This window comes from Pimephales promelas, chromosome 5 (genome assembly GCF_988280905.1).
Source record: "Pimephales promelas chromosome 5, fPimPro1.hap1.1, whole genome shotgun sequence".
Lineage (NCBI taxonomy): Eukaryota > Metazoa > Chordata > Actinopteri > Cypriniformes > Leuciscidae > Pimephales > Pimephales promelas.
This window is the reverse complement of record NC_142773.1, coordinates 13922149-13994237: the sequence shown is the minus strand read 5'-3', so window position 1 is coordinate 13994237 and position 72089 is coordinate 13922149. Positions and strand designations below refer to the sequence as shown.

Genomic DNA, 72089 nt, shown 5'->3' with positions numbered 1-72089 from the left:
GGGGATACTTCGCTTGAGGAGAGTGACAGAGAGAGGGAGAGGGGGGACAGAATGGGAAAAACCAAGGATCTAGACCCTGCCAAGTCGCTGAGCTACATGGAAAACACGAGCTGCCTCCAGGGTAACAGGCCCACTTCTGAATTTCGACAAACAAAAATAACTCTGGCGACTGGATACGGCCATTCCTCAAGCGAAGTGCACTTTTTTTCTCGATCTGTCAGCCAGAATTCCCATATGTTGAGCAAACTCATTCTGGAACCTGGACTGTCTTTGAGGACTGCTAATTTGCTCTACTGTTACAAGCGAGGAAGAAACTTAATAATACTGTTTTGCCCCAGTTATTTATCATTCCTCTCTCCACAGATGGACATGACCTTTGAGTGACCAATGGTGAAGCTCAACCCTGGCCCTTTCGGTGACTTATTTCATCATTTGAGCGGCGTATGATTCAATTCTCATGACCTAATGCATTGTAGAATGCCTTGGAACTGAAGTTAATGTTTTCGTCTTTCTCTTTCTTTCTTTTTTTTTAATCAACTCCCACCCTTTCCTCAGCAGAGCAAGGGAACGCTGGCTGCGTCTGCCTAGGAGAAAATGACAACTTCATTAGAAGGGCTTGGATTGAGCGGAGAGTGAGAAAACAAATGATTGTAAGCGTTGTTGATGGAGTGCAGTGAGTTCTAACTGCCAAAACCTTGTCTGCCTAACCTGAACCCAGACAAGAGAATTAGGAGATGATGTATGGCCAAGAGCGCGCTATCTGATGGGAGGAGCTCTGTGAAAGGCGTGATTTGGGTCTCTTGTTTTTTAGGAAGCGGTTTTGCTTCAAACAAGTATTTAACACATACAGTGTGAGATGCATAAGCTAGTGATAGATGCAAAAGTACATCTATACATATTTTTCATTAACTTTCACTGCATATCAAAACCCAGCTTATGACATAACAATATATATATATATATATATATATATATATATCACATGGCAGTTGCTTCAATGCATTTAGGGGTGTGGTCCTGGTCAAGACAATCTCCTGAACTCCAAACTGAATGTCAGAATGGGAAAGAAAGGTGATTAAAGCAATTTTGAGCGTGGCATAGTTGTTGGTGCCAGACGGGCTGGTCTAATTTCTGTATTTCACAATCTGCAACTTTGAAGAGCAACTTTGACTGAAATAACCACTTGTTACAACCGAGGTATGCAGCAAAGCATTTGTGAAGCCACAACATGCACAACCTTGAAGCGAATGGGCTACAACAGCAGAAGACCCCACCGGGTACCACTCATCTCAACTACAAATAGGAAAAAGAGGCTACAATTTGCAAGAGCTCACCAAAATTGGACAGTTGAAGACTGGAAAAATGTTGCCTGGTCTGATGAGTCTCGATTTCTGTTGAGAAATTCAGATGGTAGAGTCAGAATTTGGTGTAAACAGAATGAGAACATGGATCCATCATGCCTTGTTACCACTGTGCAGGCTGGTGGTGGTGGTGTAATGGTGTGGGGGATGTTTTCTTGGCACACTTTAGGCCCCTTAGTACCAATTAATTTTTGGCACAAATTTGTTTCTTGAAAATGACAATGAGTTCACTGTACTAAAATGGCCAGATCACCAGATCTCAACCCAATAGAGCATCTTTGGGATGTGGTGGAACAGGAGCTTTGTGCCCTGGATGTGCAATGGTTTAAAATCATAATAAAATACAAAGCAATCAATAAGAGGAACCGAAATTTTAATTTATTAATAAGTATCTGATTCCTGACCTTAAGTATTCGACTTAAGAATTGGAAGAAATTTTCGATTCCTACCCGTAGTGTTTCTCAAACCCTTCAGTCTCAGTATTTAATGTGTTGTGACTGAATGAGGGAAATTCCTGTGCATGTCAACTGTAGGTAATGATTTGTTTTATAAGAATTAAGAAATAATTACGCTGGTACAACCAGGAAACACTGCAATTCAATTTTAAGAGGGAAACCTGTCATTAAAATGTAAACCAATTCTTTGTAAACCGACATTTGTTTTGAGGCATAGATCTTCACAGTATCGCCAAATGCTACTTTTACTTATTTATAGTTTAATAGAATTGAGTAATGTCTCAACTGGACCATTGAAATAAAAATGTAACCAAGTATTTAACCATTTTCAGCATCACATGCAGTGCACTGTGCTTATCACCTGATGCCTGATCATATGGTGCATCATAAAGATTTTTAGCTGTCTAAACTAGAGTGTACAGACTAACTGGTTAAAGTTTATGAGACCCATTGAAGTAAAAAAACAAAGCAGAGCAGATGGGGTTTTTTTGTGGTGTTCGGTCATAAGAAGGATTGATAGTGTACAGTGGATGAGCAGTGAGTGATGTGCTACAGGTTTTACAGTGTCTTGTCTGAGGGGCTTTAGGAAATGTGGGGCAATCTGTGGTTAGTGGTCTTTTTTGAAACAGGTTGATCCTCTGCCATATCCAACTTGTATTTCACATCGTGAAACATGAAACAAATGACCTTTTCTACCCTGTTTGTGTCATTCCTGAGCCCCACAGACTCAAATCCAGGTTAATCACCCTCCAAATGTTTAATCAGTGTCATATATCATCAGGAGAGATATTATTAAATGTGTAGTTTTGTAAAATTAGACAATCATGTTCAAATGTTACCAGTGGACTTCAAGGATAGAAAGTTAAATCTACACTGTGTAACTCTTTTAGTTTATTCTTAACTAAAAACACTTAGTTCTTTCAAAAATATATGTGCTCATGAATGTATATTTACTTCGTTCAAGTAATAAAGTATTCTCGTGAGTGTTTATAATATGCCATTGGAAATACATACGGGTAAGGGGTTCTAATGTCGGTCGCCATGTTGCCCCTCCATCTTGAAAGTATATTAGCCAAAGAGGGACATACCCGTGAAGCTTCGCTTTTCGCGTTTACGTTTGAGTTAACACTCATGGACGAGGTCGAACCAAAAGCCATGTTAAAGTTGGACTACATTGGCCACCGTAGGAGTTAAAATGAAATCGAAATTGAGAGGAACAGAAACTAATATTCACTGGATGGTCATATACCTTTTCACCGCTAGATGGGGGTAAAAATCACACAGTTTAGCTTTAAAATGGAATATATATAAAACTGAAAACACAGCAAAAATGGACAGAAATGCATTTTCAACCATAGAAATGACTAGAGATGATGTTAGGTAACCTTCAGATGTATATAATGTGGTAATATCTAAGTTAAATGATTTAAATCAATCCAATAATATGATTTAATATCACTGTTTATGTTCAATTCTGACATTTTTTAGTGTATTTGCCCATTCAAGTGCAAAACATATCTTATTACGCCAATGAAAGTATTTTTTAAGTGTTAGATCAGGTATAAATAACTTCTTAAGGTCACAACTCCCTTTTAATACTTTTAATATAAAAGGTGATATAAAAGTTGAAATAACCCCTGCTATAAAAGGTGATAACAAGCAATTTACAAATACATGTCAGTTAACTCTCATTAGAGCTAGTAGGTTGTGGCAGACTGATAGGGTTCGAGGTAGTAGAAATAAGTTGGCATGTAGTTGCAAAGTTACTAATAGACTGTAGAACTGTTGAGGAGCATCAAAATAAAGTGTTAGCAGATATTACGCAGACAGTCTACTAAGACTCTAATGAGAGTTAGTTGACATGTTGGAAGTCACTTTTAGTTAGAAGAATGTCTAAAGTGCACTACTGATTTAGAATACTTGTCCTGCATGTACTGTACCTGATGGTTCAATGGAAACAAAGCCTTAATAAAAAAGTATTTTCACAGTAACATCAACAAAAATTCAGTTTAGCAGATCTCACATTGTTCACTCACCGCATCAGTGTGTTTCATGAATTATTGTGGCCGTTAAACATGGCTTGATCTAATATGGGGAAGCTTTAATAAAAACGTCAAACCACTTCACGATTTATGAGTCATTGTGATGATCTATAACTCCACTCACACCTTGAACTTGTAAACTTGCTAACATTTCAAAAATATCTCAAAAACAAAGCACACTTTATTTCGATAGTCCACTTTAGACATTCTACTAACTTTGCAACTACATGTCAACTAACTCTCATTAGAGTATTAGTAGACTATCTGCTTAATATCTGCTATCTCTTTATTGTGATGCTCCCCCAACAGACCATGTAGTCTCAAAGTTACTTATAGTCAGTGGAATATCTAAAGTGGACTATTAAACTAAAGTGTTTCCAGAATGCATTCCCTAAACGCTGCTTCTAAGCATCGTGATCTGGGGGAGAGGCTCAGATGAAATAGGGGGGTGCTCGAGCTCAGCGTACATTCTGTCCTGGCTGCCTCTCTCAAGGCTAGTTGGGGCGTGTGCTGCGCGGTTTCCACCCCTGTCCGTTCAAGCAGGTGCCAGGCACGGTGAGAGGCTTCAGTCCTGCAGCACTGACCCAGGACGCCCTCAGCCAGCCCGTGATGGATTCTCTCCTCCTCCAGATACCTCCTCCTGAGCTGTAATGGGCTGGAGCCTCACATTCCTGTTTATCAGGGTTTGCGGTCAACGCATATGTGCACAAACACAGCGAGAATAACACGGTGAGCTGATGGAAATGTATCCGCTAAACCGCAGAGGCTCTCTGTAGAAAAAGGGTTGGGGCATTTAATTAGCAGCCCCCAATTATTAATTTATTTAGGCCTACCTAGACTTGACATCAGATAATACTCTGCTTTAAAGTACTGTAAAGGGACCAACGCATTCTCATCCATTAGCGTCATATAGAACGCTATATGACAAAACGGCGCTATACTACGCACATGGCACCCATTATCTTTAATATAACACGCGCTGTGATGGTTAGGTTAGGTGTGGGGTAGGGTAGTCCCATATAACGCTAAAGGATTTATGACGCCTTGGGTTCGCGTGAATATTAACGATAAAGGCTGCCATGTAGTATAGCGCCGTTTTGTCATATAGCGTTCTATGTGACGCTAAAGGATGAGAACGGGCTGGAAGGGACGTTTCACAATGCAGAGCCAGGGGCGACGCAAGTGTTTTTGGCTAGTTTCAGCCCAACGCAGTTATGATTTTCACGTCATGTGCCACATTGTTTAAATAGCAAATGCATTTGAGCCCATTTGTGTGCCCATGGGTCCGCTGGTCTGAAAACGTGGTGTGTTCAGGCGTGTTGCTACTTTGAGGCAATTGAAATAGACGGCGCCGTTGACCAACTGTAACCTGGTCTAAAGTCAATGGCGCAATATTTTTTATTTTTATTTAAAGGGTGCATTAGTAATGTGCGGCTGTAGGCGGGTCCACAACGCGCGTACAATTTGTCCCATATGTGGTCTGCTCTTTAACATCACGCACGAGCAGATCCGTTTTCTCTCTGGAGAAGCGTTCGTTTTTTTTTCAAATACAAAATCCTGCCAATCCACCATGGCGCGAGCGCAAGTGGCTTTTAACGGCAATGGGAGATGAAACTCTGCTTGGTTTATTGCACGTTATGCCCAAAACACAATAGAAAATAACCCTTTTAGACCATGTGCCGTGTCATTAAATTAACAAAAGTGGATTCGGACACAACCTAAGTGAGTTTGCGCCGTGCGCTTTTGACCATGCGCTTAAATCGTTAAAATGGGGCCCAATGTGTTTTTTAGGACATTGCCAGGGACTTACTTCTGAGTTGTTTTTAGCATGTTAGCTATAAAGCTGGTAGACGTTAAAGGGTTTGTTCACCCAAAAATGTAAATTATGTCATTAATGACTAACCCTCATGTCGTTCCAAGCTCGTTCATCTTCAGAACACAGTTTAAGATATTTTAAATTTAGTCCATGAGTTTTCTGTCCCTCCATGTATACACGGTACACTGTCCTTGTCCAGAAAGGAAATAAGGCTGCTGACGTATGTAACCAGAGAACACGCAGTAACGTCTTATGTCACCAGCGGCACTGCAGACAGAACCAGAATAAAGTAATAGTTTTTGTTATTTTTGGACCAAAATGTATTTTCGATGCTTCAAAACATTCTAACCCACTGATGTCACATGGATTAACGTTACTTTAATGATGTCCTTTCTGGACAAGGACAGTATATCGTACATTCTTTTTTAATGGAGGGACAGAAAACTCTCGGACTAAGTCTAAAATATCTTAAACTGTGTTCCGAAGATGAACAGAGGTCTTACGGGCTTGGAAGGACATGAGGGTGAGTCATTATGAAATAATTTTCTTTTTTGGGTGAACTAACTCTTTAAAAGGCAGTGAATAATGCATTCTACGTATAACTGAAAAGCTTATAACTGAAATAAAATAGTGCTAAGTGCAATTAAAAATGCTGTATTTTGCCTAATGTGTTTGCAATAATCTAATAAGCATGAACATTTAGCACATTGTTAGCTTAGCATCATGCTAAGGCCAAGCTTTATTGAACTCATTTGTAATGCCCTTTAGGCTACATCTACATTAATCCGGATACATTTGAACACTGCGTTTTCTTTTCAAAACGCTCTCTTTCCGCACTAGCATTTTCAAGCATTTTCCAAACGTTTCTCACTAGCACTGAAACGTCCAACGCGTTCTCATCCTAGGGCATCATATAGTGACACTTTTGAAATTTCGTCTAAATCCAACGTACATGGCACCCTTTAGCGTCAATATAACAATTGGTTATGGTAAGTTTAGTTCTGGGGTAGGTTTAGGGTTACACCACGAGGAAGCGCCTTTCTAAGACAAAACAGGAACAATAGCGGTCAAAACATACATATCTATTGGTTTAATAAGCGTCACATGACTAAACATGCGGCATCGTTTTCAAATACCTCAGTTTTACAGTCCACACTACCATGCGAAATCGCCATTGTCAAATTTATGCACCTAGTAAAGCGTTTTCAAAAAGCTCCGTTTTTACAGGACAATAATACATCTCAGTGTGGACGGAAGGCAAAAATGGAAAGAAAAAGAAATGTTTTCAAATGTAATGTGGACAAGGCCTTAGAGTCGCTGCTTAGAGTGTTCAGTATGGATCAGTTATGGGTCATTGACATGGTGCTCATGTTTTATCATATCTGTTAATTGATTAAAAAACATAGGCTATCATGAAAATGCATATTACCTCTTCAATAATAAGCACTGCAACATTTTTAATAAAGTGCAACACACTCTAAAAACAATTTAAACATATTATGTCAATTTTACGATTTGCCAAATCTGTATGAATTTGTACAACCTGCTAATGTTCAGTGTTGGGGAGTTTTTTTTTTTTATTAACATTGTACTTAACATGTTTATATTGTATTGCAAAACACTTGCTGCTGTTGTGGTAGGATACGGGTATAAGGTTAGGAACATGGAAATGATATTGTGATAAAAGATGTGATGAATGATTTACCCGACAAGGCAAGATTCGTTCAGGTCGTAAAATGTGGTGGTGCATTATTATGAATTAATAATAATAATAAAAAATATTACATATATTTACATTTAAGAAATAAGATTAGGATATGCACTCAGAGTGTAATAAAATATGTTTTTTACTGCACAAATAAGTGATATTAATTAAGTACATGTACTTAGTATAGGGTAAAGGTTAGAGTTTCGCATTAGTCACTTCTTATTAAGCTAATGCACTGTTATTACTACAGTTGAGCACATGTATATAAAGTGTCACTAGAAGCAGATATCAGAAATGTCCATTACATAAGCAGGACAAGTTAAAAAGTTTGAGCATTAAAAATGATGCATTAATAATGATGCTTACCTTAGAAATCTGCTCAGGTTAGTGTCAAAGGACAGGTAACAGGTAAAGGACGGGGGCGTTTAAGATTAAACAGCTTTCAACAGAGATTTGGAATGGATGAATCATTGATCATTCACAGATTGTATTTGAGGGGAAAAGGTCATCATGGCATAAAAGTCAATGGAACGTATTGCTTGGATTTCTACAGAGCACATATTTTAAGGCACTAAACCAACATGTTTGACACAGTTCCACACACACACACACACACACACACAGTACAGTCATCCCCGTGGCCGAGGAATGCACAGGTCTTCTTCCTCTCTGCTGACTCATAATAAGCTCTTTCCTCTTGTATCGAAGGACTGCTGTTCTTGCATGGGATTTTCCTCACGATTGTAGCTGCGGTTACAGTAAACTTGGAGTCGATACACTGACCTTCCCAATGAATCAGCTGCTACTGTTTTCACCTCAAACTTCCCCCATAAATCCTCCACCATGTTTCCTCTCAACCACCCAAACATGGCCCCATTCGTGGCCCTTTATTGTTTTATCCAGTCATGATTCATTTTACCTGAAATCAAAATATTCTCCAAATCGTTATTCTAGGCTGGGTTGTGATCTTTTCCTTCAGAATGGGGGTCAGTGTGAGGTGGTTTTACTCTACAAGTGTAGAAGTCTCTTGAAGGCGGACTCCAGAATGTCTCTTCTAACAGGGATGACTTGGATATACAGCCAATATGAAAACTGAGTGGAGCAAGTGATATTAATGGAGCAGGCTCGTGGAACCACACGTGTACAAAGGGGTTTTCAATATTTTAGATGCCGTGGATTCAATCACCATTTTTTTAACCAATCAAAACAACACTGTAAAAAATGATCGTGATTTTAACAGTAAAAGACCACTGTGAAAAATACGGTAAAAATGCTAGAGTGAAAAACTGTTCTTTACTATATACAGTAAATAACTGTGATTGATCTAATGGTAAATTTAATGTAATTTTACTGTAAAATACCATTAATTTACAGTTTTTAAAGTGAAAATGAACAATTTATTGTATAATTTACAATGAAAAAACAAAAAATGACATTCCCACAATTCACCGCATGACCCTTCGCATTTGATGTATTTTTGTTGAAATAACTGTTTCTTCATAGTTTGCTTAGTCTTTACATTAAGGTTTTATGTGACATTTAATGTTGTCAAATTAATGTTTATTGCCATTTTAAAATGTCATGTGTGAAACCATGATGGTGTTTAAAATTTGAGTTAATGTGAATTCACTGTGCAACTTCTGTATATGAATATTTAGCTATTTATGGAAAAGTTTCATGTGATGACATATATTAATTCTTCAATTAATTGGTAATTTAACATTATATCAGATAGTGAACTATGGTTTATTTCTGTAAATTTAAGTTAAGTCTGTAAATCTTTGCTACCGTAAAGTCTTGCTTCTATTTTTTACGGTAAATTTCTGGCAACCACAGCTCCCGGTATTTTACCGTAAATTGAACACATTTTTTTTTGCTGTGAACCTGTTCTGAAACCTCTCTAAGGGTCCGTCCACACGAAGACGCGTTCTGCTGTATACGTATACATTTTTTTATCGTATTGGCGTTTCGCCCACACGGATCCAGCGTTTTGGGAGAGTGAAACCGGTATTTTTTGAAACCGGGTCCCAAACTGGATAAATCTGAAAACAACGTGGACAGCCAATCCGTATATGTTATGAAACGATGATGTCATCACATCACGTATGTCGGCTGCGTCACACACCATCTTTGTCTTCTTCTTGGTTCGTATACAGCGCGCAAGGTTATGCGCATGATCAAAATCTTCTTCTTCGTGTATAGTGTGTCTCTGTGGTAGAATTACAGCGCCCCATACTGGTCTGGCATATATACTACACCATTTTCAGTCGGTTTTAGTGGTTTCGTTTGTACGCAGATATTTCTTGAGATGACGCTGTGTTTACGGATTATTTTTTTTAGAACGAGGAAAAAAAATCGGATAGGGAATGCACCGACTTCGTGTGGACGTGGCCTAATTGGTGAATCTCACTGGGTCGTAATACAAGTCAAGTCAAGTCACCTTCATTTATATAGCGCTTTTAACAATATAGATTGTTTCAAAGCTGCTTTACAGTGATAAAAGGAAATTACAGTAACAGGATTGTTTGGGCTTTACAGCAGCTCTAGAATAAAGTCATTGTCCAGCTAAAGTTAGTTTTGAGTGATTCCGTTGCGAAGATCATTAGTTATTAACTTCAGCCTTCTTTTGATGTAACGAGTGCATCAGGATTTATGCGAAGTGTTCCCGGTTCCGGCTGACCTAATCTGCATAATACACACAATTCTACCATTATACTTACACAACAACCTGACAGAAAAGCGTGTGCTTACTGTAATTCATTTATATCTATCTTTTATCACTTATTCATTTATTATTCGAATCTTGTTTTTCTGTAAACTTTCCACACACTCCCTTGCAGCGTCTTTTTGAGGTCGCTTGATGGTCATGATGCTGACTTGGAAGACAGTCACCTATGTAGGCAACTAGACACCTCACTAGGTTTTGGGAACAAATGCCAACTTCAGTGTCTCCCACCCAACCCCGTCCTGCTCATTCTCTTCAAATGAGTACAAATGAATGTTTTCATTTTGAGCTGAACAGTAAAGTATGTTATCACAGGCCCGCTCGCCTCCATACAAGAGAAGAGAAAGCAAATAAAGATTCAAACCGTTTTCGAAAAATGCCGTCCCATTATGACTAAATTGTTTGAATGTTCTAGTTGTGCGCAAGAGTGACGGTGTGATTAATTTGGTCAGCTCTCATCTGACATTTCAAGAGGGTCACAGCCAGATCATTAGACTAATAACTTACATCATGGGGAAATGATTGTTTCATTTATTCTGATGAATTATGTATATTTTATCTAAACTACCACTGCTAAAATATTTTTCTGTAAGTGTCTAAGTGTCTAATGAATGATCTGTAGTGCTCATATTATTGACTCGTGTGTGTGTGTGTGTGTGTGTGTGTGTGATTTGAAAGAAATGGTTTTGAAGCAATTGTTTGATGCTTTGATTGTTTGAAGCAATTTAATGTTTTGAGAAAATGGGTGAAGGTTTCAATAAAAGTGCCTTAGAAATTGTTAATAAAAATATGTCTAATATGGAATTATTAAATTCCAGAAGCTTTTGTTGCACGACCTTCTCAAGCTGTGAAGTTTTGCTTGTGGTTACACACACTCTGATGTTATTATTTTCTGTAGGTTGGCTTTATAATCAAATAAAAGTACTTCCCAAACTGAATTAATATGTTTTAAAGTAAAATATGAACCCTTTTGGAGAAACTTGTCAGTTAGATTTTTTTAAATGATCTGATAATCTAATTTCTGAGGAATTCAGACTCGTGCCAGGAACATGTCAGACTGTGTGTGTGTGTGTGTGTGTGTGTGTGTGTGTGTTTTAAAGGCGTGTGTCAAGTTCTTAGAAAAGTATTCATTATGTAGATTCATTCATTCAGTTTCAGTTTTGGGGGGGAAATTTATACCATTGTCAAAAAAAAAAAAAAAATTGACTGTCATGTGTTAGAGCCATCAAGTAAAGTTTACATTTACCAAATGGTTTACCTAATTAAGTATACACAAATTAATTATTATTTTCATAAATGTCTGTAAACATAAAGGTTTTAAGATAAAATATTCAAATCAAATTAATCCATATTTCAAGACAATTTCTAAACTCATGTGGGTCTGCGGGGGGTCCTCTCGTCATTTCCTTTTTGAGTTTTAAGAACTATATGAACTGCATTTTTGTGCCTAAACATCATTGACCCATTTATTATTTTAATTTTATCTAGAAAGAGTATTTGCGCTCTTGTTCTTCATAATATATTTTCCCAATACTTGGTATCCATCAACCCAAATTGTGTCTTCTGCTGAAGTGGGCTGATATAAATCTCTCCAGTTTGAGGGCCGGGCCTGACCCGTACGGTTGGCCCCCATGAGCCTTTGTTTGGCAGACGCCTCCGCTCCTCCTTTCATCCTCCCTTGAGATAAATCCCTGGCTGGACCTTCATACATCACAGCGGAGCTGCTGCGTTTGATGTGGGGCTGCTGTGGCCCACGGGTGGGCTGGAGATGGACTTCCTCACAGTTCTTGCTCATCAATCCTGCGGTCTGACCGCTCATCTCCACCTCTGCCCTCTTGACCACGGAGAAGCAACAACAAGAACACTCAGCGTCAGACTGCGTGACGTTAGGGCAGAAGAAGCCATCCGTCACTCCGATTTGGCTCCTGAAAGTATATAAATCTCCACCTAATTTGGTGACTTTCGCATTTCCAACAAAACTGACTGACATTATGTGGCTCCTAATTATTTTAGTCACACCCAAAAGCTAATTTTGGGAACTCTTTAGGTAACGAATCAGGTCCCATGGTAACACTTTGTTTTACAGTGTCCTTTACACATTGTACATTTAGTAATGACTGTAATTGATGCATTATTACATGCAACTAACCCTAAACCAAACCTAATTCTACCTAATTATTACTTAATTACACTGTAACGATTACATCTTAAAATAAAGTCTAACCAGTGGGTAGTTAATGCCTAACATTACCTAAAAATTAATGACAGATCTGTTACAGTATATTAATCTTTGTTAATGATATGAATTAAAATATAACTGGTGATTGTTAGTTCATATCAGCTCACGTCCATTAAACAATATGATAACACTTTTTACACTAACTCTTTATTTTAGTATCCTTACCATTACTTTACTGCAGTAACTGCAAATTATATATAATTATACAAGCAACTAAGCCTTAATCAAACCCTAATCCTAACCCTAAATACTTGTTGTTAATTATTATTAGTCAGTACTTAAATGTATAATTACGCTGTTACAATGACACCTTCATTAAGGTTACACTTTATTTTAAGGTGACTTTGTTACAATGTAATTATATATATAAGTACTGACTAAGAATAATTTACAGCATATACATTAGGATTTGGTTGAGGGTTAATTGCATGTAATCATGTATAATTTACTGTTAATACTATGGTAAGCACATGTAACATTATATGTAACAAGGATAAAATGTTAGCCAAAATAAAGTGTAACACTTAATTTCATAGTGTGCTTGTTACACGTTACATGTAGTTACTGTAAATACACATTATGCATACTTATACACGCAACAAAACCTAAACCAAACCCTAGTTATTATTACTCAGTTCTGAATTACACTGTAACACAGACACCTATAAATACAATAAGGTTCCACTTAAGATTAGTTAATCTTAGCTAATTGGAGCAATTACTAATAAATTATTAAAATCAAAAGTTCCATCTGCTAATATTATTTCATTGATCTGTGCTACAATTGGTTTATTATTGAATAAACACTGTAAGAAATGTATTGCTCATTGTTAGTTAATGCATTAATTAACGTTATGGACCTTATTGTAAAGTGTTACCAATTATATTAACAGATATGATTTTAATAATGAAATTCAACATAACCTATTATAATAAATGCATTGTAAGAATTTTTATTATTAGTTAATGTTAACTAATGTACTGGGTAGTACCTGATTATATGTAATCTGGATTACATAATCAGATTCCTAAAATTAAATACTTGTAATTAGATTAAATTACATTTTTTAAAACTCGTAATCAGACTATTTACTTTTTTTATTTATTACATGATTACTAAATATTCAAAAATTATTCATAATTCAATGATTCTCCCTAATTCTCCTTTGTCTTTTCCTAAATACTGTAGGTTCAGAAAGTCTTCCCGTTTTGCAACAGGATTGTTCTATTAAAATCAATATGATGAGTTAAAAGTAATCAAAAAGATTACATTACCTAAAATGTGTAATGTAATGGATTACATTACTAACACAACAATTTTCCTCATGTCAGATGTATTCAGTAATAGATTACAATTACTAATAATTACAAATGTTAACAAACGAAACCTTATTGTGAAAAGTTACTCACATTTCACAGTTTACGTTTGCGTTTACGTCACATTTTACTCCCTGAACCCCTCTGATAAGGCTGTGTGTCCACCAAAGCGTTTTTCCACGCGCCTGCCCAGGTAGCAAACTGACATTGAATCAACGTGGAAACATGACATTGAAACAAAGTTGATCTGACATTGTTTTGCTCATCGAATTAACGCTGAACCAACGTCAGATGCGCCATTCTTCAAAACTAACGGAAAATCAACTTGAAATCAACATCGTTTCAACATTAGGAAAGCAACTAACTGCGTCGATTTTCCGTTAGTTTTAAATAATAGCGCGTCTGACGTTGGATCAACGTTAATTCGATGAGCAAAACAATGTCAAATCAAGGTTGTTTCGATGTCATGAGAGACGTCGTTTCTACGTTGATTCAATGTCAGTTTGCTATCTGGGTGCCCAGACAGCAAACTGACATTGAATCAACGTGGAAACGACGTCTCTCATGACATCGAAACAACCTTGATTTTGCTCATCGAATTAACGTTGAACCAACGTCAGACGCGGCATTCTTCAAAGCTAAATGAAAATTGAAAATTGGTTTGCTTTCATAACGTTAAAACAACGTTGATTTCAAGTTGATTTTCCGTTAGTTTTGAAATAATGACGCGTCTGACGTTGGTTCAGCGTTAATTCGATGAGCAAAACAATGTCAGATCAACGTTGTTTCGATGTCATATTTCCACGTTGATTCAATGTCAGTTTGCTATCTGGGTGGCGTATATTTTCAATTGTTTTCAATGGGAGCGCCGCGTTTTTTAAACGCCATGAGCGTACCGAGGTGCTGAGCATTTTTTTCACGCTAAAGCGCCGAGCGCCCGGCGTTTTTACTGGACGCTGGGAGTTGAAAAATGTTCAACTTTGGATAAAACGCAGCGCTCATCACTGTCACTTTTTACCCAGCCGTCCAATCACAGTGGAGGAGGGGTGGGACTAATACCACACCGACCAACTGTCACAACATTCAAACTGCTGAGGATAATCTATATCATAGCAACGAAACGTCTCAACGGAAAAAACGCTGCGCTGCCAAAACGCTCTCAACCGCCCAAAGCACGGCGTCTTCAGCAGAGCGTCTAGCGTTTTCAGCTGGTTAAAAATGCTTTGGTGGACACACGGCCTAAGACCAGACACACTCATAGCTCTGATAAAACACTTTCACTTTCCGTTCCACTAGTTATTCCAGCTTCATATTCCAAAACTATCAACAAAACGTTAGTTCCCTTAACGTCTTTCTCATCCAATCAGCGTGAACGAAGCGGTGTCCACACCGTGTGCATCATGACTCACAATGAGGTGCCAAAATCACTCGAGGGGGAGGAAGCCCCACACAAACACAGGAAGTGCTGCATTTCACACACAGGGACAGAGAGTCTGAGGTCTGAGCTCTGCTCCACTGATTTAGAGATGAGATTAACCTGGCTGAGAGTTACTTTATTGTTGCCTGTGACAGCTGCCTCAAAACCCGCTGTGAAAAGTCCTGTTATTTTGGTGCATTATGAGACCGAGGAAGTAATAAAACAGCACAGAATGTGCAACCAATTGAGGATCTGACAAATTAAGAGTGGAAAGTGAAAGTAGCCTGGGTCTTGTTTTATTGATGTTTAAAGTTCTGTGAACACAATTAGCCTTTTCAATTTTTCTCGTCCCCTTGAAAAACCGTGGCTGATTTCGGGCCTGTAGCTTTATGTATTTCTTCTGTTTGAGTATCTGTCATTACCACAACATGGTTAACTCAGCATGTTAGAATAATGTCATTGACCTGAGTGCTTCTGACCGAGGAAGGTTATCAGCGGGGAAGAATTCTGAGCGGACGACAGAGACCACACACCGATACTGAGCACGGCTGTTATGTGGGCCGAATCCGCAACAAGCTCATTCCAATATCTCCATTGATTTGGCCAAATTAGCAGAGTGGAAAAATATAGAAACAAATTGTTTAACAATTTAAATGGCAATATGCCAATATCGTTCTTTGTTAGATGTTTTGAAAAATGTTTTCTCATTGGGCTCTCATTAATTGCCTTTTATTTATCTTGTCTGTGGTAATCTCTCTCTCTTTATATATACACATTATATACACACATAACAATATACACACGAGTAGTTGAAAAATGGCATGGACATGAACTTTTATGTTCTGACATCAAGAACTTTATGCTAGTAAGACAATCCAGACAGCAACATATTGTATAGTGTCGGCCCAGATCCGGCCCACATCTGGTGCTTGTTGAATCCACATCTCAATAAACTTTAACTGGAAAATAACTTTATTCTATAGAGCTGCCATAAAGCCAAACCAGCCTGTTACTGTAATTTCCTATTACAGTAAAGCCGCTTTGGAACAATCTACATTGTTAAAATCGCTATATAAATGACTTGATGTACCAGATATGCAGACACTATGTTGCTGTCTGGGAAATTATAAATTATACACTGTAAAAATATATCGTGATTTTAACGTTAAAAGACGGTAAAAGACAGATTTTAACGGTAAAATTGCTGCAGTGAATAACTGTTAATTGGTTGACAGAGCTTTTCCTTACTATATATGGGAAATAACTGTGATAGATCTAATGGTAAATTTCATGTAATTTTACTGTAAAATACCGTTTTAAAGTGAAAATAAACAACTCGTATAATTTACAACGAAAAATGCTTGACATTTCGCATTTGATGTATTTTTGTTGAAATAACCTTTTTTCTAATCAGTTATGTACATTAGGGTTTTATGTGACACTTATTGTTGTTAAATTAATGTTTATTGCCTTTTTAAAATTTCATTTTACCATGATGGTGTTTAATGTTTGAGTGAATGAGACTGTACAGCTTCTATTACTATCTAGTTTCTTGTGGAAGAGCTTCATGTGATGAGCTTCCATATATCATGTGACACTCATCAGAGTGATTATTGCTTGTCAATGTATTACAATGGTACAAAACATATATTAATACTTCAATTGGTCGATAATTTAACATATCAGATAATGAAAATCGGTTTATTTCTGTAAATTTCAAGTTAAGTCTGTAAAACCTTAAAGGGATAGTTCACTTTGAAATTAATTTTTTATATGTTTTAGCTTATCTCAAGGGCATCCAAGATGTAGGTGTCTTTGTTTCCACAGTATTTTCAATTTTGACATTTTTCAGTCAAACCGTTGTTGTCTATCAGTCACACACTGGAGGTTAAGGGGGTCCACCAAAGAGCATGCACAGAGAAGTCAAAATTAAACATGATTAAATGACTCATAAATGTAAGTACACATTGATGGCCTAAGACACGAAACGAGCGGTTTGTGTGAGAAAACGAACAGTATTTATATCGTTTTTACCTCATGTAATCACAGTGACGTCCAAGTGATCTGAATCAGTTGTGCAATGTCCAACTGAACCGAACTGAATCAGTTCAATGTTACGCTGGAAGTGATCGCTTGCGTGTGACGTCACTCAATATTTACACGGAGATTTTGGAAGTTTTACCTTTTACTAAACATATTTAGATATACCGAAATCGTCTTCCATTGCAGTTTCCCATATATCTAAATATGTTTAGTGAAACGAAAAACTTCCGAAATCTCTTTATAAGTGACGTAGGCGCGCAAGCAATCACTTCCGGCACATGCGCAGACCGATGCGCCCGTGTCGTCAGATCATTTGGTCATGGCTATGATTACAAGAAGTAAAAACGATATAAATACTGTTCGTTTTCTCACACAAACCGCTCGTTTCGTGTCTTAGGCCATCAATGTGTACTTACATTTATGAGTCATTAAATCATGTTTAATTTTGACTTCTCTGTGCATGCTTTTTGGTGGACCCCCTTAGGCTCCAGTGTATGACTGATAGACAACAACGGTTTGACTGAAAAATGTCAAAATTAAAAAAAAACTGTGGAAACAAAGACACCTACATCTTGTATGCCCTTGAGGTAAGATAAAACAATTTACAAATTAATTTCAAAGTGAACTATCCCTTTAAACCTATGGTAAATTTCTGGCAACAACAGCTGCCTGTATTTTAACGTAAATTGAACACATTTTTTTAACAGTGTATTCCATAGTCTCCAAATTATTATCAGCTCATAAAACTGTTTAATTAAAACAATTTTGGGTTTACACTTACACAACTAACCCTAAACCAGTTTAAACATAAAACATGCTGAATTCCCAAAAAGCACCACACTCTTTTCACCTCATTTCCTCAATAATGTCCTCCTGTGTGCTAGAGAACTGATTGAGTAAGAATTCCAAAGTATCTGTTACAAACGGCAAATGAACTTGAATTTCTAATATTTCATCACTGGTTTATATCACCTCCCTCAGTCATTTCATCACTGGAATCTGTCTCACAGCATTTCCAGGGAGAGATAGACCATTTTAAGAGCGCTTAGAAGACACTCTGGCGCCCCCCAGTGAAGACCTTGAAGAAATGATCACAACTGAACAAACAAACAAATACCTCTGCATAGGTGCAACGTAATACATTTTTTATTTATTTTGTTTGTCGTTTTTTTTTTTTTTTTCATCCACTAAATATGAATGCCATTTTATTCATGGCAACACTTCACATTCCAATTTATTAGGTAGGCCCACACTTTGCTAGTAGCCTACCGGTTGTACCCACTTTTGCATTCAGGACTGTCGTTGTGACAGTCCTGTGACAGTCAACAAGATGCTGGAAACATTCGTAAGAGATTTTGGCTCATATTGTCATGAAAGCATCACACAGTTGCTGCAGATTTATCGACTGCACATCCATAATGTGAATCTTCCGTTCCTTCACATCTCAAAGCTGCGGTATACAGTATACTGGATTGAGATCTGGTGACCATTTATGAGTTTAGTGAATGTCATCAAGAAACCAGTTTGACATGATTTGAGCTTTGCAACATGCTGTGTTTATCCTGCTGGAAGTAACCGTCAGATGATTGGAAGGAAGTTCAAGGAACACTAAGGGATGGAGATGGTCAGCAACAATACTCAGGTCGGCTGCTCATTTAAACAATGATGAATTGGTATACCAATTTAGTATATGAATATATGAATATGTATGAATATGAATATTTATGAATATATATCAATATATATTTTGCTATATGCCACGTTTAAAGTCCCTTAAATGCCCTTCTTCCCCATTCTGATGCTCGTCTTGAACTTGACCATGGCTGCAGCCGAAATCGCATACTTGGTACTTTTGAATACTTCACGACTGTTTAAAAAGTATGTTAGTAGGCTATGAATGTGTGTATTATGAATGGAACCTGTACACAATACATTCGCCATGTTGTCATTATCATGTGAACTACCAGTGTCACTTCACTGTCATTCACCTTGTGGCCTATTGGGATATTGGGATGCATCTTATTAATGCATCTATCATATGCACACTTCAGAATCTCACTGGATGAAGTAGGTCGCCTGGGTACTTTTTGCCATCTCTTTTATGAGCACTTTAAATTCAGACATACTTGTTTTGTCACATACTGTTTTTCTCCTAGTGGAATATAGGGAAGCATGTGATTTCAGGCCTATATGCACCGAGTTGCTGCCATTTGATTGGATGATGGTATGGAATTAGAATGTAAAAAAACCTAAATTATGGAAGTTAATAGGGTCCTGCAACTGTCTGGTTACCGACATTCTTCAAAATATCTTATTTTGTGTTTAGCAGAAGAAAGAAATTCATAATGAACAACTTGAGGGTCAGTAAACGATGACAGAATTTCATTTGTTGGGTGAAGTATCCCTTTAATGACCAGTTGAACAGGTGTACCTACACTCTAAAAAATGCTGGGTTGTTTTAACCCAACTTTGGGTCAAATATGGACTAACCCAGCCGTTGGGTTAAATTTTTACATTACATTTTTAACCCAACATTTCGGGTTTGTCCATATTTGACCCAAAATTGGGTTAAAACAACCCAGCATTTTTTAGAGTGTAATAAAGTGGACGGTGAGTGTATAACCAGACATTTAACTTGATCAACACTAGATGGTGCTGGGATGTTGAAAATAACTGCTTTCAGTCTTTCGGTGCAGGAGTCAGATATGACTTGATTTGATTGTGTAGAATTAACATGATCCAAGCATGTATCTAAAATAAAAGAATAATATTCAGCTAACATGACTGAATTATGTTAGGTTAACTTAAACAAAGCATGTACACATTAGTTAATTAAAATACATGTGATTAACACAAAACTATTGCACAGAAACTATGTGAATGTGTAGGATACTGTGAACCCAAACAAATTATGTGGAACCAGTGTCCATAATTCAATTGAGTAAATCCAATGAAATTTCTTTTTCAGTGGTCTTGCCTAACATAATAAAGTATGTAAGTATTTAGTTATACTTTTAACAGTAGTATGATATTTTATATTACACTTAAAGTCAATATATTTTAAATGTAGGCAACTAAATTGTAAAATCAACATCATAAATGTGTAATGACAAAGTATATTTTAGTTTACAATGAATGCTTGTCAGTAGCCTACATAGGCTTATGAATTTAAACTATAATACATTTCATTCAATAACAAGGAGCTCAATGTTCAAAACAATATCAAATTTAGTTTGCACATTCTGTTGAAGTATTTATTTATTCATTTTTTTTGCGTAATAAGTTACAAGTATGCTAAAGTGCACTTCTTTTTCCAAATAGGCAGATGAAGTGTCAAGCTAATATTCTCTATAGCTAAAACACAGGTACAAGCTTAAACTGATTTTACCAGCTGATTATAATATACAGAATTATGTCAAGAATACCCAAGTTAAAATGTAATAGCCAATATTTAGCTAAAAGTTTTAATAACGGAGCAGGTCTGTTGTGAACTAGTGCAACACATCTGAAGAGTGAATTGAAATGTTAGGCTATTTAAACCCACAATAACGACATTTAAAGAGCATCAAAGATATCGTGCTAATTCGGGGTTGTGCCTGAAATATTTACTTCAATGTCATTTTTTTATTTTTAATGTCCTGTCCAAGTAGCCCAATAGGGTGGAGCAAAAAAAAAAATGGAAGGCATGGGGGAAACCACGCAGGCTGTTTTTCAAAATGTAGCGAGCCGCCTAACTAAGCAACATTTTATTTTTATAGCATTGTGGTCGTGTTAAGAATAGGTTCGACTTTAACTACGACTGCTGTCTACAATTTTGAACTAAATTTCGATCCGAATGCGCTAAGAATGCTGTCTAGGTAGGCGACTCGTGACGTTTTGGAACACCACCCTCGTTCTAACGAATCCCTATTGGTCAGACCAAAGCTCCTGCTGCCACAATACTGCACACACGTGACCCAGCTTTTCTGTACACACACACACACACACACACACACACACACACAGTAAAACACAGCACAGCAGGCACTTAAAAGCCAACGCCATGGCGTTTTGACCACCAATTTCACCCCACATCCAAACAATCACCATGAACCCTCTCCGTTGACAAACGCGCATTATCCCATGCGTAATGGCGAGCGCGCTGCAGATGAAGCCCTCCAGTTTGGAGCACACACGGAAGCGCGCGATAGATCCACGAAGGAGACAAGCTGCACTCTCATTCCTCAGCAACATCTCTCTGGACGGACGACCAGTGCAGGATGACGGGGAGAGTCAGACCGAGGACGAGGACAGCTCGAGGACTAGACAGAGCCTGGTTTCTGCAGTGGGCCAGCAGGCATTGGCCGAGGCAGCGAACCAGGCTCTCAGCAGTGCCCGAGCTGCTGGTTTCATGGCTGGGATCCCGGCCTCTGGTGCTCCTCCTCCTCCTCCAGCGTGCGGTGCGGGTGCGGATGGGGATGTGTGCGGTGCTCAGGTGCTCCAGGCCGTGTTCAGCTCCCCTTTCTCAGCTGTCCCACCGGCTACGAGAGGGAGACTCCAGACGTACACTCAGGGAATCCTGCCCGTGTCCTACTCCAGGCAGTCAAGCCAGAACTACGGTTGTCTAGATGGAGGGCAGATTGCCAACTCTGCCCTGGAGCTGCAGAGATCCAGGTAAACTTATGCATTGAGATGCGGACACGTCATTAATTACAGCTGAATTAACATGCAAGTTGTTCATTTACAGTACAGATATAGCAACTGATTTAATTAATTTTACTGAGCTCACTTGTAGGAATGCATTGATATTGCTGTGCATAAATATTCTGTAATGAAACCAAGTTGCATTTGTGCTGACGTCACTTTTTAGTAATTTTTTAGAGATTTTTTGTTTTAACCAAATGATGTCCTCAAGTTCACACAGGTGTATTTCCTCACATAAAATAAAGTAATGTCTGTCGACTTTTTTTCATCAGTATACTGTTTTTTTTTTTTTTTTTTGGCATTGTGAAAAAGAGGAGTACCATCTTTTTAAAAAAAAAAAAAAAAATGTAATTCAGTTTCATATTTAAAGGTATATTTCTTCCAAACCTGTATGACTTTTGTTCATCTTCAGAAAAGAAATGAAAAACTTTTTGATGAAATCTGAGAGCTTTCTTTCCCTCCGGTGAGAAGCTTCAAAAAGGTGAGAAATGGTTCTTCAAAAAGTTCATAAAGAAATTGTAAACTAATCCATATAAGTTGAGTGGTTCAATCCAAATTTACTGTAGAAACTTGATTGCTGTTTATATGATGATGATGATGAACAGATTGAATTTAGACTTTTATTCACATAAAAACATTCATCAACTCACACATGATCAGTTGTGGTAAAAAGAAGCTCAATCGTGTTCATTTGACATGCGACAACAAATAACGTTCATTCTTGTGTTACGCAGCACGTTTGAGCTTCAGCAAATTCAATCTGTTTATTATATAAAGTAATCGTGTCTCTTCAGAAAATTTTATGGATTAGTTTTAACAATTCTTTATATGAACTTTGAGGCATCAAAGTGGTAGTTGCATAGCTGTTAATGGAGGGACACAGTAATCTAAATTTCATCAAAAAGATTTTCATTTGTGTTAGGAAGATGAATGAAAGTCTTACTGATTTGTAATGACATGAGTAATTCTTTAATAATGATATAAAATGGTGATAGACCTGCAAAGTTCTAACATTTGCACTTGCATTGCAACATGATAATGTAATGTAAAAAAAGAAGAAAAAAACAAAACAAAGGTTTTCAAACTTTATAAATCCAGACAATACATTAAATCAAATGTACACTTTTGTAGTTGGTCCCACTTTATATCAGGTCTCTTTAACTACTATGAACCTATGTAAAAAATAATAATTGTTTGATACAAAAGTACTGATTGTGTTGTATTGCAGAAATGTGTCACAGTGGGAGACGGGTATATTCTTAGGGGAATACACAATATAAAAGCTTTGAAGTGAGGGATTACACACTTTATTCAAATAGGAGATTAGTTGCTATTGAACTAATGGCCCCATTAGACACATTAAACACACTCTCTGAAAAAAAATCGATCAATCAATAAACTCAATCCAGACTTTACTACAGTACATTCCTACAGTAAGTGACCTTCATTCTTACAGCTGATGACACCGAGTGCATGGGTGAATTTTTCACTTCAGCTCTTTCGCAGTGTGACCAAACCATTAAAACAAGACATCTTTCAATTAAGATTCAATTAATTTTAGTTAATCAGCTGTGTTTATCAGTTTAATTTTATTTCTAATGGCCCTCTAAAAGCAGTAGTAGCAGTAATAATCCTCATATTCTGAGTCTGAACTATTAAGATGTGACGATCCATAGTGCTCTCTTCGAAATGTCCCCGTTGGAGAAAAACACACATGCAGTCAGTATCTTTAATGTCCCAGGATCATATATTTAGCATGGTCATAGTGACAAGTGAGTCTAATCGGAGATGAGCAGGTGGTTGTACCGAAGTGTCAGTAGGGCACAACACTCTTTCAGTTCCAACCAGCAAAACCACAACATTTCAATCTCAGCCCAACAGCCACGACGGCGCTACTGTCTTTAGCTCTAACTGTTGTTTCAGAGGCATGCAAAGCACAGCCAAATCTACACGTTGGCGTTACAGGATCGCTTACTTTCTCTTTCTAGCATGCATCACACACACACATCTTCTGCACCTGCTTTGTGTGCTTTAATCTGAACATATCAACATGCTGTAAGCTGAGACTCTAGAGGCCATGCTTGCAAGTTGGGCGTCCTTTGTTCAGTTGTTTTGTTATTGAGCCAGAGAGACAGCAGGGAAGGTTCTTGTGAATATAGGTAGGAGTTGTTTGTATAAGAAAGTGGACCTACGACAAATTATTAAAAATTTGATCCAATGCGCAACTATTTTCTCAGGACAGTAACTGTTTTAGAGCTTTAATGTGGCATAGGACTGACCTGAGACCTAATTCTTGCTTCATTTAATGATTATGTGTGTCCTGTTGGTTTAGTTGTGCAAGGTGGGTCAAAATGCACTTCATGACCTAACATCTACATGAACTGGTTTTACTCCAAACTGATTTAATATGTCTCTGAATAATTCTGTCTAGGGTTCATCAGTAAAATGTTTAAAGGGACACTTATGAAAGTTTTGGCGCTCGAGCAGTTAATAAACAAAACTGCCACGTGTCTTATAGAAAAACACTGTAGCCTACACTGGAGCTACTTCCCTCTGTTTATATAGTCTGAATATGCAGTCTGATCTCATGAAGTAGCGTGTGTATGACACGCCAATTCGTATTTCCATTTTTGGCGTGCTATCAAGACGCATAATCGCCTTTCAGCGTGTTTATGAACGCCGTTGACTTAACGTTATATAAATATATGACTTACCTCAACCCCATCCCTAAACCTAACCGTCACTGGGGTTAATGGCATTTATGACTGGAGATTTGACTGCGTGTTCAGACACGCGGAATGACGCGGACGTTAATGGCGTAGACATATACGCATACACGCGGATACACGCGGATAGCACAAAATGCGTGGAGATAACACGCCACCTGACTCGAAAGTGGCGTATATGTTTACGCAAAAGTCATGATGTCATGTTGGAATATGAACACTTATTATAGGCGTACCGTAGTAGTTATTCAGGATAAGACAAAAACACAGTTTGTTTCATGTACATTATATACATTTCGGGTTACTTTATTTGAAGGTTTCAGTATTACAGTGTAATTACATTTAAGTATATAGTAATATTAATGAAGGTCATGTAATTACTATAGGGTTAGGATTTGTTGAGGGTTACTTGCATGTAATTATGCATTATTTTTAGTTATTACTATAGTAAATTAGCCTAGAAATCTAGACGCACCCTAGCGGCAGCAAAAATTATTTTGCAGCAAAGTTTGGTCTAGCAACTCTCCATAGACGTTTGAGCTGGAAAACCCCAACTCTGGTAGGGCCAATCACATCGTGTATAGAGTCGGAGGGCGGGCTTAACATAATGATGACAGAGTTGCGACGGTCAGAGCAATTTTTCGGTCAGAGAAGTCGTTCATCCTCGGATGCGGCCGGCGCCGCGCGTGCTGTTACAAAAAAGCTGTGGCGAAATGATCAACTTGTCATATTTGCCGCGCTCGTGCTGTCAAGTCGAGTATAAAGGCTTTACTCTGTCTGCGCGCGCTCTGATCGGTATAGGTGCACGGACCTCTCCCGAATCATCTCCACCACCCCGAAGCACCACTACTCCGGCTCCGTTTCCTTTTAAATTAGTATTTAAACATTCTCTATGATACTATTTTTTTAATGACACACTGTCTCTTTCTCTCTCACACATATGTAGGCTAGTTACTCTTAGACTTTTAATGATTAGTGTTTTATTTTTAAAGTTTGTGGGTCGTGTAAAAAAAAAATCCCTTATTTTGGGGATGGATGCTGGGAAATCTCCCTTATTTTCAATGTTCAATGTTGACAGCTGGACTGGATATGGTAAAAGTTTATCAACTTGCTCCGCTGAGTACGTCACTGTCTTTGTTGCTCTGATTGGCTTTAGCGCTATCCAATTGCGTGCAGAGAGAATTTGAAAGACAACCGTTTATCCCGCCCCTCGGATTGAGCCCTTTCAATGAAGAGTTTCCAGACCTAACATCTTGATGTAGGTCTGGCATGCCAGGCTAATAGTAAATACATGTAATGTTTAACAAAATACTATAAAATAAAGTGTTACCAATTGTTTAAATAGTGTATCTTTAAAGCTATGGTTCACCCAAAAATTAATCATTTAAAAAAATTTTAGATCATATTTTGATGTTTTAACTGAGAACATGTGATATCTAGCAGAATTTTTTACTAGCTTTGTGGTAATTGAATTGCTGTTGTTATGATTGACAACTTTTACTTTGAAATATTACTTAAAGAAAATGGCAGCACAGCTTATATGCAACTTTTCTCATTTAGCTTCAAGATGAAGTTGCCGTATTTGTTATTGTAAGGATCGCCTGGAGGCAAGTTGGAGCGAGAGAAGAACCCAAGTGCAGTTTATTCAAAATCAAAATAACACACAACAAGATCAAAATGGCATGAAACAAAAACCGTGGGAAGTTCGTACGTACGAGGTGGGAAGTCGTGTTTACGACGTGAGGTGCGTTCAAGTCAGTTTCGTCGGAGCAAAATGGCGGTGTACCTTCTTTCAATGAATTACACGAAAATACAGCAAGGTTTGTTACCTCTGCTTATAAAAAAATTAAGAACAAAGAATGCGCATCAGGTGTGTTTTTCTTTTTATGTTTTTTACTATCATTAGGTATAATTTTATATTACAATGATATCATATTTTGTGCAGAGAGCTTGCTTTATAAATGAAAAAGCCTTACAATGTCAATGAGTAAATATTGAAATTCAATTAATTTACCGTCAACAGAGGTTGAATGAACGTTTCTCACTGACACTCCCCCAACTCGTACAGATCGGGGTTTAAAGAAAATCCCGAGCTCCCCACTGGTATTTACGACATTGTGGTGGCGTTCAAGTGCGTTCAACTCGTAATTACGATCTATACGAGATCAATCTATAACAGTGAAACACAGGAAACAATACTTGACAAAGACGCATGCCAAACATGAGGGCTTAAATACACAGACTAAGGCCGTGTATCCACCAAAGCGTTTTTCCACGCGCCTGGCGTATGTTTTCAAATGTTTTCAATGGGAGCGCCGCCTTTTTTAAACGCCATGAGCGTACCGAGGCGCTGAGTGTTTTTAACTGGTCGCTGGGAGTTGAAAAATATTCAACTTTGGATAAAACGTAGCGCTCATCACTGTCACTTTTTACCCAGCCGTCCAATCACAGTGGAGGAGGGGCGGGACTAATACCACACCGACCAACTGTCACAACATTCAAACTGCTGCGGATATTCTATAGACGAATCCGGCGAAACTACCGGAAGTAAGCGGGGCGCCATTACTGAGCTGTTGCTGGGTAGCGTTGCGCCATTGCCTCCTATTGTTTTAGTTGCAACTTGCGTCCACTGGAATAAACAGCCCGCGATTTACGACTGTCACTAACGTTACAACGTTATCCCTTGTATAATGTCGAGTGGGTAAACAGTTTCCGTTATAAATTGTTTCAATGATGGCAGTAAAATTTCAATTTTGAAGAGAAAACACTGTGAATACCCCGGGTCGACTGCCCCTGTCTGGTGCCGTACGGTTTACAGATTTCCTGGGCGAGTACAAGACGTGGACATTCGCGTATAATAACAATTATTTAATGACATAAGTAAAAAAAAATATAATAAATATGTGATATAGTGATCAGCAAAATCTCCTCTCTTGCTATTTTTTCTATTAAATTAACATGCTATGGTCATTAAATGGCTTTCCTGAGCTAAATGTAACGTTATGTGACATAATTGTTCTCCCGCTGTTATATTGACCTCTTTCCATGGTTTAAAAACACTAATTGGTCGATATTATGTATACTTTCTAGCTGTAACGTTACCTTACCCTTGCCTGTTGCAATGTGAAAATGAGATAAATAATGGACACAAATGAAAAACATGAATTTGTTTATTTGATTTCATTAATTTATTTATTTATTGTTGCCAAATGGACAGATCTTTTTATAGTTTCCTCGTTAGCAAACGTTAGCCTAGCTAGCTTGCCAAGCTATTTTCATAAATAACGTTAATCTGTAAGATCGTTTGTACCTTCATCTGTGACTGGAGGCCACTGCAGTCACAGATCAAACCAACAAGTCATTCTGCCTGGCTGTAGCTGTCATCGAGGGTGAGTTCGCGTTATCACCGAGGTTTGTTTACATACCGGTGCATATGTCTATATGCCTGTGTAACAGCTCAGTAATGGCGTCGCCACAAGATGGCAGCCTACACAGAACGCTCGTCGGATTCGTCTATATCATAGCAACGAAACGTCTCAACGGAAAAAATGCTGCGCTGCCAAAACGCTCTCAAGCGCCCAAAGCACGACGGCTTCAGCAGAGCGTCTAGCGTTTTCAGCTGACTAAAAACGCTTTGGTGGACACACGGCCAAATGATAAGTCCCTTACACCAGTGAACAATGAGCAGACGATTAACCAATGATAAGACACATGGCAGGATCACACCTGCTGATTTCGATAATTCACGCAAATGTGTGTACTTTTTCTTAAAGGTGACGTGTGTAATTTTCGAGCTACCAAAAAAAAAATTGTAAACAGATTGTTTTCAAACAGGTTTCCTGAAACAAGCCCCTCGTTTATAATTGGTTCAACTAAACTCGTTTCTTCATCTGACCATGTTTACACAGCTTTTTTTTTTTTTTGCTTTACCGTAAATTTCTCCGTTTTTTGTTTTGTTTTACTGTCATAGTCGTCTCCTCATATTAAGCTCAGATAGGAGAAAGTATTTTAACAATTACATACTTGAGCTTTAAACAGTGTGGGACTTGTTCTTAATGGGCAGCTGCTGGAAACAAACACTGGTTCCAGGCAGGATGCCCAGTCTCTGCCCTGACTCGGTTCCCCCTCTTCCTCCCTCCACTCCCTGCCTCTGACCTCCACTTCCTCTCCCAGACCCCCTCCTGCATGGGCTGCCACTTTCCACCAGGAAGAGCCAAACCTTTAGATGTGCTGCCAAGAGCAGCCTGTGAAGAGAGACTGTGCAGAGTAGTCGTGTCTCTCATGTGCTGGCACATGCCTCCGAAAAACAACATGTAGGCGCACACACCCTATCCATCCTGTTCTTCAGGGCCTTGCGTCTAAGCTACCAGACGGTCTGCTTTGATTGGGCGGCCCAGACAAAAGCATGACTGCAACCCGTTCAGGTCTCAATGTGTGAAGAGTGCGGTGTTATGTAATTCTTGCGCTCTAATGGGTAGCTATACATCTGTGTAAATGGCCTGTGTCTTTCTGGTGCCAACTAAATCTTGCCTCACGATTGCAATAGTTCTCCAAGACAACCAAGTATAGCACGCCAAAAAATTTGCAAGGGATTAGCAGTCATTTACAATACTTCTGTATTCGTAGTTTTACTGGGAAATCAATGCAGGACTAGTCTTTTTCTCTGCCTTAGCAGAACAAATCACTGAAGAAAAAACGATAATGTACAATAAGGAACATTAGTTAACTACCTTAGTTAACATAAACCATACTTCAACAACTTAGTTAATATTAATTCAACATTTACTAATACATAATTAAAATCAAAGGTTGTATTTGACATTATTTAACTAATGAACAAACAATGAGCCGATGTATTTTTATTAGCTAACATTAACAAACATTGATACATACTGTAACAAATGCATTGATTAATGTTAACTAATGAACCCTTATTGTTAGTGTTTTCGAAAAAACAAAACACAAAATAATCACAGTGCTGTGAAAATAAGTGTAAAATTGTTGTCTTTTCATTATTTAGTATAGACTTTGACTGGAAGCGTAGGCCTAATTTAACTTTGAATTATTTCTGTCCTAGATAGTGTAACAGTGTTTCAGAACAATGACATAATTTTAGATTAATATAAAATGAACATTACAAAACAAGCAACATTCTTGCGACAGCAACATAGCTGCAGAAAAAATTAAAATATGCACATTTTAAAAGTCTACTTAAACACAGGCTCCGGTGACTATTGTTACATCAGTTACGTCATTTCATACTTTTTGTTCATTATGAAGTCAGTTTTTGTTTTACAGTAAAAGTGTTACAGTACAGAAACTAATATTGTGGAATATACTGTGAATTTATTTTAGAGCACATGAATGTGTCCCACAGAGGGGACACACTTTGTCCTAAAGATCTTTGGTTTTTCTTTTTCCACATATTGTGAAATCCTTTAAAGGGTCACTCCACCTCTGAAAAGATGAATGTGTATTTAAAATGGTTAATTTATGTAGAAGAAATGTGAAATTATTTTTGAATTTGGAGCTTTCTAGACTGAGAAAAGCCAGAAAATGCATTTCTGGCTTATGTGGATGAACTCCCCGAATGCATTTGCTTCCCAGAATGCATTTGCTTCGCTGCCCTAGGAGGCCACTCCTATCGGTAAACGCGCAGTAGGTAAACAACAGTCTAGGGTACTAGTGAGTCTCTGTGATGCGTCTGCCTGAAGATGTGTTTCGAGATCGTCCAAAATGTCCGGGATTCGACTTTTGCGTTCTACAGTCGTCATTCATCAGCGGGAATTTTCTTAGCAATGTTAAAACGCACATTAACCGTTCACTTGTTTATGTACTCAGTATCCGTCCATATTTTCAAAACATTTCTGCGGTGAAATCAGACGCACTGGCACTGATCTGTGATTGGTCTGTTAGCGCATTAGGTCCGACCCCCTATGGACAGGTTTGAAAGGGTGGGTACTAGTGCTTTTAGTCTTTACAGAAAAACGCCCCTCTTACACTTCCTCCTACAATGACGTAAAATGACGCTTTTTGCGTCATTGTAGGAGGAAGTGAAAAAGGTAAATAGCAGATTTCTCTCATCTCAGGGTAAAATGAGAGAGTGTTGCACGACCATTCAATAGTATAACTGGGTTTCTAACAATGGAAAGCTTAATGCAAATGGGTGGAGTGTCCCTTTAAGCATTGCACCTAACTTATTCTTAACCAAACATTGACATTTCTTCCAGACTCATTATTGGATGTGTTCCATGACCATTGAAACTGGCCATGTTTTGGACGGACCGTGTCCTTTTCCTTTCTATTGTGCGGTTAGCTGGCATTGCTGAAAGATTATGCTGACATTTTTTCCAGTGAAAAATGGAGTTAGAATAAGGGTTTAAACCAAACCGTAAAACCAGTATTGGATGTGGAAATTGCAACCAGGCATATGTTCGCCAAGACATGATTTAAAAAAAAACAAAAAAAACATGTGCTGTTGGGACTTGTTGCATTGCTTTTTTCCTGAGAATTTTCAGACTTTTACAGGATTAAATCCCACACTTAAAAAACAATGAATGGTGCTATTTTAAAGATTGAGTTCAAGGAAATGCTGTTGTGTAATAATGGCAAGCAGATGTGGCAGAAATAAAGGATGGGATTTCAAGTCACTTGCGTCGGAGCTGTTTGATGTTGTACATTCTCTTAATTTACACTAAAGTACCAGTCTATTTAATTTGTTTATTTAATTGAAATGAATTATAAAAAAAAAAATAAAAAATGGGTTTGAGTGAATGATTCAATGACTCATTCATAAATACTTCACTTGTTTCATTACTGGAGGAATCAGCGTTTCTGAACAAAGCTCTTGAATGAATAATGAATTCAGTGACAAATACATTTTTAACAGTGGCATCGTCAAGTCACCTTCATTTATATAGCACTTTTTAACAATATAGATTGTTTCAAAGCAGTTGAATTCACTTCCGTTGCAAAGATTGCTAGTTATTAACACGACACCGTTCTAACAGAACACCCTTAATGCGCTCCGGCCCGCTCATCTACACAACAACAGCGCCTGGCGGCTCGAGAATGCAAACCTTGAAACAGGTTCCAAGGTGTAAAAAAAAAAGTCTATTTTGATCGCTTCCATAGACATCACGGTTTATTTCCGAACTTTTTGTTCTTACATTACTTCTGTTATAATTTGAATATTTATTATAACGATATTGTGTGTGGTTAAAAGTGCTGTGAAGCCTTTTCATACGTCAAGCCTAACTGCTTTCTCTGGGTCAGCCACACACCAACACAGATTTTAGTGTTCAGTTTTATAGACACAGGCGAGTTGTTGTCATTTAGGGATGAAATCGTGTGGGTGTTTGGATAGAGATCCGACATGATTTGAACATCGCTTGTAATTCCCTGGTACAAACTAAAGTAAAAGTAAAGGTCTTTGTTACAGCCTTGTAGATTGACAAGCCTTTCATAAACATTAGACGTGTTGTGTATTGATGTTTTGACTGAAGTAGTTTAGTTTGGTCTGAGCATTGTTTTCTTACCATTCCAATGCTGTTTGGCAAATTGAGATGTTCTTAAAGTAATTTCAAAGGTAGTCTGTGCGAATGTTTTTTTTTTTGCTACACTGAAGCATTTGCTATTTCTTTTTGAAGGACCTGATGTGTAATTTATCTAAAAACATTCGACATTCCACTACGCCTCACTGTTTTCAGAACACACTATTCACTCTACATATACTAACAGTGGAGAATTGGAGAATAGGGAACAGTGTAATGGGACTCACATACTCTAGACACTTTAGCAGTGCACCCTGGCAGCAATGCTGAGAAAGCAGCGTGAAGTGCTGTTGTTTTGAACACTTTTTGGAACACAACAACATACCTTGCATTGCTTTTTAGGTCTAGAGTATGTTGTGTTTCCTCGGAAATGTGACCAAACTGACAGTGGTCGAAATACCAGGGAAGGAAAGTTTATTTAGATCACCATGTGGAGTAAGTTTGATGTGTTGTTGTGGTAGCCTGTGCAGGATTTGGTGCTCTCTGGTGTTATTGTACAAGGCAAATACTGCTGGAGAAGTTCAGTTGCTTTCTACGAACACATAAACATCTTGTGAGAGTCAAGGGTCACCTTGCAGATATGTTAATGCACCTTTTGCCTTATTCCCTGATGAACGCCAATTCTGACGGATTATTCCACTTGCTATAAGTGTTCATGTAACCGTCATTGCCCTGGGTGACACTAATGCTGCTTTCCATTTACCACGGAAGAGGGATGTCTGTGCTGGGAATGATACGAGTTGACCGTATTCCTGTAAACAGGTCGGAAACTAAGATTCGTTCAGGCAAACCTTTGTTGTGCTTGGTTTTTCAGAATACAAACACATAGAAAAGCTAATAATAATTCTGAAATATCATGTCCACAAATAGAGGTTGGATAGTACCGTGTGCTTTTGACACGGTGTGTCACTCTATATTGATTGAGAGACTCGAGACTCGAATTGATATTTCCGGTACACTGTTGAAGTGGTTTAAATCTTAGCTAGCTACCTTGTCACTTTAGAAAATAATATATCTAACATTGGACAGGTATGTCATGGTGTTCCTCAGGGGTCTGTCCTTGGCCCAATGCTTTTCAATATTAAAAATAACAAAGTTTAAGTTTTATAAGCTCAAATAGTTGCCTTGCTCTGTTCTGTGTGACTCTCCTATTCGAACTCGTTCATCAAAATGAATAAATCTTTTTTCGAGTCATTTGGTTCATTCAACGAACAAAATATACGAGTTGACTCTGGAAAAGATTCGTTCATATTGATGAACGAGTTCGAATAGGAGAGTCGCACAGAACAGAGCAAGGCGACCATTTGAGCTTATAAAACTTAAACTTTGTTATTTATTTTGAATGAGCGGTCGTTTCGCTTGATAAGACCCTTATTCATCGTCTGGAATCGTTTAAAGCCCTTTGAACAGTTTGCAGTTTGCACTGAAAGTGTCTTTTGGACCTTGAACCATTTGGTTCCCACTGAAGTCCATTATATGGGGAAAAATCCTGGAATGTTTTAAAAAACCTTAATTTCTTTTCGACTGAAGAAAGAAAAACATGGACAGCTTGGATGACATAAGTGAGTAAATTATCAGCAAAAGTTTTTTTTTAAAAAAGTGAACTAATCCTTTAATGAACTGTGTAGCCACAATGGGTTCTGAAGTCGGGGTCGTTGCAACTCCAACTTAAGGGGCTTTCCAGTTAAAAGTTCCAACTGGGAACTATTAACTTCCCACTTACGAGCAGAACAAGTGCATGGAAGTCTCAGGCCGCTTACTGACTACTAGAGGAAGATCTGATGGAGTGTTTGATGAATAGAAAAAGTATAAACCATTTTGCAAGAGGTAAACAAAACTGGTCCAGAAGCACTTCCTGTTTCAGTTTTTTAACACTACATACAAGCTGGGATAAAATACAACCAACAGAACATATAAAACAGTCAAAAAGTTAAACAAGCATCTTTAAGATTTTTTCTTTCCATATGAAATAAAGAAAACAGTTACAAACTGAAACAGGAAGTGTTTCTGGACCAATCTTGTTTACATCTTGCAAAATGGTCTATAAGAAGAATTTTGAGGGTGTGGAAAGAGTTTCAGATCGGTTATACATCAAATTGGATTTCTCTGAGATTGTCAGGTCAACCGAGTGCAAAAATTATGTTCTCAACTCTTAGTTGCACAATGTTTTCACAAACCTTCGCATTTTTTCTTTGACTTTAGAGTCAGCATGATTTTATACAAGAATAAATTACTTTTATTTAGCAAGGATGCGTTCAATTTAAATAATAGAAAGACGAGTTGAATCAACTCTACATGCAGTGCACTTTCACAGTAGTTACACTCTTATCAGGTGTCTGTTATTGGTCTGAATTCAGATCTCTTTTGGCAGGAACACAAGCATTCATCATCCCACGTTTCTACAGATACAGGTCCACAAGGAACTGATATATCTGCCCCTGAAAAGCCAAAATCAAGAACTCAAGCTCAGAGTGTGTAAAAAAAACAACTTATGATAATGTCTTCTTGAAATAGAAACAAGTGTTGCTCATTAGGCAGTTTCTCAGTCTCCCTGGTGTGTTGTACCTTATCAGCATACTAATATGTGTTCCTTATTACCTCAGCCTGGAAGAGGAATGTGTTATGTGAAAAATGTAACCGAAATCTGTGCTGGAGCTGTGACTTATCCTCTTACAGGGGCTTGTTTCTGGAACATTCTGTGTGTGATCTCATATTACATCAGGAAAAAAAAGTCAAACACAAAAGGTTTGGTATTGATGGGGAAACTTTAACCTGGTTGTGAAGTAATGCTCTAATGTTGTTCTAAACTAATCTTTGTCTGGCAGTGTGCTAATTTGTAAGTTGGTTATATGTTTGACTCAATTGGTGGTGTGAGAAAAGCTGTGCTATTTTTGTACATGAGCCTATTGTGTGGCAACAACTGTAATGAATTGATTAATTGTTGAGTGGGTCGGTTTATAAAGTTGCACATGTAATGCCTGATACTGATTACCAAAATCCTATAAGATCATTACAAATCACACTGTACAACATGGATCTAGTAAACTTGGATATGAGAAATATGTAGACCATACGATGATGACACCTATTGAATCGTAGGCTAAAACACTAGTTAGTATAGACCATTTCACAAGATGTAAACAACACTGGTCCAGAAGCACTTCCTGTTTCAGTTTGTAACTGTTTTCTTTATTTCACATGTAAAGAAAACATCTTAAAGATGTTTGTTTAACTTTTTATTCAGTATTAAATGTTCTGTTGGTTGTATTTTATCCCAGCTTTTATGTAGTGTTAAAAAACTGAAACAGGAAGTGCTTCTGGACCAGTGTTGTTTACATCTTGTGAAATGGTCTATAGAAGAATAAAACGTCATTGGTAAACATATAGAGCAAGATATATCGTACTTTAAATGTGCGCAGATAAAAAAAAAAAAAAGAGGAGAATAGGGAAAAGAGGCCAACTTGTCATGCCAATTTTGCATATGGAGCTTGAGGTAAGGTAAGTAGGTTTAAGTTTTAGAGCCATGTCGCGTTGATCAATACACCATTTCATGCTGCATTTTTATTGGCTAGTCAATACGACCACAGAAATAAAAAATCGCACAATGTGTCCCGGGCATAAGTCCGACATTAAAACACTGTTTGGTAATCACTGGTTCGAGTCTTGCCTGCAACATTTCCAATTCCCATTCCATCAAAAGAAGCGAAATGTGTTTACCTTTATCATTCAAGGAATTATATGAAAATGTTAAGTTATTACTGTGAGTTTACGTTTGTGGCTGTGATTTGAATGAACAAAATCTCACCGTTGTTGTTAATTTGCAGGCGGAGACTAATATCCCAGCGCTCTTCACTGGAGACTCTTGAGGATATTGAGGAGAACGCCCCTCTACGCAGGTATTGCCTTTGTGCAGAAACTTCTCAACAGCTAGAGACATTACATGGTAATCGTTTGATTCGGCCAAATTGTGGTTAATTATTGCTTGGGTTACCCATCTAATTATTCCTTCAGTTAACATTAGATGCATCTCTAAAAGTGATTTTAGTGCTGTCCAATGTGATTTTGAAACATTGCACATAGTTTATATTTAACACTTGTTTTATTTAATCTTTAACGAGACTGGTTTCTTCAGACATATACTGAAGGGAGTTACACGTGGATAAAGCTTATATAACAATAAATAAATGAAGAGGAAAAAAATAACGATGTACAACAACAGTTAGTGTAAGAAAAACACAAGGTCATAAGTGTAATTTATTTATAAAGTGCTTTTCACACATTGTTTTAATAGCAGCTTTACAGAAAATGATGTTTATGTAGAATATATTTATATCTTCATGCCTTAGTCACGTTTTGCAGATTAGAGATTGGTGATAATATTGTATAATAGAGCCAGACCGATATATCGGCAGTCAGATATTATCGGCCTATATTAGGCATTTTCTAAAATATCGGTATCGGCAGATAAATGAATATTTAAAAAATAAAATAAAAACGGACGAATCACGCTTCAACCATTTCATGAGTGTTGTCAAAAAGTGCAGGTAAAGGGATAAGCAAGCTGACATGGTAGCTTATAACTATAAGGCAATGTAGGGACTAATTATTATTTTATATATCAGAACTTTAATATATTTGGACGTTCCTCCGTTCTGTTGTGACAATAGAAACAAGTTTCTTTTTAAAATGCATTATCATATTATTTTAATTAAAACTCATAAATAAATAACTAATGTTAGGGAAATCTGTTAATATTTTGTTGCGCGTTTCTGAAATAAAAATAAAAATAATAATAATATCGGCCGATATATCGGAATATCGGATTTTAAAACCAACAAACATTTGTATCGGTATCGGCCTTCAAAATCCTTTATCGGTCTGGCTCTATTGTATAATGATACTAGTAATCACCATGTATTATGTATTGCCCTGCATGAGTATACTGTACATACGCAGATCGAGTTGGACATATTTATATATACAACTTTGTATAAAGAGCTGGGCGATAATATGGATAAATATTGTGACAAAATAAAAAAGCCAGGCAGCCGAAATTTCAGTAGGGATCAGTGTGTTTTTTCGTGAACTGTGTTGATGTTGCTTTGTTTCATCTAGATGCCGAACTTTATCTGGTTCACCCCGACCAAAGAGTTTCAAGAAGGTCCACTTCATCAAAAACATAAGACAACATGATATGCGCAATGGAAGGTATTCTTACCAAACAACCCACACACAGACATCTCGCCAAGAGTAGCTCCCACACACACCAAGTGTTTGAGAGAAAGACTCCCCCTGAATTTATCCATAGATTTCACAGATTTTATTACAAAATTTTATTTCCCTTTTTTGATGGAATTTTCCCAGCATAATCATTGGCATTAAGTGTGCAAACATCATATTTCTTCCAATTTAATAAAGTCGTGTCATTTGGGTCACTGTGATTTCTTCAAGTTATACATGTTCCTGGCTCATTTCTGTCTGTAAGATAGTCCTAACCCTATAACCTTATATAACTAGCAATAAGTTATCTCTAAAATCAGAGAGAAATGATTGGATGAATATCACATGTAGAAGCACCTGACCCTGGTTGTGCCTAAACTTGACATAAATCCTCAAATCTGAAATGTCCTTCCAGGATCAACAAAGATGTTGATCCAGGAACATGTTGTACTTGGTGAAATCACGTTCACCGTGTGTGTGTGTGTGGGTGTGTGTGAGAGAGAGAGAGAGAGAGATTTTTTTTTTTATCCCTAATGCCTAGTTCACACTACATGATTTTAAAATGTCGGGCTGAACTGTGCAGTTCACACTAAATTACTTGCTCTCAGTGAAATCATGAGTGTTCAAGTTGTTTAGCTGTTCAGACCACACAACACAACGTGATTGATCCACAACAGGAGGTAACTCACTACACGAGTTAACAACGCACTACATAGAGATACAACCACGATCGGATGATAAGAGCATATCATTTGTGACTCAATGAGAGCTGTTTCAGTACTATAGTACGGTCTAAATCCTGAAAATAATCAAACAAATAACGAGTTGACAACAACACGATTCTATCTGGTCTAGAAACCATGTTTTGTCACGAAAAACCACGCAATAAAACGAACCAGAAATGACGCGAAACTACAGAGAAGAACATAACACGCGAATATGGACGTCAGACAGAAACTAGTGCTGCACACTGTTTGCTCGACGATCTGCTCTGAGAAAAAAAAATGCAAAAAAGAAAAAGTAAGATTTACCTGGTGTCCTCAACCCATGCGTTGCTATGATTGGCTGTACTCATGACATCACTGAGATTGAGTCGCGCGACTGCTCGAGATATCTAGCATGCTAGATATTTTTCTGAGCTCGGTGACCTGTCTGCGAGCTGTCTGCGAGCTGTCTTTGATGCGTTGTTGGCTCTTTCACACTATCGGATTGGCGAGCGTTAATCGTCCGCTAATCGCCCGCGATTTGCACGCGATAACACCCTGACTTGTCGGCGACTCAACGATTTGCAAATCAGGCTTAAATCGGGCTTAAAATCACGTAGTGTGAACTAGGCTTAACTGACCCTCTGTTCTTTTAAAGGGATACTGCAATTTTTTTTTGGAAATAGGCTCATTTCACAACTCCCCCAGAGTTAAACTGTTGAGTTTTACCGTTTTTGAATCCATTCCACCGATCTCAGGTTCTGGCGGTACCACTTTTAGCATTATAGCTTAGCATACATCATTGAAGTGCACAAGACCATTAGCATTTCTCAAAAAAAAAAAAAAAAAAATTACCAAAGAGTTTCGATATTTTTCTTATTTAAAACTTGACTCTTTTCTTCTGTCGTTACATCGTGCACTAAGACAAACGGAAAATGTAAAGTTGTGATTTTCTAGGCTGATATGGCTAGGAACTATACTCTCATTCCTGCGTAATAACAGAGACTATTTATATAGAGACATGCCACTTCCTCAATCCTTAATACAGCTATATAGGGAAAACCCGTAACACCAAAGATGGCGGTTGTATGGAACCCGCCCCTCCGGCTGGACAGCCAATCGTATGCTTTTAACAGTCAAGCCAGGAAACATTTAAGCCTATTGTCTGGTTCCACCAACGCATGCGTACAGTTGAGGTTTGCGACAGCGGAAAATACGTTACTGTTCGAAAAGGCGGCAGATATGATATGCAGTGTATGTGTGCGTTGTGTAAATATCAGACATCCCAAGTCTCCCAGAAGTTCTGGGTGTCTCCCACAGATTGATAGCGGCTCGCTGATGCCCGCAAATTAGTTAGAATCTCCCGGAATCTAGAGCGAGCGAGCAAAGAGCGCGCATTTCAAACTGTGCAGCGCGCGCGAGAGAGAGCGAGAGAGAGCGAGAGAACCCTTGCGCATGCGTAGTAAAAGTATAACCTGTGGGAAAACGGCGTTTTAAACCTTATTTTGGGGCAAAGTCATCAAACTTTTTCAACGATTTTTATCATATTTTACTGCTGTTTCTGTACATTAAGTTTTTATGTCCCGGTGACCAGTGAAAGTGCAGTTCTGACTCTCTGCCTATTCATTTAGATAGGAGCCTGGTCTTGTTAGTCCGAAATAGCTGCCCGGAGGCGTTGCCAAGATGGCGGCCGAGTGTAACGACTTACCTAAAAGGACTTTGGTAATAATCAAGAAACTTTACTGCCATGAGTGCAGCAGACATAATGATATGATGCATATCATCATATCATTACGCCTGCTGCACTTATGGTATGGCAGTAAAGTTTCTTGATTATTACGCAGGAATGAGGGTATAGGTCCTAGCCATATCAGCCTACAAAATCGCAACTTTTTTTTTTTCATTTTCCGTCAGTCTTAGTGCACGATGTAACTACAGAACAAAAGAGTCAAGTTTTAAATAGGAAAAATATCGAAACTCTTTTTTTTTTGAGAAATGCTAATGGTCTTGTCCACTTCAATGATGTATGCTAAGCTATGCTAAATGTGGTACCGCCAGAATTAGAGGTCGGCTGAATGGATTCAATACTGTAAAACTCAAGTTTAACTTTGGGGGAGTTGTAAAATGAGCCTATTTCCTAAAAAAGTGCAGTATCCCTTTAAGATTCAGACATTCTCTGAAACCCAAACATTTTAGGCATGTTATTAGTGGGTATTTTATTATTATTATTTGTGTTTAGTGTTTGCCAGATGCTCTTTTATCTGAATTTGAATGTGAATGGGTGTGTTGTAAAACAAGAGGTTGTGACCAGCGCAGTTTTTAAATACACACACTTGCAGTCTTTGACTTTTGTTTTGTAAAGCTAACTGCAGTGTTTGATTTGTGAGAGATATTTTTTGTTTTCCAGCTGTGCTTTGATCCATTATTTAGTTTATTTTGTGCTTCAGATCAGTTATTAGCAGTTCACAAACTTCTGATGGAAATATAAGAACTTGAAAGCCTTGGCAGAATATTCCATTCTTAAATCTTTTGTTTGTTTGTAAATCTATTCAGTTTCTCAGTGGTTTCTCAGTGAGGTTTTAGTTTACTTCAAAGAGTGTTTGCCTTTCTTTTTGTTTTCTTTTTCTTATCTTTTGTTGCGTAATTCTTTCATATACATTTCTGCGTAATATTTGAAATACTATTAAATATAATTTATTTGCTGTGTATCTCTCCATCTTTGCCTGTGGTCCTGACCTCTATATTGACAGAGTTCACTTAAATTAGTATCATTTTGTCTTTATAGGATAGTCCTTATCAGTGGCAGAAGATCCTTCTATAGTGTTTTTTCTGTCCTGCCCTATCGAGATTGTAGCCAAACAGGGTATGTATTCTTCAGCATGCAAATCTTCTATTCACCATCAACCTTTTTTTTTTAATCCCTTCACTTTTCCCATCTTCTTATTTTGATTATTTTTTCCCTCCCCTGGCCATTAAGAATGGGTCCACAATTAAACTTTTAGCATCCTTCTTTTAAATAATCAGTTAAAAATATTATACTTCTCTTAAAGTATGGACGCCAAAAGTGTACCTCAAGTTTTATATATATATTTTTTTTTCATGGTTTTATCTTAATGCACTCTATGCATGGATCGCTTGTATCAGTATTTCATAGCTGTCCAGATTTTTGGTGGTAGGTGTGTAATTTTAATTCAGAGAGATTGACCAACAAGCTTGGGCATGCTTTACATAGACCTCACCCTTGACATTCCCGCTATTTTTTTTTTTTTTTTTTTCAAGAACAGGCTTTTTAAATCCTGAATCTGCTGCTCTGCTTTGATATTTAACTTCTAATGGGTTGTTTTTCTTACCTACATCTTGGCATTGGCTGCTTTCCCATTGTTTTAAGCTGAAGGGTGTAGCCTAATTTATTGCTGAAATGAAATGCAGAAACAACTCAAGCCATTTATAGGTTTATTTCCTTTAAGAAAAGTGAGAGCTCTGTGGTGGCGTGTTAATCTGTTTGTTTGAGTATCTGGACCAATCCAGCACAGCTCAGCCAATGGTGTAAATTTGAGAAGGGACGTTCTGTTAGACCAATAGAAGGTGGAGAAGTGTTCGGGAAACCTGTCTGAAAACAGTTACTTAGTTTCACACTCACATTTGGTGATGCTAATCATCACAAAGTTCATTTTTTAAACCAGTTTATGCTTTATAGCATGTAAGCCTATTTAACCTGAGTATAAATAGAAGAATTGAACAGTTCATTGAGCATAAGAGTGGAGACGCATGAGTTGTTTTCTAGTAACTTGAGGCCATCGCAGTCACTGGTTTTATTACAATCTGAGATTAGGCTCTGTGGGGAATGGTGTTGATATGACCTTAAGTCAAATTTATTCACATACTCTTATTTGATCAATAATGAAAAACGGCTAGATGTTGCACTATTCATCACGATTCTATTAATTACGATAGAAACCTGTGAATATTAATGATTTTAAAAGATACAATGTGACAAAGAATGCATGCTTTGTGAAACATTGCATTTGAAACTGGGCAAAGGGCAGCGTTAAATCCATTTAAAGCTTCTTTATATGACTACAATTGCTTTTATTGATGTACAGTGGACAATTGATAAAAGCTTAGTAGAGATAAAAGCCTTGGCGTTTTATAATATATGGTATATGGATAAATTCAGTCTCAAACCACTATTGAAAATGCATTAGTTTGCACTATGCATTGCAAAGTGTATTTTTGGCATAATTTCAATTAAAAATGAACATTAATGACGTTTGGTAAGTCCCTCATTTGTTTTAATGGCGATAAGAGCAGACGTGAACTCAAACACTTGGTATTCTAATGGAAGAAAAGAAATCTGACGTTTTCTACGAAGGGATAACTTGGTCAATTTTCATTTATTTTGAGATTTTAGTCCTAGAAATGCAGAATGCCGCTTTGTTTTTCAATGTAGTCCAATACATTTCGACCCCATGTGTTTAGTGTTATGTAACTGAAACCACCCAGTTATGCTGTCAATATGATAAATTGCTAGATTGAGCTTGGTGGATTGGCAGTAAAGTGCACAGTATTGACGGATCAGTCTAAGTGGGGTTTCCTGAACGTAATGGACATGTTGTGCTTGCAACAGCGCCACCAGTGGCCGAGGAGCGAAAGATCCTCCTGTGTTCATGATTGAATGTTAAACTAAAACACACAAGGTCCATGTCAGCAAGCTGAAGGAACGAGTTAGGTGAACTGAACTGATCATTCGGTTATGGGATGGCCAAGAGTGTTTCTTACACACTGTGGATCTAGAGGTTGCCATGGACAAAATCAGGTTTTGTCTTTATTAAATATTTATTCACAAACTCTCTAGGGCACCTGTTCATATTAGTTCTTGCCTAATGCTTTTCCATTGACTGAGCTGTTTGAAGGGCTCCTATTACCTATAACTGCTGTCTGTATCCTCACGGGATCTGAGTTTATTGATGCATCGCTAAACATCTCACAAATACTGTGCTAACGCCAAGTTCTGCCTGTCATCTACTAATACGACTTTGCTTCTAAGACTGCACATGAATCAGTTCTTCTGCAGTATTTTTGGTTTGTTTGGCCATCGCACCTGGTAAGTTGGTCTGTCTCGTGAGTTTAGTTATGCTTTATTATTTGCAGATGCGCTAGATAATGTAGTGTTTCTGCTTCATATCACATGTCAGATAATAATCAAATCTTCTAGTGTTTGCCAAACAAAGTCATGATGTTAGTAGAATTTATTTCCATAAGTAAGCCTCATTAAAGTGACAGTCTAACTGTGTTTTCTGGTGCTATTAACAGTTTTGTCATGTCATGTCTCTGTCATGTCAATGGCTAATGATAATAATACTTTTTTTATTAGTCCTGGACCCTGACAAACTAAATATTGATATATTTATAAATATATATTATCCACTCATCCATTCACCTTGATCCTTTGGCCATGAAACAATAATGCAATGCAATTCATTTTACTTGATTTGTTTTATTGCCGTGCCACTCTTAAATATGATTCATTTAATTCAGTTTTATAATAACATTTAAGTGGATAAGTGTATAAAATGCTAATAGAATAAACACTGTTTACGTGTACAGAATTTGGTTTAAAAACAACACTTGTATTATATTGGTTTCTTTCATCCTCTTAAAGCCAATATTTAAAATTTTAAATCCATTTAACCTTAATAAAAATAACCCAGCGGTGCAGGTTATTGTGGGAGATGTAGTATCAGGTTTGCCAGAACAGAGTGATGTGTGTGCACAAGGCGCTCTGAGCTGTTCTCTTGCCCTGCAGGGATGTGAAGGCAGAAAGCGGGCGCCAGCGGCACCCCTCGGGTGGCATCAGTGCCAAGGAGATGGTGATCGGCCTGGAGGGGGTTGAATTGGGTGCAGATGGCAAGGTTAGTGTACAAATGATTTTTTTTTTCTTACCCTGATCCACTATGGTAAGCCTATTAATAGTGTTTATATTTTAGACTTGTCGGGATGGTTTTCGCAGGAAATTGTGTACACCGTATGTGTCTCTTCATATCCGTAAATAGAGAAAAGTTGCTACTTTGACGTGTGTTTGGCGTGAGAGTGAAATATTGGTTAATTGTCAGAATGAGAAAGGCTAAATCTTGAATCTTCAGGCAATCACCTGTTTTTAGGGCTGGGTGATATAGCCAAAAAGAATTATCACAATAACCTTTTTTTATATCAGTCGATATTGATAATTATCACGATATATGTCAAATCTTTATTTCTTTCAAGTTTAAAGGCAGATTTTTGCTCCTAAGTGAAAGTTGTATAAGCCAGTGTGTTAATTATGTTTTTAAACTACTCTTTAAATTTATGTTCATTAACAAAAACAGTAACGTCTGTTTTTTTTTATTTTTTTAATCTAACGACCACATTTTTATTTGGTAAAAAGTAATATTCTGACTGTTTGAGTTTTATTAAAATTAACCATTGGTCATCCAGTCTCGTCCATTTAGATCATAACCACAGATAAAACCTGGTAAAGCCTATAACTTAGCACCTCACCATCATGGCATAACTTTATGGTTTCTGTGGTATTTGTATGAAAAACAGTAGCCTAACAGTTAAATACATGATTAAATACTGTACTTATATTCCATTAGTCATTTAATACATTGTCTACATTAATAATATTATACAATTCAATATGTATATCCCACATTTCATGGTGCAGTTAATATTACTAGTAAATCCATGGTAGGCTAAATGGATTCAGGATCAATTCAGATTCTGACTGTATCATTGCACACAGTGTTTCTCCTTTTTGACAGCGGTGTTTCATCTATCTTGAAACTGGTTTAAACTTGACATTTGTGTTCTTCGCTGAACTCAAGCGCTTCTCACTGGATCTCGCGAGCGAGACGATCAGAGTAAGCGCGTCTGCGTGAGCTCGCGCTGCCGCTGCACTCAGTGCGCTGCCATTTGGACTTTGAGCGGATAAATGCTCTGTGTGGCGTACGCGGTTCAAATTATTTTCGCGGTTCAAATCATTTTCTCTGCTTTTGGCGCATAAACATTATCGAACATTTATCGACCTCTTGATATCGTTTTTATTATATCGCGATAATTATCGGTATCGTTTTATCGGCCAGCCCTTGTCTGCTGGCAAAAAGAGAACATGACAGAGCTCGTAATAAAACAAGAATCAACATTGCTTTAGCTTTTACGGAAATGGTGAGAACTGAGTGATTTAAAATGTTGTGAAAGCGGAGATGGTGTTTTATTACTCAACAGATAAATTGCCATGTTTAGAGTTCATTGTAAACATTATGGGGTCATTTCATTATGGTTGTTTACCAAGGAAGTGTCGTGTCTATTGATGTGTATAGCTAGAGTTATGTCTTCAGCTTGAGATCCTTTCAATCTAAACTGGTTGCATCTCTTTAGCCTAGTAGTGAGTATGTTTTATGAGTAGTATGATAACCGTATTCAGCCGCAGAGCCGAAGCACAACCAAAACAATGTTCTTCCACAAAATGCATGTAGTTTTGTTATTTAACCTCTAGAGGGCCAAGAGTTACATGGATTATCCAAATCTTGAAATAAAATGTAAGGTATGTGGTTGAAGGAACACAGTTTTTATCTTCCTTCTCCTTGTATATTCATTTTATGGCCTCTATTGTGGCTAGTATACATTCTTAATCTTTGATCATGTTCATTAAGGTTAATGATGCTGTAAATCTCTTGGCAGACAGTGTCATACACACAGTTCCTGTATCCAACCAATGTCCTGGGTCGTCGAAACACCATCGACTCCACGTCGTCTTTCTCTCAGTCTCGCAATGCCAGCCACCGCAGCCTCAGCCTGGCACGTGCCAACAGTAACCAGAGTAGCCTCGATACAGGTGTGTGTGTGCCAACAGCTTGTCATGGCTCTTTCATTTTCCCTCAAGCTCCCTAATATGTCCTCACAAGAGGCTGCTTGTTCACTTTAATGAGCATTTTGGTAAGACCTTATAGTTTAATAATGTTATTTCTTTTTTGGAGCAAGGTCATGGAACTTTTTGATTAAAACATTTTGAGTGCCCTACCAAAATAGACGTCCTCTGTTCATACGCTTGTATCAGAAATGTTGCTGTTCTAAATGTACTGGCTACATAACTAAGTTGTGTTTTTGTTTAGACTATTAAAGGGTTAGTTCACCCAACAATGAAAATTCTGTCAGTATTTACTCACCCTCAAGTTGTTCCAAACCTCTATGTGTTTATTTGTTCTGCTGAACACAAAGGAAGATATTTGGAAGAATGTTTTAATCAAAAACAGATCTCATTCCCCATTGACTACCATTAGTATCCTACTATGGTAGTCAATGGGGAATGAGATCTGTTTGATTAAAACATTCTTCCAAATATCTTCCTTTGTGTTCAGCAGAACAAATAAACACATAGAGGTTTAGAACAACATGAGGGTGAGTAAATACTGACAGAATTTTCATTTTTTGGGTGAACTAACCCTTTAAGCAATCTCAGCATATGTATAGTCTGTTTATTTTCCCTCTCTTTTCTCATAGGGAATGAACTGGGAGATTTTAGGGATTATGACCCAAATCTTCTGGATGACCCGCAATGGCCATGTGGAAAGCACAAAAGAGTGCTTATCTTTCCCTCGTACATGGTGAGTTATGTCACGCAATGCAAAACCTGACCGGTTCATATGTGATTTTTTTTTTCTCCAAGTCTGTGTGCATTTAGTGGAAAAGTGCTGTTTTGTAGACAAAAAAAAAAAACACATGCTGTGTTAAAGGAGTGGTTCAGGATTTTGGACATCAGGCCACATTTACAAGTTAGCCTTAGTGTTATTTATCAGTGGAGACAGTATTCAAAAAGTCCAGTTCCAGTTGCATAGTTCGCCGGTGCTAGGCTAGCGCGAGTCAACGGTAACTGCTAGCCTGCCATTAAAAACAGTTTCACCCACTCCACAGTACACCAAAATCAAATCAATTATAATGCCAGACTATCGATGTAAATGTCTGTTGAGAGAATAATGTTAGAAATCTGTAAAATTGGGTAAAACTGTTCATAATGGCAGGCTAGCAGTTACCATTGACTCGCACTAGCCTAGCACCGGCGAACTATACAACTGGAACGACTGGATGAAAATTTTTGAAAACTGTCTCCACTGATAAAGAACACTAAGGCTAAGGCGTAAAAAAAAAAATTGTTTGTTTCCGGTTTCCGACCGACCCTGTCAATTTATGTGCGACCCAAAATTATTTTATGACCTTGGGGAAGAAATAATAAAAATTAAATAAATACACAAATAAAAAACTCTGAGGCGAACTATTAATTTACTTTTTTGTACAGCTCCGTCTTTTTATAGCACGCGATGTAAGATGCATCATGTATTTGTATGTGTGCAAATATGAATAAAAATATCCTAAATTACAAAAAAGACTTGAATAATATGTATTATAGACAGTTCAGTTTGACGAACGATATCTGCCTCGTTTGTTAATAGATTGCTGGAGGACAAGATGCATCTTACATCGCGTGCTATAAAAAGACGGAGCTGTACAAAAAAGTAAATTAACATGTATTTGTTCGTTTCTTTCATTATTTTACGCAATCCAAAACACTCTAACCTGCCGCGGTTCGTATCTCTAGAGCCCGTCTAACTTGTCCGCTTTTCCGGGACAAATGGATTTTTGAAGGACAAGTAAAAGAGAATTTTACTCGCCCCAACGGACAAGTAGCCTGATTAGAACATCAATAACAAACAAAAAAATAACTAGGGAATCACTAAACCGAGAGAATGATTCTGATTTTATTACATTTATTGCAATTTGCGATCGATTGTGGATAATAAATGTAGCAGGCCTACTGTATTACTGATGTTAAGGTTGCGCTGTTTGTTGACACTTGCGCAGAGAAATCTACACACATGAGCGGAGCACACACACACACAGTTAACAACATACTCTGTCTATAAAAAATTTAAATGTGGAGTTTTTATATTTTAACATATGTTAAGCACTAAGCAGCCTCAGTTATTTTTCCTGAATACCATCACGATTGAAAAAGTGACATTGATTTCCTACAACAGTTCAATAAACAGTTAAGATTAAGTCACTTACTGTTTATAAGCAATATTGGGTGTTTTTGTTCCATTTCAGCAGCGAAAATAAATAGTTCCAAAGAAAAGTCACAGCAGAACCACGACGCATCTCACAGGAACTCATCCTGTTGTCATTACTGAATGATTCAGTATTTTGAACGAATCGGTTGAGTCAAGGATTCAATGACCCATTCATAAACATCAACATCTGTCTCATTCTTGAATGAATCAACCGTTTGAACGAATCGTTTGAATTAATGAATCAATAACTCTCTCATTTATACGGCCGCCTGCCGCCACCTATTGGCAGTTTAGTGTTATGTTTATAAGTAGCCTAGTATAATTCTTTCCAATATTTCTTATTTGCACATTTAAATCAATTTCATAACATTATTTTATGAAATTGTAATTTTTCAGTGTAAATGATTTAATTTCATCAGCCCTACCTAGGGTAACAGTATGCTTCATCTTTCATTTTAAATTCCTAAATTTGATCAATAAATTCAATTATTTAGAATAATTAGACAATATAGGGCATTTAATAATATTGGTGGAGGGGATGCCCTTAAAGGTGCAGATATTACAATTTGCCTTTTTAAATATCAAAGCTGATTGAACACTGATGAGAATATTGCTTCAGAATAAAAAATAAATAAATTTTAAAAATCCGGACAAGCAACTTTTTTACTCGGACAAGTGATTGACAGATTTACTTACTTGTCCGGAGGACAAGCACGTGAAAAGGCTTAAGGGGATAGTTCACTTTGAAATTAATTTTTGCTAAAATATGTTTTAGCTTAAAGGTGCCATATAACATCATAAATCAAATCCTACTCCATATTCCATAACAGATGGGGGCAGTATACCTCCAAAAAATGACTTGTGCTCCTACCATCGCGCATGTTATTCAAATCATTTGACATGATAGTAAAAGGTTGGAAGACCGCATTTTCACGTGGAGCATTTGGAGATTTTTAGAGATCAGAGACTCAATGAACTAAACACTAGAGTGAACTAAACTAAACACTATGAATCTCAACACTAAATGATGAAGACCGCCTCATAGATCTCAAAAACAAGCTGGTGCATTTCGACGGTATGGGAAAATAAAAGCTTGGGCAATTATTTGAAGTTTATGGTATTCGTTTTGTTCATATTACACTTTTATTGTTAGTGAATTAATTTGACAGACAGCATTCGCTGATGTTGATCAAGCTAGCGCCGTGAATTCACCGTGAGACACACCCAATTGACACTTAGCAAGCAGGTTAGTTAAGCTCTCAGATTCTGTCAATTATATTACGCAATTCAAAGAATAAATACCGTTTTGGCGCTTGTACATGTTACACTACAGATCCCTAGCGCACGTGAACCGATCGTCTCTACTAGCTTGAAAAAGAACACGAACTCTGTTGAAAGATACAGTATGCTACAACTTACCAAAATGTATTCCTCATGCATAATGTCGACCAATCATTTTTTGAACTCTTCCCTGAACTGAAATGTAGTAATTGGCTGTATTTCCACACAACTGACATCAGGTTCAAGTACACACAAGCCGGCCGGCGCGAGCGCGACTCACTCGTCTATTGCAGTTTGGCTGGTGCTAACGTTGCCCGTCCGCATACCGCCTCCCATGGCCGGAACTGGTATTACGATACCTGCCGGGCCGGGGCTAGTAATTTAGCATGCTAATTCAGGTTAATATCTCGGCAGCACTATAACTTGTCAGTTTTTTAATGACATCTTTGCACTTATTTCTTCTCATTCTTTTGATGCGTGTAGCTCATTTTTCTTATATTGTTACCTCAATTATTACATATGCCACCTTTAACTCAAGGGCATCCAAGATGTAGGTGTCTTTGTTTCCACAGTAGTTTCGATTTTGATATTTTTAGGTTTGACTATCCCTTTAATGTCGAGCCCTGAATAATTTCCTACCCATCCCTTGCTGCCACTGAAAAAAAAAAAAAAAAAAAAAAAAAAAAAATTCCCTACCGACCCATGACCTCAACTGACAACCAACCGGAACCAAACTTTTTTTTTTTTTTAGGCCTAACTTGGAAATGAGGCCCGATGTCCAAAATCCTGAACTAACCCCTTTAATTGTGTTAATTAATAAATCGCATTCGTTAGTGCCGTCAAAATGAATGCGTCAATGCAAGATTAGTTCATTTTTCAGTTTAACGCATTAAAAGTATTTCATCATTCGTTTTTTTTCCGTTTTCCTTTGGCTAGTGTTACATTATATGATCACACTCTTATTTATGCAAATGATTTGTAATATTTCAAGACGAGACAATTTAAGTTTTTAAATCAATACACGAAAGGTAATGCATTGCGGTACTGGTGCTCGTTTTTGAATCTCCTGTTTGTGACACACACACACACACACTCGAGTGCGCAGAAAGCCACTTCAGACAGTGCTTGAACAAAAACACACAAAAGTATCCTCGCAAGCACAGTCTTAAATGAGTTAAATGAAGTTAAGAGTTGAGAAAATGGGATGCGTGTCAGATCTGGTCTTAAAGTGACAGAAGCCTAATAAACCTACTGCTGTATATCTCTCATTAAAGGACTAGTTTTCTAAATTTAAATTTGGTCATACTTACCCTCAAGTTGATTCAAACCTGTATGCATTTCTATTCTTTTAAGGATAATCAAAGAAGAACCAAAAAAAAAAAAAAGATAAAACGCACTCACTGCTCTTGACTGAATAAATTCTGTAGCGTTTAATCTATATTTAATTTATAATTTATGCAGTGAAGACTGAAGTGTTTGATAATTTTTTTTAAATTTCTGTATATATCCTACCTGTTAAACCTACCTGAGCATCTTGAAGTGCTGTTTACAAGGTTACATGTGCCAAAAACAACGAAAACAATATCTTTTTGTGCATTTTGACCTGGCAAGTAAAAATCTGAGCTGGTCTGATAAAAGAAAATTTGAGCCCTGATATATCAAAGGTCAAGATAAATGTGAGATTTATTATAATGGGTTTATCTGTAGATTGTTTAAAGGGTTTCAATTATTAATGCAGAAATTATTGCAATATAAAAAACTTTCTTAGGTGCAATTAATAGTGATAATTGATCGATTTTACAGCATGATTCTCTTTCCTAAAACAAAAATAATATACATATGATAATCTATATAATAAAAAGCTTTTTTTTTAATGTAAAAAGACATTATTATTCAGTTTTGTGGGGGGAAATAACAAGCCATTATGCAGAAAAAAACTTTTAATAGTTTCCAAAATTAAATAATTGGCTGTGTGATTAATTATTAAAATATTATCAGGAAAAAAATTGCTGTGCATTGAATTGACAGGATGTCCTATTTTTTACATATAATTATTATTATATAACAATATATTATCAATATAAATGTTTTTAATAAATAAAATTAATAAATATTAAGGTAACATGTTAACTTACCCTATTTTTTATTTACTAATTAGGATAAGTGAAAAAAGAAATAACTTTTGATATACATTAAGAGAAATATTTGATGTGAAATATTGAAGTTCATATTAGGATGGCTGATGTTTGATCTGAACAGATCTGAGCTCAGTTTGAGATGGCTGAGATCTCTTCTAAAAATCTCTTCTGAAACAGGAGATTTTTCTGAAGAAAAAAAGTGAGAAGCAAAAAATCTCAATCTGTTAACCTCACTGCCCTCTATGAGAAACATCTCAGATATAAATGCCATTTGTGATTTTTCTTTCATATGAAGTACTATGCTACTAGTGTCACTTTTATTGGTTACGTTCACGGCCACATTTACTGTGTTAACCTCGAATCCTTAGTTGGTAGTTAATTAGTAACTTTGTTTAGCAGAAATTCCAGACCGATGACCTTGAAAAATAGTTTTTTTCTTCCAAACACTGGATATGAATATGAATAATATGGACACCAGCTTCACTGCAGGCAATTCCTTTGCTTGTCTTCATATTTTTATTTTTATTTTTTTTCAAATAGCAGCTAGCGGTTAAAAGTGATTTTTACCAGGTTTACGTAACAGAAGACTCTGTTCATTTCCTATTCAGCTCTGTTTGTGTTTTTGCATTGTATAGTAGACAGGAGACAGCCTTTCCCTTCCTTCTATTGGTTATTCAATGCCTCGTAACAATCGCTTTTGTGTTCTATGAAGGAAAGTTTGCAGCAAGAATGTATAAACAGAGTATTTAACCATTGACATTTACATTATCAACATCTCATAAGTGTATACAACAATAAACATTCACTAAAGTATGGGTGTTAAGATTATAATAGGCATTAAAGTGTAACTCCAGGAGGAAAACCCCTAATCTTAAATCTGCAAACTGTTTATAGAACAAAACCAGACCAGATGCTTTGAAACTGGGCAAATGTTTCAATGACCGGGCGGAAACGGTCTCTTTCACCCATGTGATGATGTGTGTTCCGACATGTGTCTTTGACCGCAAGTCTCAATGAATGTCCACACTTCATTACAGACCACAGTCATTGAGTACGTTAAACCCTCCGATCTCAAGAAGGACATGAACGAGACTTTTAAGGAGAAGTTCCCTCACATCCGTCTAACGCTGAGCAAGATCAGAAGGTAAGGAAGCTGTCGAATTATCGAAGGTATCAAGTCGTAAAGCAGCCTAATGTACATGCTGAACCTTTCAAGGCAAGTTTTACAATTTGGCAATGACGTGAGAACTGAGCTGTTACTTTCACCTGTTGGACAATTATATTAACATAAATATATCAAGATGTAGGCAACTAATATTGGTCAGACACAAAAGATCAGCGAACGACACTGTCATTCACCTAAGTTGATGGTGTTTGTGGTCAAAAGCAATAATCAGCAATTTGCCTCGAATGTTTTATTGATATAAGTTGACACTGAGAAAAGAAATGTAGAGTGTCACCATTGCATAACATCAGGAACCAATTACATTAACTAGTTAATTAAAAATATGGAATGCCATTTCTGCCAAAATAATAAATAAATTAGGGCTGGGCAATCTAAAATGAAGGTTTGTGTTTACATAATATATTTGTGTGTGTATAATTATTTTGTATATAAATACACACACATTCATGTATAGATGTAAGAAATATTTGCATGTATATACTGTATATATTTTATGCATAATTTATATTAAATATAAATATTAATATTTTATATGTTAACACATTTTTCTTAAATATATACATTCACATGTGTGCATTTTTTATATACAAAATAATCACACACACATATATTATGTAAACACAAACTTTTATTTTGGATGCGATTAATCTCGATGGCTAGACCTAAAATAAATACAAAAAATGTATATATTCTTTTATGTATAATAGTATTTTTCCACATTTATTTATTTCTGTCTATTTCTGTCTACATTGATTTATTTGTACTTTTTATTTTATTTTTTCTTTGTATGGTTACGAAACGTGACCGCAAATTCAGTTCACATTCGTGTTTTCTAATTTTGCACGCACAACGTGACAATTCAAATGCTTAAAATATAAATGTATTTCACAGATGCTGCTCATACTGATTAATCACACGTCTTAGGCTAAATCATCAATTGTAATTATTCAGGATTGAATTAAACTAAAGGTGCTCATGACAACACAGCTAGTGAAACACACATCTCACGCCATACATTGTAGAAAAAATTGGCCCTGGAAATAAATACATATTTCCCCCATTTAATTTATTTCCAGGGGCAATTTTTTTTTTCTAACCTTGTTAAATGATTCGTCATCACACATGTCAAATTCTTAAATTTAATCAAGAAATTCAATTAGACTAATAAGGGACTAGGGCTGTTACCAGTAAATTATACATAAGTATAAAGGCTACTGTATTTTATTTACATTTCTTTGTTTGTAAATATATATATATATATATATATATATAAACTGTATTTATTTTTTACATTTCTTTGCATTTCGTATGAAAAGAACTAGTTTCCAGAAATGAATTATATTTCCCATTACTACAGCCAAGAAATAACAAGAAAAATTTTAATGAGTTAATAATATGAAATGTACTCTATCATTTTCAGCTGGAGGCACAAAGAGCCAATTATGATACATGGTTTTAGGCCTTTTTTTGAGTTTGTCTTATGCTTTCTTAGCTTTCAAATGTTGTTTGTTCTTTAATGGGGTGTAAGGGAAGTCAATATTTTATTTGTAGTCCTCATTACAATATTTAAACAAAATTAAAGGTGCAGTAAGCGATTTCTGAGAAACACTTGATATTTAAAAAAACACGCCCCTCCTTTCATTGCTCCGCCCCCAGAATACAAAGGTGAAGTGAAGCAAAAGAAAAGCTTCGAAAAACAAAGTGGAAATGCTAAATGACCAACAAAGAAGAACAAAAAAAAAGTATATAAGCTTTTAAGAGTTTGTTGTTAGTCACAAGCAGCACACACTCAAAACTAATGTTACTCGCGTATATAGAGAAACAACCAAACCTTGATTTATTTAAGAAATCCCTTACTGCACCTTTTAATGTTTAGAAAAACTTGGATTTTAATGATTTAATTATTTTGACATTTTCTCGTTTTTATGACGGCTAGCATTTAAATAATATCTTAGCAGTGCTTTGGCGTTACATATAACATTACATTGATAATCCTTAGAAAGCAGTGAGGAAATGAAATAATTCAGTTATGCAATCATGATTCAATCCTCAACACAGGTCTTAATTCTTTTCAGAGTTCAGGAAAGGTTGGAAGTAAACCAACCCAATGGCTAAATCATTATACACGCGCTGCAAGCGTGAATGCACAAAGTCTAAAAACTGCTGCAAGAAAAACTTTAACAAAGCAGGTTGTTGTTTTATAAAACATCTCTTTGTTTCTGATGGTCCGCTAAGCTGAAAGTGTAGCATGAATCGGGGCAGAGGTCTTCAATTCTGCTTCTGGGGACCTAATGTCCTGCAAAGTTTATTTCCAACCTGCTTTATCTCACCTGCCTGTGTGTTTTAAAGTCACCCTGAAGATCATGATTACCTCCTTCAGGTGTTTAATTACAGTTGAAATTAAATCAGGGGTGTCAAACTCAAGTGTCAAGCAGAGTTTAGTCCCAGTCCTGCTCCAACACACACATCTGTAGTTTTCAAATGAGCCTGAAGGACTTTATTAGCTGGATCAGGTGTGTTTCAGTCTCGTGTGTGCAATATATATCATAATCCTGTATATTAGTATTTTTAATATTAATACATGTTCCAAGATGGCGGCTCTATTGACACATTCGTTCTAATGAACTGCCGTAGCCAAGGCGTCTCTAGTGTATATATCTATGAGCTGAGCTTATATCGCACTTCTCACACACGTTTCAATAGGCTTTGCGTCAATATCACACTATGTACTATTTGAATTCGTGATTGCTTGACTGCCAAATTAAAATATTTTACAGAACGATAACATAATGTTGTTGTATATAATATAATATAGCAATATTTTATGTTGGGCCTGTAATAATTTGTTTTTCAAGTGTTTTATATTTCATTCATATTTTATATTTCCACATTCTTAATCAAACATTTGCCCAGGAGCCTATATAGTTTGAAATGTAGAAAAGAAATAGTATTTTCCACGTGGTTAGAACATGAAGAATAACAAACTTTAACACACCTGCCAAGATACCAGCACAATAACACACTGTTACTCTTATCATCGTCATTTGACACTATTGCACACCCCTAGTTGAAGCTAAGCTCTGCAGGGATGTGGAGCAGGGTTGAAGACCCCTGATTTGGGAGATATCTAGGGTTTCAGTCCCTGTTATTTTGTACAGGAACTAGAGAAGAGCCTTTCTAAAGTATTGTAAAACTATTTCCAATCTCACATAACATCTGAGTAACTTGAGTACAGATGAGTATGTGGCCTTCTGTTCTGTGTTCTAGCCTGAAGCGCGAGATCCGTAAATTGGCTCAGGAGTGCGGCTACGAGGAGTCCACGGTGGCCATGGCCTTCGTTTATTTCGAGAAGCTGGTGCTCCAAGGGAAACTCCACAAACAGAACCGCAAACTCTGCGCCGGTGCCTGCGTCCTGCTCGCGGCCAAGATCGGAGGAGACCTAAAGAAACACGAAGTCAAACACCTGATCGATGTGAGTTTATCTTTGCCCAGTGACTCTTTTAGCTCATTACTTGACAAGTACAGCTACTCGACAGATGTCGTTTACTCAACATTCCTCGTTTGTCTCTTATAACAGACATGGTTATTAATGGGGCCTTTGGGATTAAAAATGGACAAATGAGCATTCTTTAACCCTCTGGTTGTCCTCGGGGTCTTTTTAACCCGCAAATTACTTTTGCTGAATTTTTTAAAAACGTTCTCTTAGTCCAAATGGTATGAAACTTTCTACAGCTCTCAACACTTTCTAGAACTACAAAAAAAAAAAAAAAAATTGGAATATGTTATGTTAGCGTGACAAAAAAGTGACATTAGTTGTCTTCGGGTCCCTTGAGACCCCGCATAGTAAAAATACAAAATTCATCATACAAATCAGAAACAAGCATAGACGGATATAAAGTGACACACTTCCAACAATGGAAAAAACATCCAAAATGATTATGCTCACCACACACACGCACACATAGAGGAATACATTTTTGAGACTATAAAAACTTCCCTTATCATTTGTAAAATAAAATCATTCGAAATGCAGAACCACCACAAAAATAAATTGGTGACACTGACGCATTGAAATGTAATGCGCACACACACACACACACAGGCATACATTAGTGAGGCTATAAAATTACAGAGGCTAACTGTTTTTTTTTTTTTCTAAATATGTAATATAACATACATTTTTGATCTTTTACAGTTCGTAACTGAAACGTTGATTTAAAATTTCTCTTTGTAACATCTTGTTCAGATTTGATTCTAATCATAATGTAACATTACTGAAAAACTTTTTTCAGTACAAAAAATGCTACATTTGACAAAATAATATATATTTTTATTTTAATTGTGATTATATATTATTTAATATGATTCCAACTGAATACAACTGGTCAAAAGATATATTTCGTTTATAAATAGCAAATATAATGGAGCTCTATGGCCATGTAGTGGTTAAATTGATTTTTTTTAACTACATTTTCCAAAATATGGGCAAAAATCTTACATTAAACGATGTAAAATTATCCATGTTATCCCCATGAATGAAAGTTAGAATTCTGGGTCTTTTACAAAGTGTATTTTACATAAAATGCTTTTTTTTTTGGGAAAAAAAAAAGCCTAATTAAATAAATATTTTTTTATTTATTTATATAAATTTAAAAGATATCATAAATCCTCCAAAAACTGCACAAATGTTGAGTAAAAACATTAATAAACAAAGTAAAAATACAATTGTAAAAAAAAAAAGACAAAATTCATCATAAAAATCAGAAACAAGCATAGACAGATATAAAGTGACACACTTCCAACAATGGAAAAAACATCTATAATGCAAAATTATTATGCTCGCCACACATGCGCACACATAGAGGAATACATTTTTGGAACTATAAAAACTTCCCTTATCATTTGTAAAATAAAATCATCCGAAATGCAGAACCACCACAAAACTAAATTGGTGACACTTAAAAAACAACAACAACAAAAAAACCCTAATTAAATAAATATTTATTTATTTATAGAAATGTAAAAGATATCATAAATCCTCCAAAAACGGCACAAATGTTGTGTAAAAACATTAATAAACAAAGTAAAAATACATTTGTAAAAAAAAAAAACTATTAATCTGTTAAAAAATGCAATGTTATTGTCTGGGGTCCCTGGATACCCCAAAGATAAATAATGGATACACAAATAAAGATAACCAGAGGGTTAAATCTGGTTACTGAGCATTTTTGGATGTTTCCATGTTGCGTAACGATTGCCATTACATAACGAGAACCCCTGATCTCTTTCCACCTAGAAACTGGAGGAGAGGTTTAGGGTGAACCGTCGAGAGCTGATCGCCTTCGAGTTCCCCGTTCTGGTGGCCCTAGAGTTCAACCTGCATCTCCCAGAGCACGAGGTCATGCCCCATTATAGACGCCTCCTGCAAAACTCCTAGCGAAAGCCCCCATCAGGGGAGTTCTCCTTCTCTCCTGATCTTCTCACCCCAGAAGCCCCCTATGCACATCGCCAACGTCCACTATCATCTCCAGATGTTGGAAAGAAGACACTATTCCACTGTTCTCTTTTCAGCCAAAGTGACAGCTCTACATCAAACTTTTGTTTTCGCTCTAAGAAGCTACTTTCTAAAGGGAATAGATATTCCTAGACTGTTGATTTCTCCGTTCACCAAGTGATTGTTTTCGTCATTTTCTCAACCCCATGTTACTCTAAACTAGTATGCTGTTGTTTTCTCCATGAAACACAAACGGAGAACTTTTGAAGAAGCTTCATGTTTGTCTTTTCCATGTAGTGACTATAAACATGCCATGGAATTGGGGTCCTTTCAACTTGAGGGATGGTTCACCCAAAAAGGAAAACTATTCCAAAGCTGTGTGACCTATGACAGACGATATTCTGTTTTTGCCCATACAATGAAAGTCAGTGGCGTCCAAGGAATATGCCATTGACTTGCATTGTACTTTTGTAATCCAAAGAGGAAGGGAAGTCATAAAGGTTTGGATTGACATGAGGGCGAGTGTAGATGATGACACAATTTATTTTTGGGTGAACTATCCCTTTAAACATTATTTGCTGAAAATGAAATCTTTGTTGTGTTTCATGTAAATAAGAACTGCATACTGGCTGGGATTACATTGAGTAAAACATTGAGTCGTGGGTGAGTGAATGATGACAGAACTTACATTTTTAGATGAACTTTTCACAAGAACTGTCTTTTTTTTATGGACTGTTTGATTTTGCATTCTTTCCACAGATTACAGTATTCCTGTATTTTTCCATTCTTCACATCTTCCTTAATCCCAAAGTTTGACACTCTGCCAAATCTGACTAGTTTTGATCGCTCTTGGTCGAAAGCCTTAAAAAAAAAAAGAAAAGTCGAAGGATCCTGAACTCGTGCAGGTATGTGACTGTTCTTCGCTGTACTACAAGTGCACTTTTCAGGTCTTGTGTATGGCTGACCTTTATGGCATCTTCAGAAGCTCTAGCTGGGGGGGGGGGGGGGGTCTTCATCTCATTTCTCATTTAAATTAATTTCAGCCAGCATTCCCCCTGTTCGTGTTACCACCAAGCAAAAATATGTTGCAGTGGCATCTCGAGTGGGGCTTTTATACAGTTCTTAAGGGGTACATTTACGTACCCCTGTCGTTTTTCTACCCTTGTGCATTGACTTTGACAGTTTAGTGGTGTGGCTTGCTGCACTCATGGTTACTGTGTCCGTGCTCTATGTTAGAGTGTATTCTGAGCACATTTGTAGTGCTAACACTGTATGAAGCAACATCAGGTCATACCGCTGTGAATCGATGCTAACTATTTGGCCTAACTAGGCTCAGCAGTGGCGGGAATGAAATCTGTATGACTAATATGCTACGGTGTTGACTAATGCATGCACACCAAAGCAGTGTTAAACATGCGTTTAACTTGTAAACGCTACTTTTAAACAATAATGTTTGATTTGATGATTATTTTGAATCCGTTTCCGCTGAACCAGATATTTTCTATCACCATTGGTGGTACAGATGTTTTTGCGTGTAAGCTGAATTTTAGTTCTCAGCGCACAGATTGTGTTACTACATTCATAATCCTGTTTGTGTTATGTTCACTATGCACTACGCAATTCCATTGATCAGTTATAAACAGCAGTTTGAAACTGATGCAAAATAAAATCAGTTCTAATCAAGTATCTAATAGCAGAAGGAATCAAACACTTTTTTTAGAACAGTAACTTGCATTTAACCACTTAATTGTAAAATGAATAATGCCTAGAATGTGAAGTTACATATATATATATATATATAAAATATAAAAAGAACAAGATTTGGCCTTGTGAAATGCACTTTAGGATTGCTAGCAAGTGACTGGGATGGATGCCTAAAACCGACGAAACATTTGTACGATGCAGATACATTTGTGTAAATATGCTGCTTTGCTTGTTCAATAAAAGCTACATTTTGAGAAATGCTTTCTGATACTTCATTTTATGTGTTTATGTTCTGAAGAATGTTTCAATATAGCAATATATTGCTGTAATTTTCTTTGGTGCTCAGTTAGACCATTCTGTCATTTTAAATATTTAAACCAGCTAAAATAGAAAAGTCACCTTTGACCCTTTAATTCCGACATTTAACAATTTTTTTACAATTATTATTATTATTTTTTTTTAATATTATGAGAAACCTTTGGTTTCTGATTTTTTTTTTTTTTTTTTTTTTTTTTTAGTTAAATGTTTTTATGATACATTTGCCTAATTTAATTCCTTGGTTGTATTTAAAATAAATTACCCTGTTTATTATTAAAAGCTAGCTTAGGGGAAATTTTCACATGAAAATTTTCATACAAATGACAACATTGTAATATCCGTGAAAACGAACAAAAACACTATATTATTAATGCAGACCAGTAGATGGCGATGTCACTTTGTAAATAAAGTTTTTGTACGAAGATGATAACAGATTAATTTTCAAAAACTTGCACTTTAAATGCCGTTTTTAAAAATGTGCGGTTTCAGGCCCCCAAAATGCTGTTGTTGTGTAAATTAACAGCCAAACGTTAAGTATTAAAAGTTTTCAGTATTTTGTTAAACGGTCTTTGGTAAACTGCCCCTAAATTAACGGATATTGTAAAATCCAGATAGGCCCTAAACCATGAACCATGGTGCGGGGTTCATTTTCGTTAAACAGGAAATGCTGTGGAACTCCATTCTTTACTTTCTTTTACTTACTTTTGAAAAAAAGGAGAACTACAAAAAAAAAAAAAAAACACCAACATAACCTTGGTAATTTCAACATTCATACTGAAACTTTAAGCTTACATCATCTCACGTCCTTCAACACTCAAGCTTCTGTTTACAACACACTACAGTCTCATTATCTTACTGTTTGTCTTGATATGTTCTTCCTCCCTCCTACCAGGGACCACGTTTAGCTCTTTACCTGCCGATTAAAATGTACCTGCCATAAAACTTTATTTTGCACTATTTGTGTGACATTTACAATTATTTATTGTTAAGTTGCAATTATTCAGATCAACTTAAAGGGTTAGTTGACCCAAAAATGAAAATTAAGTCATTAATTACTCACCCCCATGCTGTACCAACCCCGTAAGACCTTCGTTCGTCTTCGTAACAAAAATGAAGATATTTTTGATTAAATTTGAGAGGTGGATCACTGCTACATAGGCTGCCTAAAGGATTGAAACTTGACGGCCCAGAAAGGCAATGAAGAAAACGTTTAAATATTCCATGTGACTACAGTGGCTCAACTATAAGTTTATCAAGTGACGAGAATAGTTTTTGTGAGATTTTTATACAAGAGATCTACTTTTCAAGAGATTTCCACAACTCATGCGCGAGAACTGAACCGCACGCGTCGTGGAAATCTCAGGCCTACAAGGAAGAAGAGGAATAGTCGAATAAAGTCATTATTTTTGTTTGTTTTTTTGCACAAAAAGTAGTCTCGTCGCTTGATAAACTTGAGCCACTGTTGTCACATGGAATATTTAATCATTTTCTTCAATGACTATCTGGGCCGTCAAGTTTCAATCCCTTAGGCAGCCTATGTAGCAGTGACCCACCTCTCAAATTGAATCAAAAATATCTTCATTTGTGTTCCGAAGATGAACGAAGGTCTTACGGGGTTGGTACAGCATGGTGGTGAGTAATTAATGACTTAATTTTCATTTTTGGGTGAACTAACCCTTTAACAATGTGTAACATCAAGCAATTTGTCAGGTAAAGGTCTTTAGAAAGGTCAACAGAGGTTTTGTTTAATTTGAATTGTAATACAAATTTACTTACTAAAGCTAATTTCTAAGCATTTGATGCTTGTCAAAAATTAACTTTTGCCAATGCTTCTAACTTCACAAGAATGTACCATTACTCCATCTGTTTTCAGTTTACTCTGCTTGAATTGACTCCAATTTATCAGCAGATTCCCTTAACTCCACTTTCTCAATGAGACTTAATGCCCTCTATCTCATGCTTTCAGACATGCTCGAAATTTAAGCTTTCAGACATGCTAATTCACACTCCAGTCCACAGCGACCTCAACTGACCTTCTGTACAAGCCCTACTCCCTCTTCACGTGTATCCGCTACATTCCCTGAGAGTATCTTCAACATTGCAGGACTAATTGCATTTGGAGACTGCACTTTCTCTCATGTTGTACCTCAAATGGCAACAAGGAACTGCCAGAATCAAGTTCATTGCCAATGCCAATGGCATTACCCAGTGCTACTTCCAATCCTTCATCAAACAGTACACCTGAGCCAGGTAAATGTACTGCTTATTCCGGGTCGATTTGCAACTCTTTCCCCTTTGTCCATGCACATGACTGTCCAGTTCATCTATGAACTCCTAAGGTGACAACAGATCACAAGCGACTCACCAGTTACACATTTCAGGCTCACACTAAAATCAAAACCACCCAAGTACGCGACTGTCACTGAGTGCAGACATGAATTTTAGTCCAAAGCATTGCAAGTGTGTGGTCCAGTTACATAAGTTAGAGTTGCAGTAACAAACCCTGAGAACTCAATGAAGAGATACAGTTAGCGGGGAGGCAATCTATGGCAGAGAAGCTCCAAACTGCCCCAAAACACCTGCTTGGATGTTCCTAGCCTTGATCAGCTGGTTCTGGTGTTTAATTAAAGGGTTAGTTCACCCAAAAATGAAAATTCTGTCAGTATTTACTCACCCTCATGTTGTTCCAACCCCGTAAGACCTTCGTTCATCTTCGGAACACAAATTAAGATATTTAAGATATTAAGATCGCTCCTGCATACAGTCCACAGGCTTCTTGAGGGAATGACACTTGCTTTCCCCAAAAAGTCATTAAAGACATCGTTAAAATAGTCCAAGTGACTACAGGGGCTCAATCTTAAGTTTATCAAACGACGAGAACACTTTTGTGTGCAAAAAAACAACAAAAAATAAAGACTTTATTTCAACTATTCACTTCCTTCTCCATGAGCCGGTAAGTCAACGTAGTGTGATTGCGTAGAGCTACGTCACACGTAGGCTCACTATTGGCCGACGCTGGTCATGTGTGTGTGATGCGTGTGACGTACAATAACAGAAGCTTACGCTATTAAACTAGTAACCTGACGCGCGCAGAGGGAGAAATAAATGAATAGTTGAAATAAAGTCGTTATTTTTGTTGTTTTTTGCACACAAAACGTTTTCTCATCGTTGAGATTGAGCCCCTGTAGTCACTTGGACTATTTTAACGATGTCTTTAATGACTTTTCGGGGACAGCAAGAGCCAGTCCCTCAAGAAGCCTATGGACTAGTATGCAGGAGTGATCTTAATATCTTAAATATCTTAATTTGTGTTCCGAAGATGAACGAAGGTCTTACGGGGTTGGAACAACATGAGGGTGAGTAAATACTGACAGAATTTTCATTTTTGGGTGAACTAACCCTTTAAGATCAAAGCTAAGCTCTGCGGGATAGTGGCCCTTCAGATTTGACACTCTTGTCTAAGTAGTCAAATATTTGAAGGAAAAAATACACATTGTGTGTCACTTGTAGGCTACAAAATCCCAGCCAATGCCAAGGACACTTGAAGTCTGAGTTAACCTGTCTACATGCTGGATGAAGCCCAGCTAGACCCTGTCCCAAAAGGCACACTTCAAGTACCATTGTAAGTCAGCAAGACCACAAGTACTGTCGCATTAGCCGCTTTCCGACCAGAGGGACTTTTGCAGTTCCTAGAACCTAACGTTCCTATAACCCATTTTTTCTTGTGTTCCGACCGGACTAAATTGGGAATTTTTTAGTTCCTCAGACCGTAGTTTCTATAACTCTTTCAGTGCCTAGTCTAGAGCGAGGACTTTTTTTAGTTCCCTTTCCCTAGGTCTACGTTGATCGGTTCAATTTATAAGTCATGCCGGAACTTGTAGTGCGCTGTCTGCCATACGCTGTGTGTTTTTGCAAAACATTACAACGAGGATTAAGACAAACATAACACATTCAACCAACTGATTGCTAATAATAGCTAAACTTACCCGTCATTTTGTTTGCCTCCTGCGTTCTGCTCATATTACTTAATATCATATTACGCTGCAGCCTTTGTCTTCTGTTTCTCTGTACAGAACTCAAGCATAATCTTTAAACGACGCCAAGCATAAAAAATATTCTCCCTTATTAAGGTCCCGGCAAGGCAGATCTAGTGATCTAGGGAGCGCTACGTCTAGTGATGACGCTATAAAGACCGTCGCCGTGCTTGCGTCCTACCAGTTCCTATAGCCACTTGGCCAGTGCGAACGCAAGCAGCAAAACCGAGTTTGGGGGAGAGTAGTTCTTAGAACTGTTTAGAAGTGGACAGTTCCTATAACTAAGTTCCTGTAACTACTTGGTCAGAAAGCGGCTATACTTGTGTCCAAGTACACAAGAGGGTCTCCAACCCTACTTCTGGAGATCTACCTTCCAGCTGACTTCAATCCCAACCCTGCTCTAACACACCCGCTTGCCATTTTCAAGTTACTCTGAACAATGTTATTAGCTGGTTCAGGGGTCTTTGGTTGGGGTTGAAACTGCAGGACGGTATGTGTCCAGAAGCTGGGTTGGAGACCCCTGCTATAGTGTGTCCTATTTGTCATGTTAAGTTTCAAAAGAGTACTCATGAGTGCCCTCTTTGTGGCCTTTACATGTCTTCAACCCGACAGTCAAAGCGGAATTACGTACAGTATGTGGACTAGGAGGAAGACAACGAGAGATTAGAGTGCCATTTGGGATAGGACCTAAGCCAGTGATCTCAAACTCAATTGGGCCACAGCTCTGGGCCACTTACTCTAACCCTAATCAAACACATCTGATTCAGATCCATTGAGCAAATCAAGGTCTTCAGGATTACTAGAAACTTCTTTACAGGTGTGAGTTGGAGCTGGTTGGAGCTAAACTGTGCAGAGCTGTGGCCCTCCAGGAATTGAGTTTGAGATCACTGACCTAAGCCGTTGCAGTCTTCCTCCAAGTCCACACTTTCATAATGCAATGCCACTCTGACTGTCAGTTATAAGTCTGCTGCAATGCTCATCTCAGTTTGGGCCCGCCAGACGTGTGCATCAAGGTACATAGCGGTGGCAAATGGGATGCTTGTGCCATGCACAAACGGTGGCTATAGTAACTCCTCAAAACCAAAACTAAAAAAAATGCACATGAAGTGGGCCATTTGGGAGAATGTCCTACATCTGTGTCTGTTAATTCAACTAAAAAGATAAAACAAACATACAAAACAATCTTATCAACCTCACATTTCAAGTTTTCCTCAATACGATATAGCATACAACTAAAGAATTCCTAAAAATAAATACAAATAGCTGGGTTTCAGTCACGTGATTGTGTTGACGCGCGGAATTCAGATGGAGGGCAGGGAGTGAAGAGCGTAATCGACGAGATGGAGGAAAGTCCGTACTGTACTACTTTACACGCTATTACAAGAGAAAGATATAAACAAAAAAATAAACATATGTTGGGCTTGATCCTTACGTTATGAAGAGGGTCGATTTTTCAATTGAATTGAAATATTTTCCTGCCATGGAGGTGGTAGATATCAGCAACTACCTCGTTTTACAGACATACTTTGACTTTACAAAGTTCGGAAACGTTACATGTTACACAAACAGTCACTTCTCACCTTTGACGAAGTGATCACACTACACACACACGGGCATTTTCCCATTCGGCTCCTCCCGACCGCAGACGTAGGTTTGCAAGCCGTTTTTCTGGAGTTTTTTGGGCAATTTCTTGCATTCCCCCCCCCTTCTGAACAACAACTTTTGGTACCCGATAAAAACTCCTTGTGGTTGGATCGATTCAAGTAACCATAAATGACTCAAAACGTACGCATTTTGAGTTTGTTATAGTGCTTTCTAAATACAGCAAATCACTTCCTGCTCTCCGTTTGTATTTTGCGCCATGGCAACGCAGTGGCGTGACGTCATATGAAATCAAGCTATACAGAATTGATTCGAAAATGCTCTGAAATAGTATAAATTGCTCCCAGATAGCATAAATATCCGGACCTCATCTGGGCCAGTCCTGGTGGCGTATCTGGCCCAAACACATCAAGCTGCTTTTAGTTATTGTTTTAGCTTGATGTGAGTGGGCAAGATGTGGCTCATGTGACCTTTGCCACTGCCAGAACTGAGCCATTTGTGCCATAGCTGGCCCAGATGAGGCCTAGATATCTATGCTATTGTCAGACAAACTCAGGTTGAGTCATCACCGTCATTCCACATGGTATGTGGGAGATGTGGGCCACAACTGGGCCAGATGTAATTTGCTATCTGGGCTACATAAAGCGGTCCTAGGACTGCGGTTGTGAAACGGCAGCCTCCGGTATATTGCAGGAACACCCTCCTGGTTTTCCTCACTACCAATCCTCTTCCTTCACAATTTTACAGTATAATACAAAACTCTACTTTTTTTAATTACTAAATATTTATTTTCCAGAAAGAAAAGGACACATTTTTGAACCTAATGTCTGTTTATCACAAGTGGCCAGCTGATGTTGACACATATTGCAGAGATTAGGTCTGTTATTTGACAGGTGAGCAAACACTCCATTGTTTAGTGTTATGGGTCGATTTCATCAGCACTAAAAGTCAGCTGACAGCTTTCCTTTCGCCAATAAACTGATGACTACAGCAAAAAGTAAACCATGCACAATTAGTCAAAGGTGTTTTGATTTAAAGTATTGCAATAGAAAGACCAGGCCTATTTCACACACACTAATAAAATGCTACAAAGCTGTGCCTATTTGTAGCATATCCATCTGAATATTGACCAAAATACAGTTCTTGGTAAAACGCATGTGTGCACAACATTGCACGAGTCCCTGCTAGTTTGTACTAAGAACTTCAGGCCAGCAGCCAAAACATCAGACGGGCCCTGAAAATGTTGTTCCCATAGCTCTGATGCAATCGAGAGGAAGGGTTTCAAGCGGAGAGTGAGTTCTGACACATTTCCAAGGTAAACACGGCCCGGTCACACCAGTCTCATGCAGCGATAAAAACAAAGACATGAGCCTGACGCGGACACGATGTACGTAGCTTAGCCCTCCCCATTCACCAGCTAATTCCCCCTTCAGCCTGCAATAAAAGCCCTTTCCTGATTTGAAATTCCTGAATCTTTCCTGGACACGCATTGGTCACCCTCATTGTGGAGAAATATGTGTAAATAGTCAAGGTATGTGAGTGTGCGTGCGTCCCTACGCTTCCTTTTCAAATGGTTGGAATTTTGGCTGAGGTGGCAATTTATCTCCTTCCCGCGGTGACTCAGTTTTACCCTCTTAGTCCCGCTCCATGTGCCGCTCCAAGGCAGTTTGTAAACAAGGAAGTGCTTGAAAGCATTCTCAATGGGCCTAATTGAACGTGGCTCTGTGAAGTTTAGCCAGAGGTGGTCTTTGAATGAAACACAGACTCGCTTCACTAAAACATGCTGCGGTTGTGCCGATGAATCTGATCCCGGCCTCCTGCACTTGAGAAGGCTATAGTATTGGCTATCCAGTTCCTTTCTCTCCACTCGTGGCCCGTTCTCCTGTCAAACGACCCCAGTAACGGTGAGCCAGTGACGCAAAAAGAAGACACTGAATTCCAGACGCTGATTTATTAATGGCGCTGTGAAATCTACTGGCCCCACATTACAGGTGCCTAATTCTCTCGAAATTCAATTTAGGAACTGGAAAAGGACTTGCATTTTTAATTACTGGTTAAAAATAGAGATAAAAGCAAGGACAAATAAATAATGCAGTTTTCTTTAAGTGTCTAGATTAAACCTAATAATTGTGGGTGATATTGTTGGCATTTTATATACTATATTGGGATGGTGAACCCTTGTGCATCAAGTAAAAAAAAGTTAGACATGGGAGGACAAAAATGTCCCCCACTGGTGCTCACAGTGATTGGATTTGTTATTTGCAGTTTTTCTCTCTCAAAATTACGAACACACACATGCGCACACACGCACATATTTTTATAACACACATACTAACCACACTCTGACATCCATACCAACACACCCACACAAATAGCGTTGCATAATTTATCCATTTGGCTCCATAATATGCTGAAGCAGAAAACATGAATAAAGCGATAGGCCAAACCTAAAAAAATGGCACCATCTGATTAAAAAAAAAAAAAAATAGTAAAAAATACAATTTTGAAGCCTTGGCAACAGAATGAAAGCCTCTTACCAAAGATTGCATAATTTTTATAGTTAACTGAACTGGGGATTAACAATTGCAGTTTTAATGGGTTTCAAAGGGGACATTTTTGTCCAAAAGGTGCTGAGAGGGAGTATTTTTTATTTTTTTTTTGTACCTAATGCAAAAAAATAATTTTTTAAGAAAATGATGGTGAAATGGTAAAATTCCAATAAAAATACACACATGTGCCAAATTTTTTGCAGTTAGCTTTAACACAGGCAAAGCGATAAAAAAAACAAAAAAAAACTGAAAAGGACAAAAATGTCCATAAGGATGCACAAGGGTTAATGACTTTTAAATATTATTTTTGTGTCTATGAGGTGTTTTTAATATGTTTTAATTATTTGCTGTCAAACGATTAAAATATTTAATCGCGATTAATCGCATTAATTTCATAGTTAACTCGCGATTAATTGCACATTTTAATCTGTTCTAAATGTCTCTTGATTTCTTTTTGTCCCATTATTTTTTTCTCGTTTTAATGCTCTTATCAGCGTGGAAAAGTGGATCGGCTTGCTTTGTGCAAATGTTTTCTTATTGAAAACAACGTTGACATATACTGCGTTCAATTTCACACTAACATTCTCACTAGTCAAATAATCTCACACTGTCCATCAATAAAAGGGTTAAAGAAATACGAGGTCCTAATATTGACGAGGGGGCGGAGAACTCGGGTCAATGTGTGTGCGAGTATGATGTTGATGATGATAGCTCAGTTCACAATGACAAAACACACAGATCACTTTGGTCTTGTCAATTGAACAATTTGGCAACTTTTTTAAAGTCAATTTTCCATTCAGAATCTTATTGGCATCCATTTTGGCGTCTCGCGCTCGTCATCCACTCAAAACGTAACATTAACCAACTATTTGGCCGGCTCGCAAGCCCAAGCGAGTGTGTGCGGTGTGCCTGTTGTTTTGTTTCCGGTCTAGCTAGATCCGCTTGCGCTTTGGTCGGTGAAGCAACAAAACGTACTCGCGTGGCGCAAGCCATTAAAATGAATGGGTTTCATAGCGCAGCTCACGCATGCCGCGTCCTGTTGCAAAAGCATGTGAAAGAAAACTACAAAGTTTGCTAGGCCAAAAAGACTGTTAATCGCGCGAGAAAAAAATTGACGCCGTTAAAATGGGTTTGCGTTAACGCCATTAATAACGCGATTAACTGACACCCCTAGCAAATTCATAAGTCAACACCATTGCTGAGTATTTTCTCTTTACACTGCAGTGAAGTAAAGACGTTGGGGTTTCTGACGTCACAAACTTGTAACCAATCAACTCAACATGTGATCATCAATCTCTGAGTTGGTGAGGCTAGTGAGTGGAGGCGGGGCTAATTTGCATATTCATAAAACTGTGTATACTAAATCAAGCAAGGGTGTAATTCAAGCTATTTTAAGGCATGATGACAATTTTTTTCAAGGAAAATGAAACATTTAAATATGTAATTTTGGTGATCAAAGATGAGTTTTAAAGGTGCAGTCTGTAAGAATGACAGCTGTCGAAATCGATACTGCAGTCAAAATTTAAAACATCGGAGATTGTTGTTTCCCCGCCCCCTCCCGCTCAGACTAGATGCTCACGCAGGTTGGCAGTTTGAGGACATGCAACAGGAACGAGCGCAACTGACAATAAGTTGATTTATCCACGTTTTTAAATATGCTCTTGTTCATAGAGGTTATATGGTTACCGAGGCTTTTTAGGTTGTGTGGAATCTGCAATCTGACCCAGTTTGTTTGCTGGCTACAATATGCTCTGTTTCCTAACAACTGCCAACCTGTGGTGGCGAAGTACTATTGTGAACTGGCAGTGGGCGAGATCACACAGACCCACGCACATTTCAAAGTGAAATAACTGGCTGTAAGTGTTTTTTTAGAGAAACGAGTATGTGAACTTAGCATGTTTCCTAAATATCTGCAAACATTATGCTATTTTTATGCTTTAGTAGAGTGAAAAAAATTCACTCTAAAACACTCTCATGGTGCTGTATTTAAAAAAATACATACAGCACCATGCTGACTGCAGGTAGACTTAAATATTTGCAGCTTTCACGCTTTATTATTATTATTATTATTAATATTATAAAAAAGAATGATACATTTTGACTTATTTTCAAACTGTAAGGCCTTACAGTAAGGTTACTGTAAGGAAACAAAGAACTGAAACTTAAAATTTAGTTTAGTCTGGTGCTGTATTGCGTAAGTTGTGTTCTCCTTTAATGCATAATGTAACACCAATAACCACATTCACAGTGACAGTGCATTTACATTTTGCAGAACAATAAGATAATGTTTGTTTTGTAAAAATCTTAATAATATCATAAAACTCCCTTTTATCATTAGTGGGAGGCAGATGTAAGATTCCTCATATCATTTTTTTTTTCCCAATAGATGTTCAAGGGATAGTTCATCCAAAAATAAAAAATAAATTCTGTCATCATTTACTCACCCTCAAGTTCTTCCAAACCTATATGAATTTCTTTCTTCTGCTGAACACAAAGGAAGATATTTTGAAGAATGTTGGTAACCAGACCAGATGGGCTCCATTGACTTAGTAGGAAAAACAAGAATAATATGGAAGTCAATGGCTACCGTAACTGTTTAAATACTGATATTCTTCAAAATATCTTCTTTTATGTTGAGCAAACAGAAACTCATATAGATTTAGAACAACTTGAGGGTGAGTAATGACAGATTTTTTTTATTTTTGGGTGAACTAGGCATATCCCCAGTGGCGTAGGTTTGATTTTGAAATTGGTGGGACGGGGACATAAATATATATTAAGTTTTGATCGAAATTATTGCTACGGATATCAGTGTCACTGCATATTGGTAGAGGTCACGTCCCTAGCATCCCTACTAAATTCTACGACCCTGCCTATCCCTTTAACATAAGCTAAACACCTCACTTTCTGTCTACTAATGTTGGCTTGTGAGAGTCTTAGAAATGACAATGTGAAGAGTTCAGATGCAAAAGCCTCTAAATGCCATTTGAAATTTTCTTCTTTAATGATGATTTTTATCAAACTTGTATATTTAAGTTCAGTAATTTCACTTAAATAACAATTAATAGGTAATTATCATTGCCATTTAAGTGAAATCACTGAACTTAAATATACAAGCTTGATAAAAATCATCATTAAAGAAGAAAATTTCAAATGGCACTTAGAGGCTTTTGCATCTGAACTCTTCATGTATGTATTTTCTTTATTTGACATGGACATACAGTTACATTGGACAAGCCATTTGCATTTGTTTTTAGTGATTATAGCATACATGCTAATTTTCAACACCTGTCCACGGGAGGCTTTTGAACATAAAATAAAATACAGTAACAAGGGAAAAAAAATATATGAATAAAAACAGCAAGTATCAAAATCAGAAAGTATTAGTAATGGACTATACATGTGGGCACTGTTGTTTAGTTTTCACCCATTGTTTCAGTCCTCTGTTAAAAGCATTTCCATCTTTCTCTAGTTTTAAATTAGTGGGCAAAGCATTGCAGAGTTTTGGCCCCTTTACAGAGAAAGCAGACTGACCAAAAGAGCTCTTACACTTTGGAACTAGACAGTCACCTCTGACAGTGGCCCTTGTGTTCGAGAGAACATTGGTGAAACATGATTATTTAAACATTTATAGACCAATTTGATATAATTGAAATCAATAAAACTGT

General features: G+C 37.3%; 1 protein-coding gene across 2 annotated transcripts; it reads left to right on the top strand.

The window, feature by feature from the left end:
- The first annotated feature begins 21093 nt into the window (after window positions 1–21093).
- On the top strand, window positions 21094–60193 carry cables1 (Cdk5 and Abl enzyme substrate 1). 2 transcript variants are annotated; one of them, XR_016168494.1, is made up of 11 exons: window positions 21094–21776; window positions 35910–35981; window positions 37201–37293; window positions 40795–40872; window positions 43816–43921; window positions 45732–45885; window positions 46551–46654; window positions 52572–52678; window positions 55988–56192; window positions 58017–58877; window positions 58974–60193. XR_016168494.1 is itself a non-coding variant. In XM_039686515.2 (10 exons), the coding sequence occupies exons 1-10, from the start codon at window positions 21253–21255 to the stop codon at window positions 58155–58157; spliced, it is 1584 nt and encodes a 527-aa protein (XP_039542449.2). In that variant the 5' UTR covers window positions 21094–21252; the 3' UTR covers window positions 58158–60193. The 2 variants fall into 2 exon arrangements, 1 of the variants encoding a protein (XP_039542449.2); XM_039686515.2 differs by having other exon boundaries at window positions 58017–60193.
- Window positions 60194–72089: the final 11896 nt, after the last annotated feature.

What these genes read in the sequence shown, in the direction of transcription:
- cables1 (XM_039686515.2), top strand. Translation starts at nt 21,253, where the DNA reads ATGGCGAGCGCGCTGCAGATGAAGCCCTCCAGTTTGGAGCACACACGG. An exon ending in CGAGATTGTAGCCAAACAGG is followed by an intron (nt 40,873 to 43,815) that starts GTATGTATTCTT and finishes CTTGCCCTGCAG; the next exon opens with GGATGTGAAGGCAGAAAGCG. An exon ending in TTATCTTTCCCTCGTACATG is followed by an intron (nt 46,655 to 52,571) that starts GTGAGTTATGTC and finishes ACTTCATTACAG; the next exon opens with ACCACAGTCATTGAGTACGT.